This window comes from Bidens hawaiensis, unplaced genomic scaffold (assembly GCF_021521415.1).
Source record: "Bidens hawaiensis isolate Kalapana, Puna unplaced genomic scaffold, B.hawaiensis_p1.1 tig00060854_1, whole genome shotgun sequence".
Lineage (NCBI taxonomy): Eukaryota > Viridiplantae > Streptophyta > Magnoliopsida > Asterales > Asteraceae > Bidens > Bidens hawaiensis.
In genome coordinates, this window is record NW_027500946.1 from 12,644 (window position 1) to 79,197 (window position 66,554).

The following is a 66,554-nucleotide window of genomic DNA, read 5'->3' on the forward strand; positions in this document are numbered from 1 at the left end:
TGATTGACAATGAAGTCGAAGAAGGAGAGATTGTGGAGGATAATATTGAGCATGAAATTCCGGCAGTTGAAAAGTCAGATTTGGGTCAAGATACGGAATGTAATGAGACTGAATGGGAAGAGCAGCCAAGATGGAAAGAAGGCTACGCTCAGTGGTTCGTAAAGACTAAGAAACCGGCGGTCCCTACTATGTTCAAGAAAAGTTACAACATCAAAGGGTATGCTGAATCGAAAAAGGGGATTATTTGCTGGTTATATGATGAGCAGTTGAGGCTCTTTGTGATTAAACGTTATGATGGGTTCAGTATTTCAAGAGATTGTTGAGGTTGTTGAATACTTTGCCGGAGTGTGAGGTGAAGGACTTAGCCAAGTTGGGGTTGATAAACAGAAGTGATGATAATATGGCTAGAATTATTGGAAAGATAGTCTGGAAAGAAAGCATAAAGGATAAAAAGTTTGAGCTGTTGAAACCGAAGAAAGGAAAGCTCGTTGAAGATAAAGACAGAGGAATGAGAGCTGATGGCAAGCCTTGGATGATAATGAAGTATAAGCCGATCCGTTGCTTAAAAGAAGTGCCGATGAAACAAATGCCCAAGGATGTGCTAAAGGATCTGAAATGGTGGTATGTTGATAGTGAAACGGCTGAAGCAGTGATGGAGGATGAGGATGAACAAGAGTTGCTGAGAGTGTATGACCCTATGCACTTGGTGAATTTGTCTCAAGCAGACTTGTTGGTGCTGAACGAGAAAAAGATATTTTATATTCCTGCCTGGAAAGAAGAAGCAAAGAAATATCAGAGAGTAGTTTCGGTTTGTGTCAGAGAAGGAGTACATGCTTGAAGATGGGTGACTCGAGTTTTGAGATTACAAGACACGTGATTGAAGATAGAGATATAAAGCTACTGCCAAGGGGGAGTCTGTTGGTGTATGATGTCAGTAGTTTAGTATCTAGTGTCTGTAATCGTGTTAGTTTGATTTGTATTGATGTTTTAGTTAACTTGTCTCACAAGTTTGCCTAGTATAAGCGAACTTGTGGAACAAGCGAAGTTATCAACAACTTCGCCTAGCTTGTTAGGCGAAGTTGTCGATAACCATATAAGCTAGGTTACGGCTTATTTTGTAAGTAACAATTCAGTACGTGTAATTGGTGATTGAGATATCACGTGTTATTAGTTGCAATATAACGTGTCTTTTGCGCATTGTAACGTGTTTTTGCTTGTGTTTAACGTATATCGCTTCTACGCTCGTATCGTCTTACGTAGGGATTCCGCACCTACGTAGAACGAGATATTTCCGTATAGATCCGGCTGGGAACCTACATTCACTGAGTCTTACAATGCATTTGTGGCCAAAAACTTGATTCACACAAGTGTAGTGCAGGATGATTTGGAACAAATAGATGCTGATGACCTTGAAGACATGGATCTCAAATGGCAAGCTGCTATGTTGGCTTTGAGAAGCAAAAGACTGTACAATAGAACTGGTAGATCACTAGTTTCTGGTCCAAATGAGAGAATAGGATTTGACAAGTCCAAGGCTATCTGTTACAACTGTCAACAGCCTGGACACTTTGCAAGAGAGTGCTATATGCCAAGGAACTTTCAAGTCAATCAATTCCAACAGCCAATAAACCAACAACAATACCAGCAGAATGTGCAAAGAAACAACAACCAGCAGAACTTCAACAATAACCAAAGCTTCAATCCCAACAACAACAACTTCCATCCAAATAACAACTTCCATCCAAACAACAACTTCAATCCCAATTTTATCAACCAATATCAGCCTCAGATGAACAACCAGCAGGGTATGCATCAGAATCAAGTGTATCCAATGAACAACACTCAGAATCAAGCTGTTCAAAACTCTGCAACTAACAACATTCCAGCAAACCAAAATCAACCAAGAAATCAAGGCAATGTGGCTGTAACAACTCAGCATGAGGGAAGCTTTGACTGGAGTAACCATGAGGAAGATATAGCAGATGATATCAGAAGAGCTAATGTGGCATTCATGGCCATAGACTCTGCATCTTCATCTAAGGTACACTCTGCTCCTACAGTTGATTTAAATGAACTTGTCAGTGAATTGAAAACAAAAGTGGGCAAGCTGGAAAATGAGTGTTTTAGAAAGCAAAGTATCATAAATGAGTATGAGGCAAGTGAGATGATAAGTGATGAAAAGATTAAGAGCCTAGAAGATGATTGTATGATCATTTATAGATCTCAAACCAGATACATCACTGAGATTGATGATCTAAAAAAATTGTTGATTGAAGAAAAGGTGCAAAACACAAGACTAAAGGTTGAAACTGAATTTCTTAAGAATTTGCTCTCTACTGGCAACATTTGTGGAATACTGAATCCAAGTGAAAGAACAGGACAAATACAAGACAGTTCCACCTCCATTCAACAACAACTTTATGCCAAAAGTTGACAAAGAGAAAAGAGATGCATACTTACAACAATTCAAAGATGTCTTTCAAGACAGGGAAGAATTTGTTGATTTATACAAAAAGATAGAAGTGAATGAAGATGGAGAGTTTGTTATTAAGAAAGAAGTGAAAGAGGAAAAGTCAATTGGAGTTCAAGTCTCTGAAGATGACTTTGATTCAGATGAGTTGGATCAAGATGATCTGAGTGATTTGAGTGATCAAATTACTGAAAAGGAAATTCAAACTGTTGAAAAAGGAAGAAAGTATAAAAAACCTGAATCTGTTGATAAACTTCCAAAGTATCCACCAGTCCCACCAAGATTAAAGAAACAAAATGATATAATGAAAAGGGAACATGTCTCTTTTGACATCTGTGAAAGGAAGAAGATAAACTACAATGCAGTCAGACCACCAAGCAAGACTGTATTGAATAGGATAAGCAGAACAACAAGAAGAAGAAGATGAATGAAGAAACTGATACATAAAATTTTATCCCAGTTTATCCAATCTTTTCTAGCCATGAGGTGTTGGATGTTGGGGAAGTGGAAACAATGGAAGAATATGAGAAAAGACAGTCAAAGGTTAGAGAAAGCAGTGTTGAGGAACCTATGATTATGAAGAAGATGGTCTTTGTCAAAAGCAATGTTGAAAGACAAGACATCAAGATTGAGGAATTTGTTCCTTTTTCAATTGACTTTGATGGTTTGAAGAATAAGAAGACTTTAGGAGTCAATACACTTAAGCCAAGTGAAAGATTCAAGAAACCAAAGGAACATGAAGTCTTCAAAGGAAAGGTTTGGTGCAGAAAGTGTGATGAATATGGTCACCACACAGATTCATGCCATGAAAGATTTAGACTCAAACCATTTCATGTGCCAGATGGAAAAGTGTATGGTCAAGACTTTTCATTGTACAAACAGAATTATGAAATGTATTTGGGAAAAGGAAATGTCTGTGGAAAGAAGACAAGAAATGAAGAGAATATTAAAATCAAAGGAAAGAAACAAGTGACTGAGTATGCAAGAAAAAGTAAGTCACCACCAAAGCACAAGAAGATGACAAAGAAGAAAAATCTGTCATTGGAGATTAATCAAGACACTCAATCAGTTAAATCTGATAAGTCTCAAGAATCCTCAAACAGTGAGAGGACAAGAAAGAAAGAAACTTATCAGAGAATGAAACCAACTGAACTTACTGGTGATGAGAAGTTCTTGATGAAGCATGGATATGAACCACAAGGTTTCACTTGGAAACCTAAAACAGAAACTAAAATTGAAGTTGTGACTGATGTAAGAGACTTCTCAGAAACTAAGGACTATGTCTTACAAGAGAAGATGACTGACTCAGTTGAGCTTAACAATTCAGCTTCACTTGTTAAAACACCAAGAGAGTGTGGTTATGAAACTGACCATTCAGACAACTTGGAAATCACTCATGAAGATCTTGAACCTTCAACACTCACTTCCCAAGCTGCCACTGAAATTGACACTGATAAGTTGCAAGTTGATGAAGCTTGCATCTCATCACTGAACTAATCAAATTTCTATTTGTACAGGAACAGGCCACTCCATTGAATGATATATGGTATATGGATAGTGGTTGTTCTAGGCACATGACTTGTGACAAGAGGTCACTTGTGAACTATGAAGAGAAATATGAAGGTCCTGTTGCTTTTGGGAGTGATGAAAATGGTGGAAAGATTGCGGGAAAAGGAATCTTGACAAATGGAAAAGTGTCATTTGATAATGTGTTTCATGTTGAGGGACTTCAATACAATCTTCTGAGCATATCACAGATGTGTGATAAAGGTTACAAAGTTAGTTTTGATGATTCTCATTGTTTCATCTTAAAACCTGAGTTTGTAATTCCACCTGAGATGATTATGATGATGGCACCCAGAAATGGCAACTTGTATGAGTTGAATATGAAAGAAGCTATTTCAAGAGGTGGTGCATGTTTTGTTTTCAAAGCCACTGGAAATGAGTCAAAATTGTGGCATAGGAAACTGTGTCATGTAAACTTAAAGAACATGAATAGATTGGTCAAGGGTGAACATGTGATTGGTTTACCTACAAGAGAATTTAAGTTGGATGATCATTGTGACTCATGTCAGAAGGGAAAACAACACAAGTCTACTCATAAGACAAAGCTCATCAACTCAATTGATCAACCACTTGAGTTACTTCACATGGATCTTTTTGGTCCTGTGAGTGTGCCAAGTATTGGAAAGAAGAGATATTGTCTGGTTTTCATTGATGACTATTCAAGATATACTTGGGTTTATTTCCTAAGTACCAAGGATGAGACTGCTGAGTTGATCAAAGGTTGTGTCACAATGATTGAGAATAAGCTGAATAAGAAAGTCAAAATGATGAGAAGTGACAATGGTACAGAGTTCAAGAATGGAGTTATGGAAGAATTCTGCACACAGAAAGGAATACTTCAACAATTCTCAGCTCCTAGAACTCCTGAACAAAATGGTGTGGCAGAAAGAAGAAACAGAACTTTGATAGAAGCTGCCAGAACCATGTTGGCTGATGCAAATCTGCCTGTCACTTTTTGGGCTGAAGCAATCAATACAGCATGTTATGTTTAGAACAGAGTACTTGTAAACAAAAGGTATAACAAGACTCCATATGAAATTTTCAATAACAGAAAGCCTTACATCAAATTTTTCAAGCCCTTTGGTTGCAAATGTTTTCTATTGAACACTAGAGATTATTTGAACAAGTTTCAAACTAAGTCACTAGATTGTTTCTTTGTTGGATATTCTACTCACTCAAAGGCATACAGAGTATATGTGAGAGATCACTTGAGTGTGATAGAGTCATCTGACATCATTTTTAATGAGAATCAATTCAACACAGTCAGTGGTGCAACATGGCTGTTTGATCATGAGAGGTTAATTAAGTCATTCAAGATTTATTCTGAAGACTTTGATGATACATTCTACAAGACCAGTGTACTTGAAGAAAATAAGAAGAAAGAACTGGACTTGGAAGAATTGTGGAAAAAGGTTGCTAGGAAAGAAAAGGAATACACTTTTGTGAAAAGCTCCTCAAACAATGACATTGAACAAGATCAGGAAATGAAAAGTCAGGATAGTCCTTATGTACAAAATGATCATGTTCAGAATGGAAGTGACACAAGCAACCAATCAAATGAAGTTGAGAATGCTTCCACAACAAGATTTCAAGACTTGTTTCAAAGTTTGAATCTGGGAAACAATGGTGCATCTACTTCAGGATAAACCAATGATGAAACACCAGAGTTTCATGATGCAGAAGCTGATTTGATCATTGAAGAACCTGAAATCAATGAAACAAATCTTGACACAAATTTGTCTACAAATATGATAATACAAACTCCTACTGTTGAAAAGAATCATCCTGCTGATAATATCATTGGTGACTTGCATGAAAGAGTAACAAGGAGTCATTCTGAGATAGCTAACATTTGTCTTTACTCTTGCTTTCTATCCTAATTTGAACCAAAGAATATTGCTCAAGCCTTAAAAGACAATAGTTGGGTAGAGGCAATGCAAGAGGAATTGGCCCAATTTAGAGATTTACATGTATGGGATCTTGTAGACAAGCCACATGACAGATATGCAATTGGAACCAAATGGGTGTTCAGAAAATAAAGGGATGAAAGGGGTTTGGTGATTAAGAACAAAGCAAGACTTGTAGCACTGGGATGTCTTCAAGAAGAAGGGATAGACTTTGAGGAAGTGTTTGCACCAGTTGCAAGACTGGAAGCCATAAGAATTTTCCTTGCATATGCTGCCTCAAAGAACATAAGAGTATTCCAGCTTGATGTTAAATCTGCATTCCTAAATGGAAAGATTGATGAAGAAGTGTATGTGGCTCAACCACCAGGTTTTGAGGATCCCATGTATCCAAACAGGGTGTATAAGTTAAACAAAGCCCTTTATGGATTGCATCAGGCTCCTAGAGCATGGTATGATGAGCTATCAACTCATTTACTTGAAAATGGTTTCACAAGGGGAGCCATTGACAAGACATTCTTCTATAGAAGAAAAGGATCAGATTTGCTGCTTTTACAAGTCTATGTTGATGATATCATCTTTGGATCTACAAATGAAAATATGTGTTTGGAGTTTGAAGAGGTGATGAAGTCCAAGTACAGCATGAGTTCCATGGGTGAAATGAATTTCTTTCTGGGACTGCAAGTTCAACAAAAGGATGAAGGAATCTTCATTCACCAAGCTAAGTATGTGCAGGACATTTTGAAGTCCAAGTACAGCATGAGTTCCATGGGTGAAATGAATTTCTTTCTGGGACTGCAAGTTCAACAAAAGGATGAAGGAATCTTCATTCACCAAGCTAAGTATGTGCAGGACATTTTGAATAAGTTCAAATGTCATGATTACAAGGCTGCCTCAACTCCAATGGACACCAAAGAAAAGATGATAGCTGATGAAAAGGGGGAGTCAGTTGATGAACATGAATACAGAGCCAAGATTGGATCTCTGATGTATCTGACTGCAACAAGACCAGATATCATGTTTGATGTTTGTGTATGTGCTAGGTTCCAATCAAATCCAAAAGTCTCCCACATGAATGCTGTGAAAAGAATATTCAGATATTTGAAGGGAAGACCAGACTTAGGGATTTGGTATCCAAAGAACCAATCCTTTGATCTGATTGCATATACAGATAGTGATTATGATGGATGCAATATGAGTAGAAAGTCAACATCAGGGGGATGCCAGTTTTTGGGTGAAAGGCTAGTGTCATGGCAATGCAAGAAACAGACCACAGTGTCAATCTCCACTGCAGAAGCTGAATATGTTGCTGCATCTGCCTGCTGTGCACAAGTTCTCTGGATTCAGAATCAGATGCTGGACTATGGTTTGAATTTTCTAAACACCCCTATTCTGATTGATAATACTGCTGCATATTTTACTGTTAAGAATCCTGTGCAACATTCTAAGACTAAGCACATTGAAATCAGACATCACTTCATCAGAGATTGCAGTGAAAAAGGTTTGATTGAAATGCAAAGAGTTGATACAAGTGATAATCTGGCTGACCTATTCACCAAACCACTTGATAGAACCAGGTTAAACTTTCTTTTGAAAGCCCTGGGGATGATCAACTCTGATGAAATCTGATTAAGGATGTGTGCTTGGTTGTGTACCTCTATGTGCTAACTGAATATTTTAGAAGAGGTCACACATGTTGAATATGTTTCTGAATAAGTTTCTGAATATGTTGTTGAATAAGTTACTAAGTATGTTAAATGTTATGTGACTTAACTGTTTTATGTGTGTCTCTCTGTGATAACTGATTATTCTATTAGAGATTACACATATTGAATATGTTTCAACTGAATGTTGATTGAATATGTTTTGATTATGTCACTGTTTTGATGTTAACTGATAGGTGCTTAAGTAATTATCTGTGCAATTTGTTTGAAATTGATGATAATTCTTAACTATCATGTTAACTGATCTGATGTTATGATAAGTAGTTTGATCTGTTTAGGTGAGATTAATTGCTTCTATAATGTCATGAGTAATCACATTTTTATGGTTACTTGAATATGTTCTTAATCTGATCTTCTGAAGTTGTTAAGATAGAATAGACATTGAATGTGAGTACAGTCTGTTTTTCTTGATGATGAAAGAATGATTAAGATTTGAGTATGTGAAGCAACTGTTTGTGTCAAAATGTGTTTTATGTCAAAATTAAGTGATTCAATGAAATTTATAATGACTTTTACATAAATACTATATTTTGGTCAAAACATGAGCAAGTTGATTAATGGTGTTGAGATATGATAAGATTATTCAGTTCAAGCTTTTAAGAAGCTTAAAAGAAGGATTTTTATAGGGAAAGGTCTCAAGTAGTTATTTTTGCTGAAAAATTATGTCATTTGCTCAGTTGGAAGGACATGCACCTATGTATGTTTGGTCCTTAAATCTCTATAGATTCAAAGGATAGCCATTGACCTGAAAACTGAATGCATTTGGGGCAATTATGACTTGTTTCTTATTTCTTCACTTAAAACTATGTCAATAACTCTGACTTTGATAGGACATATATTCACATGTATGTTTGGTCCTGTTGACCACCTTTGGTCAAACAGGATAGCCATTAACCTGACAATGAAGAGGTATTGGGATGATTGAATATTAAACTGTATTAATGGGAAATGATAGTACATTGACTACTTAGCTGATCATATGGAATTAATAGGCTAAAAGGGCCTTAGTATAGTCATTAACATGTATGGTTACTTTCTCATGATGATATAAAATCTAAGGTGATATAAACATAATGAATATGCTAATCTTTATGTGGAGATGCATAGTTGTTTTGCATGTCTCAAGATAGATCTCTCCGAATGATATGGCAGAAAAGTGATTACCCAGTCATACACGAGCCTGTTGTTATTTGGTCAACCAAAATGAAACATTTTTTTAAATATGACAAAGAACATGCTTTAAGAAAATTTGAGAAAATATCAAAAACAAGGGGAAGAATGAATAAATCAACCAAAAGTTGATAAATGTTTTAAATATTTTATCAAACAAGAGGGTTACAACAAGAACTACAAAGATGTTGACAAAATCTGTCTCATCTTGAATGAAAGGCATATTGCTAATTGTAAGTCCAACGTTCAACCTCTATACATGTTTGAATATCAAAAGTCCAAATATACAATAAGTTCTGTCATACAAAAACTATTTTTGACCAAATACAGGAGGTTGGAGTCAAATTGGGGTGATCTGAGGAAAGCCAAATAAGCTTTGAGAAGAGATATAAGGCATCAGAGCACAGTGTTGATCATTATTGAATTATGCTCAAATTGAACCCTAATCATATCACCAAAGAGATGAAAATCATGCTAAGTTTATACCTGCTGTTAACCTATCTAAGTTGTCATAATAATGCTGAGAGTGAAGTATTGAAAAAGCTACTTAGTCAATATGATCCCATTCTTGAGATCTTTTCAGTTTATAAAAGAAATTGTTTTGAAGTGAAGTATAACTGAAATTTGATCTCTAAATGCACCATTTGCTCTTAAACTATGTTCTGAAATGATACATAACTTAGAAATGTCTTTGAAAAGTGGTTTAAGTCAAAAAGTGTTGCATTTTGCCTAAAATATGTTGAATATGTAAGTTCGAGTAAGGTTTGATGATTTATAACCTTCTCGAGCACAAACTGTTTGAATATGTATTTTTGGGTAAGGTTTAACCTTTCCGAGTACAAAACAGTTGATTATGTGTGAATATGTAAGTTCGAGTAAGGTTTGATAATTTATAACCTTCTCGAGCACAAACTGTTTGAATATGTATTTTCGGGTAAGGTTTAACCTTTCCGAGTACAAAACAGTTGTCTATGTGTGAATATGTTGTTTCGGGTAAGGTTTGACAGTTTTCAACCTTTCCGAGTAAGCTTAGTCATTTTTGACTTGTTTATGTGTGAATATGTTGTTTCGGGTAAGGTTTGACAGTTTTCAACCTTTCCGAGTAAGCTTAGTCATTTCTGACTAACTTTATGATTTTCGAGCATACTTTGAAGTGTTTACACTTTTCGGGTAGAGTACACTGTTGCACTCACTTTCCCGAGTAAGCTTGAAGTCTTGAGATGATTATGTGATGAAATAGCTATCTTTTAACAAGAAATTCTTGTTTCGAGCAAGCTATGCATGTTATATGCTAGTTTCGAGTAAGCTATGCATGTTACATGCTGATTGTGTTTTCAAGCAAACTCTGTGTACTTAAGTGAGTACACCGAGTAAGCTTTGAGTGAATATGTTGTTAGGAAAGGCTTGTAATCTTTCCGGGCACGCTTAGATGTTACTATTTAAGTTTGTCATTTTTCGGGTATGGTTTGATATGATAAGTTCCCTCGAACAAGGGCATACCTGATGATTGAATGTGTTTATCCTAGCAAGCTTAGTGCTAACTTAGGATTTTCGGGCAAGCTCTATGAAATTTTAGACTATAGCACACTTAAATGTTTATGTGTTTAATTTCATTCCGAGCATGCTCTGTGATATGTGTGTTTATGATTTCTTTGAAATTACAAGTGTTTTCAGGCAAACTTTGTTTACCGAGCACACTTTATATTTCGGGTACACTTGTGTTCCTTCAATATACTTGGTAATTTTCAAGACTTTAACTTTCCGAGTACACTGTCTGCTAGAATTTCTTTTCGAGCACACTTTGTACTATATGAAAGTTATTCGGGTATACTTTGCATAAGTTTGTTGTCCGAACACACTTTACATTTGAAAGAGTGCTCGAGCACACTATGTATACAAGCATACTTGAATGAATGCGTTGATTGAATATGTAAGTTAGTATGATGAAATTGTTTAGATTCATACTTGAATGAATACGTTGTATGAATATGTTAGTTAATATGACAAAATGTGATTATGATTTTTAGGGTTCATGCTAGATGAGTTTTAATTTGAATTTGAGAAATCTTTGTGAGGATCTTAATTGATTCTTAGTGAGAATGTTTATTTGATAACTATATTTGATTATTTGCCTTGTGATTAATTTCTCAAGAAATCAAGTATTCCGGGCAAGCTTTCTTCATTATGTCTTAACCTTAAATTAATTTACTTGATCGAGCATGATTTGAAAATGAAAGTATTCTGGCAAACTTTGTACATTCCAAAATGAAAATTTCCGAGCAAAGTTTGACCGAGTAAGGTTTGTTAGCGGAAGTAGACCGAGTAAACCTTGGATATATTAACCTTTCGAGTAAGGTATTATGATCTTAAATGAAATTAAATGTTTTTAATATATCAAGTGGATAATGGTACTGGTTGACAGCTAGTAATTCACAAGAAGACAAAAAGCATTTAAAACTCACTTTCAAAATGTATAAAAGAGGGACTTAGGCAAATTTTTCAACATTATTTCCTTCTCTCTCTTCTTCCACTGCAAATCCTTCCTCACTAAGAAACATAACCGACTTATCGAATTCAACATTAATCCAAACCCTAATTTTTGTCAGCCTTCTAATTCCGACTCGGTATGCATTAAATATTATGTTTTCCGATCACGATTAGATTGTAATGTGACTTGATTATGTATTCGAGTACTAACACTCTGTTTATGTGTTTAGGTTATAAATTTGTCGAAGAGCAGGTTCTTGAAGATTTCTCCCTATCTTCTTCATTTTTTTTTATACACTGAAATTATCTAAAGTACTGAACTTTATGTCTAATTTCACTTTGAATGTGTTTGTTTATGTATTGCAGATATGGCAGATAACGAGCCAAAGTATGTTTTTGAGCCAAAGCACAACATGTGCGCGTTACTACAAGTTACACCAGAGAATGAACCGATGGCTCGGATGATATTATGGATGGCACGGTTAAATATCAGCTTCGCTCTCACCGAAAGCCCAACTATTTACAGAAATCACTCCTTGGATTTCTGGAGATCAGCAGAGCTAGTTGAAGATGTAAATGGAAAACGAATAGAAGCAACCGTGGCCAGACAGAAGATACAGATCACTGAAAGGTTGATCAGAAGATGTCTGAGACTAAATGACGATGATCACAATCACATCAACTTCAATACAAAGCACTTATTGAAGATTTTTAAAGAAACGATGGGATATCAAGGAAATGTCCATGAGGGACAGTTTCAGAAGGGTCTGTTTCTGATGCTATACAGATTTCTTATTCATCATATCATTCATGGATTTGCTCCGAGAAAGGGAACATGGACTTTGATGAGTCTTGATCTAGCAAATGCCACTGTTGGAACAATATTTGATCTGCCATTTAATTTTTCAAAGATGATTTTTGAGGGGTTAGTGGGGAATCTGAAGAAACCAGAAAGCAAAAGATTTTTACAGTACCCAAGATTCCTGCAGATCATTTTCAACAGCACTTTACAAGATTTACCAACAATTGGAGTCACACATAAACTCCAAGATCCTGATGCTTACAAGAGAATAAAAAATCCAGGTGTCTCAAATACCTTTGATGCAAATGTTCCGTATGAAATCTTACCTGGTTGTTGAACCATGATTTGGCTGTAATGCCTGTGCCTGAGCTGAGCTCAGAGGAGGAAGAAGGGGGTGATAATGAGAGTGATGAAGGAGATTCTGATGATGATGTTGATGGAAATGAAGGTTGAGATGATTTGGAGATGGGAATTATGTCACAAGAACAGGGGGGCAAAGAGAAGAACCTGAACAACCAATCCCAACACTACCACACTCACCACCACCAACCTCACCACATCAAACACCACCTCAAACCCTTACCCTAGACCAACCAGAAACATCCACACAACAATACTCACATCAATCACCAACACCACAAACCCCTACCACCAACCAACATGATTTTGAACCATTTACTACATCAAACCCTACAAGTCCACATGATGATATGTTACAAAGAAATGCTGAGTTGATGTTTGAAAATGATGAATTGAAAAGACAAGTTGAGGAGGTTAGGGATGAGAATGATGAGTTGAGAAGAAAGAATGAAGAGATAACAAGTGAAAATGAAATGTTATTGAAAAGGTTAGCTGATGCTGAACTGATGATTCGAACCCTGGTGCAGGAGGTTGAGAAGACCTCAGCTGCCCCAAAACAGGGGGAGAATATAGATGATAATGATATGGTTATGACTGATGCTGAAAGTATTGAAAATATTGATGGTTTGAAAATGATTATGAATGATTATGATGTTAGTGATGAAAATGAAGTAGAGGTGTGTGGAGAGGAAACAAATGAAAATGAATAGTCAAATGATGATGAGAATGTGATTACAGAAGAACTGACTGAGATCATGGATGAAGAGATGACTGTTGAGAATGTAAATGTGAATGCTGCTACTGAGGAACTAGAACACACTAAGCTAAATGATGATCAAGAAGCTAGTTCCAAGAGGGTAGAGCATGACTCTGAATTGGAAAACTTATTTAGAGAGATTGATGAATTTGGAAGTGATGAACAAGAGGATGAAGAAGATGTGAGGAAAAGGAAAGAAAAGGGAAAAGGTTTAGCAACTGATGATGAACCTATTGTATATGTTGAGAAGTATGTATCCTTTGTAGATACTGCTGCTGCTGCTCTTGCTGAGAAAGAAAGACTGATTAAAGAGTCAATGGAAAGGGAAGCAATTGCCCATTCCTTGACAGAAGAAGAGTTAGCACAGCAGGACTTATTGATCAAAGAAGCCAATGTATCAAAAGAGATATTTCAAGATGTGGCAGATCAAGAGGTGATTGAAATTTTGGTAAATCTGAACAAGAATCAAGAGTTTGATGACTCTTTGGGAAGGGTGGTCAGCAAGTTTCAGGAGCAACAATCTGAGACTGCTGAACCATCAACCAATGACATGATTATACCTGAAGAGATTGGCGAGTCAATTGCAACTATGGCTGCCAAGAAATGGGTTGAACAAGTAAAAGAGGATTTGAGAAAGAACCCTACTGGTAACTGGCCAGAAAGAAAATTTGAAAAGACTTATCAAAGAAGGAAGAGAACTGCTGAGCAGGATGAAGCTGAAAAAACTGATAGGAGGGGTATATGGGATGAAAAGAATATATGTTATGTGGAGACCCCAGAAGATGATCAATCAGGGCAATCCCCTTAAAAACACTGAAACCAGGAGAAAAATTACCAGGGGTCCCTGATGTTAATGTTTCTGAACCAGAGCATCCTGCCTCTGATGAACCCAAAATAGATGCCATGATTGATCTATCAGATGATGAGGAGGATGACTCTGAGGAGTCTGATGAAGAGGGTGATGACAACCCTGATCAAGGAGGTGAGAAAGTTAGTACAAGCTCCACTGCTGAGACCCCTCAAGCTGAAAAGACTTATATTCAAAGAGGCAACATTGAAATCAATGCAGAGGAAGTCTTAAAGAAGATTAAGAAGAGAAAGAAAAATACTGAGCATTATAAAACTTATTTGAAAGTTAGAGGCTATCCTGAAGCTGCGTTAGAAAAATACACTGTTGACCAAATTCAAGATCTTTACAACAGTGAGAAAGAGATAGTATCAGAAAAATTTGTAAAACAGGATGATAAGATTGAGTTGGAAGAGTTAAAGAAGAAATATGATGGTATGTGTGGATACCTGATTGAGAAAGGCATGAAGCCTGAGGTTGTAAGAAATCTGAGTAGAGAGGCAGTATTTGACCAGTATTCCAAGAAGAAAGAGAAAGAATTAAAAAGGGTCTATACTGAGAGCTCAATATTAAAAGAAACATCTGATGAGCCACATGCCAAAAGAACAAGAAGACTCAGGACTGTGAGGGAGAAGGAGATGGAACAAGAAAAGACAACTGATCAACCTCTGATCCCTCACCAGAACAGCCTGAAGTTAAACCTGATGATGAACCATTTATGCCTTGGGAGAATGAGGAAATGATCAGCATCCTAAGAAACATAATGATAAACAAGAGAGGGATGACTGAAGCAGACTTTAATGTTTTGGAGAAAGAGGATTTGAAGACTCTTTTCTACCTGTAAAAAGATGAGTGGGAAAAGGCATTGAGGGAAGGAGAAAATCCCAGATATTATGCTGATGGCAGATTTGTACCTGCTGGACTGGCAAGAACTCCAGGAATGATAAAAATGTTAATTGAACTGGAGGCTGCAGGACATGACATGGTGGAGATAGCCAACCTTCCTACTGAGATAGTGGAAGCTATTTATGTGAAGACATTTAACTTGGGATCTCAAAAGCCCAAGAAATCAATTCCACTCAGACCTCCACTCCATCAAAGATTCCCAAGAGGAAGAGGCCAATGAGGAAGAGGAGAATTAAGCAGCACAGTACAACAAAGAACAAGACCACAATCTGGTGTGGATCTACCAAGAGAGCTCTACTATGATTCAGTAACTGATACTTTGAAGGTGATTATGGAAAGTAGGCAGTTGAGGGAAATTATTGTGAGAAGTGACTTCAGAGAATACAATGAAGAACAACTGAGCAGAATGGAGTCACTTAATCTTTATGATTTCAGGGACAGAAGCAGATCTGCAGGGAGACAAATGAATGACTTATCTAAATACATGTATGAGCAAGCTGGAAATGGGTTCAGATTCTTAAAAGACAACATAAGCAGAGGTGTAGCTTCAATGAACAAAGCAAGAAGATCTGCAAAGGTAAAGAGGATGGATATTGCTGAAAGAGACTTTAAGATGTATGTCAGAGATGAAGACCCACTGTCCAACATGAGTAAGTGTATAAGTTTGAGAAGAAGAACGAAAATGCCAAACTACACTGTACAGAAGAATGGCATCATTGCTCAAGTTGAATACAAAGAAAATGGAGAATATGCATTGATGAATTCTGATGGAAAGGTGCTGGTTGTGATAAAGAGAGATGCAGATCTTGCTTGCTTGCACAGTGAAGATCTAGCTGATATTAGAGACTTGGTGATACCAGAAGGACACACTCACTACCAAGTGCTCAATATCTTCAGAGAAAGAGCAGCATCTGTAATCCAGCGGAGAAGACAAGCAGCTTACAATGAAAGGAAAAGACAAAATAGATAGAATAGGCTTTGCTTTGTAATGTCTTCGGACAAATTTTTGATTATGTAATTTTGTTTATGTAATTTGATTATGAAATTTGGTGTGTATTTTGATAAGTGTAAGTAACCACAGAGTGTTTTGGGTCAGCTGAGGTGTTCCAATCTAGGGGGAGATTGTTGGGTCAAGAATTTGACCCAAATGAGGAGATTTGACCTAAACGAAGAATTTGGAAGATTGGAATCTTCTCAACCTCCTCAGAAACTGCTAAGTATTGAATCCGAGCACACCTTGGACCTTCGAGTAAGCTTTTACTTAGCCGAGTACGAGATTTTGCCTCCCGGGCAAGGTTTACTTCAAATAGTCTTCTTAAATGGATGTCCGAGCAAGGTATGCTTTTTAGTGATTTCCGAGTAAGGTTCATTGATTTGGCATATCCGAGTAAGGTTCACTTTGTCAAGCAGGGTTGTTCTTCAAGACCAAGTATTTTACTCTTCCGAGTAAGGCCTGGTCAACCAAGTCCAAGAAGCCAAGTAATTGGAAGACCGGGCAAGGTATTCTTTAATAATTATGGTCCGAGTATACTCGTTGAATTAATAGAATATCTCTAAGTTATTTCGAGTAAGGTTCTGCTCAAGTAAGGTATGTACTCCCGAGTACGCCTTATCAATAAGTTGTTCAACTGACAATGAGCCGAACAGGACCATAGAAGAACAAGGTTGCTCTTAAGGATTTGTCGAGCAAAGTTTGATAAGTCCAAGATGATTAAAGTCTACTCGGTGAATATTTTACTTGGTAAAATATTCTTTGAGTAAAGTCTACCCGGAAACTGATTCCGAGTACACTTCTATGTTTACCAAGTCTGAAGGAAGGCCGAGTACACTGCGTACTCGGAGACTGAAGTTTAATGAAAAGCCTACCCGGAAGACTTGTTTTACACTTAGTATATTTTTGAATATGTAAATTGAATATGTACTATCGGATAGGGTTTCTAGAAGGAATGACAGCTGTCTTAGGTTGGCAGGCCTATAAATAGAATAATTAGGGCACGCCGCCAAGGGACGGAAAGGACGGGAGACAGAGACCGAAAATACGGATAAGACCGACACATTAATTGAGAGAATATTTTTGTGTGTGACGGCTGTCCTAGGATTCCTTCTAAACCCTAATCGATTATCCTTTTGTATGATTAACATTATATAAATGGAAATCTTTTGAGTGAATCCGGTGTGTGTCTTCTGTCATTGAATATTCATTGCAACCGTATGTTTGTTATTGATTCCGCCTTTAACAAACGGTCATCTTTCTAAACATAGTAACCCGTCATTAACTCGCTTGGCAACACGATTAATTTTGTGTGAGTTATGACATGATTGATTGAAGATCCGATCCGAATCGACCATACATCAGAAGCTGGGACCTGACAAGGTTAATGATGTATGGTGGCCGGACTTCAACCGGCTTCTTTTCGATTCTTTTCTCTACTTGCGGCTCAATAATTGGTGTGTTATCATGTACTTTTCGCGGAACCTCCATCTCTATCTCTTCATCCACCAACTCATCGTCCCCATATTTCTCAACCTCTCTACTAACTCTCTCCGAACCAAAAACCCTACCACTACAAGTGGAGATGGCTTTTAATTGAACAGCCAGATTAGTTTGAGGAATACCCAAAAAATGACCCGGGGGCCTCTCTTCTAAACGACGAGCAATATCACCAATTGACCTTTGAAGGTTAAGTAACGATGATTGTTGATTCTTTAAAAGTAGGTCGTGCTCGGCGAACTTTTTCAATGTAGCCTGATCTCTTTCCAGGATTTGCTTCATCATATTTTCCAAACATCCCATTCCACCACTCGAATCCTGCACATTATTTTGAACAGTAGCACCATTGTTATTATTATTATTATTAAAATACTGACATTGTCCTAGAGTATAATCGTTTTGAAAGCCAGGCGGTGCACCGGACAGACGCCAATTAGAATTATTTTGATTCGGGTTCTTGTAGGTGTTCCAACTCGAATTATTATTACTGTTAAAAGCATTTGGAAACATCTTTTGACCAGCAATAAAATCGACCTCTTTATTCATCAACGGGCACTCCAAAGTACCATGTCCACCCCTGCAAAACTCACATTTGTCAACCTTGGCCTTGAGCTCCTTCACCTCTTTAGTTAAAGATTCCAAAGCAACATCCACACTAGATTGACCTGGTGCACACCTCGAGCAGATGAAAGTGTACTAGTGACGGGAGTGGAATTCCCGTGATGTGGCCATTTGGCGTATTCTGATTGAGCAAAGCTTTCAAACATCTCGTTACATTCGGTGATATTATTTTTAGCCAACAGATTTCTTCCCGTAGCCGTGTCAAAACGAACTTGGGTTTCGTAGTTCAGCCCATTATAGAACTTCTCAACGAGAGTTTATGGTGTGAGACCATTCTGTGAACAATGAGACAGTAGATTCTGAAAGCGCTCTCAAGCATGACAATATGATTCATCCGACTCCATTTGAAAGGAGTGGATCTGATCACGAAGATGAACTGCTTTAGTAGGTGGAAAGTATTTCTTGATAAATGTTGAACGCAGTGCTTCCCAAGTGGTGAACGTGCCAGGTGGCTGAGTGTCAAGCCAAAGAGCTGCCTTTTCTACAAGTGAAAAAGGGAAAGATGTAAGAAAATAGCATCTTCAGTAGCACCTTGTAAATTAAAAAGTATTAAAACACGGTAGAGCCGGTTAATGTGTGCTGGTGCATCTTCGTCATCACGAATATGAAATTGGTTAGTTTGAACGAGAGAGTTCAAGACGTATGAAGGAATCTGCCATGAGTTGGGATTGTTGATCTCGGGAATGATGATGCACGACGGGTTTATGGTTAAACCATCGAAGTCTTGTGCAACAATAGTTCTATTATCGGCCATTTGAACTTCTGGTTGGCTTCTCGGACTTGATGGTGGTGAACTATGTGGTGATGAATTTGGTGTAGAACCATCTTCTGACGGTTGTTTCTCTGCTGACGAACTGGCCTTGGTCTTTAACGGAGAAAATCCAAGATTATCCAGCAGTGGTCCTTGCGAAGGAAGATGTGGCATAAACTTGAAAAAACGCAAAAGACCAAGTGAGTAGACTTGAATACTTAAAAATAAACAAAAATAAACTAAAACCTAAATTAGACTCTTACGACTCAAACAAAATAAATAAAGCAAGTAACACGTATGTAGGAAGTAAGTTTAATCAAAGCTAATAACGCAATCGCCAAGAGTCCCCGACAACGACGCCAAAAACTTGAAGTGCTAAAAGTAGTCAAATAAAAACACGCTAATCTAGACACCAAGTAATACTCTAGACTCATAAACTTAACTTAAACTACTAACCGGCAAGTGTACCGGTCGACTCTAGTACAACTAAGTCTGGATATCGAACCCGCGAGACTCTTTAAATTACATAACTAGCAAATTAGACTCGACTAAATGACACAACTATTTATTAATATTGTTTAGGGGAGGGGTTATACTAAATAATATTAAACTAAAATTAAACCCTAATTTATTAAATAATAATAAACTAATAAATTATTTAGATTAATTCGGATGATAAAAGTAACTACTTAGGCTAGAATTCCCTAAGTTATGGCTATCAATTAACTAGGAAAATTAAGTTATGGAACTGAGATCGTAAGATAAACTCTTGAAAGAAAAACCGAACATGATCCTTGACCCTTCAAGAACACACCTATGAATTTCTAACAAGTTTTAAGACACATGTATTAAACAAAACACCTTGCTCAGTACCCAAATTATTAATATTATTACTAAAGACAATTGAAGCAGAAGAAGAAGTAACCGCCAACACCATTGACGATAATAATATAATTAATTGAAGGGGTTTGTGAATAGAATAATTTGATTGATCCATTAAGAAAACTTATCCACCAAATATGACTTAGTTTTATTTTATGTCCCTTTAGTTATGATCTCCTCCAAACCACCTCTTTGAGATCAAATCGAACCACCCTTTTGTCCACGAGTGTTGCTCATTTAACATACAATACTTCGTTTTTGGGTACTTCAAACGACTCATGCACTCTGCCAAGTTAAGCACTTCAAGTCATTAATTACGAGTGCGTGTACATGGTTAACAAGATTGTATGATAAGCATAATCATCAGATTTATCTAACCAAACGTCATTTAAATTATATTTTTCATTAAATTTTAATTAACCAAATTAAACGTTATGAACATAACATTAGGCATATTCATATATGTAAAAAAGTTTGATTTATTATTTCAAACAAACAAGAACAATCGATTTATGCTTACAGAACCAAATCAAGGGTCACAACTAGCTAGAATACAATTAAACAAGTTAATGATATATATATATATATAGTTATCACGGATTAAACAAAAGAAAGTGTAACACTGTGATGCCGTATTCAACTGAATTATATTCTATTGATTTGATTAAGGATTATATATAGAAATTAGCAATTGTGACAAGTAAAATAGGAAAACAATAACTATGGAATTAAAAAGCAGATAGCGGTTGTCTCATGAGTATTATAGTAGGTTTCTGACATGTTTACAAAGTAATTCAGTTTTCATGCGGGCAGTTAATGTCCCATATTTCTTGCAAGCCTTACTTTTACACCTCACTTTGTTAACAACACGTGGCTTTGTTTTCTTTCTAAACCTGAGTGGTGTTTATCAGGCTACTCCACTTCTTCCATCTTTCAAATCGTTATGTAATTATTCGACGGTCTTTGTTTCCAATCTGGGTGTTTTGTTCGACAATAATTTGACGAGGCGATGATGATAGAGTGACTGTTGACCAAAGTCGGTATATCAAGACCTTATCTGTATCTTCGTCAGGCAATCCAGATGGTGATTTTGATAATATATCGCAACTGCAATTGCAGCCACAACAGGTTTGGATAAACAGCTGTTTAGTTACAGTACAACAAATTCAAATTTGGTTTTTCAATGACAACATTTTTGAGCCTCTGATTCTCTATTGCCCACAAAAGCTTGGTTCGTTTTTTATTTTATATTCGGTTTTGTTATGATCTTTTTTATAAAAACAACTCATTGTTAATCAAGTCTAAAGCGAACTTCGAGTTATCTGCAGATTCGTTTACTGAGTTTTGGTTAACTGTTCATTACCAGTCAATGTGCAGATTATGATTGCAAGGGTAGTTGACGCAATGCTTACACAAATTAGTTTCATTCTGAAAATTATTACGGGCCGAATATACGTACAAACTGATGTAAATTTGTTCAAGGGCAAAGTTGGAACACTTAAAAGTTTCTTTGTTTAAGATGCTCGAATGTGCAGATCACAATTCGGAGTAATTGGCAGTGTCATGATGTATAATAATTTTAGTTTTGTGTTTGTTTAGTAAGATTGAGAAATATTGCAGTTGACTTAAAGTCAGCATAGCCATTTGTCATATTAGAATCAAATATAATATCAGTTGTTCATTTAAATGTGTGTTCTAATTAGAACATTTTTTATAATACCTGAGGCTTTTGCTTTTTGGAATATAACAGCATATTATGGTCAAACTTTATAGAATTCATGTACCTGCATGTGCAATTGCATTGCTTGGAGCCTTTTACTTGCGACTCACGAGCCCGGATATCGATGCGTGCCGATGTCTAGAGACATTGTACAATGATTAACGACGTATATATCTCTTGGTATACGAATGAGTTATTGGACTTTGCTTTGACATATGTTTATGGAGTTATTGATCAACTATTGCCAAAAGATTATTATTATGACATTGTTTTTCCATGTATACAAAAAGGCTGTTATTACTTAGATTTTTATAGGTTGGTGGTTCATTGGTAAAGGTAAAACCTTTAAACACACCTTGGGTTATAAGGGTTTGGGAGGTTTTGGGTTCAAGTCCATAGATAACAAAAGACAAAAAAAAATATGTATTATCTTCCTTTTGCCTTTGACTAACCGAGAAAACATACAAAATATCCATGACGTGTAAACACACAAACACGCCCTGCGCTGCAACGCGCGGGAACAAAATCTTGTTATCTCTAATAAGTCAAATATAATCAAAACAATTGTTGGGATTGCTTTAGTCTTCGATATGTCCCCGCAAGATGGGCGATCTTGGAAGAAGACCAATCTTGGACAATAGGGGACAAGATGGGCGATCTTGGAAGAAGACCAATCTTGGACAATAAGTTTTGATAGCGATGATTGAGTAGTGGTTTCGTTAAAGCCATAAATTAATGTGGGTGATACGTATTTACCTGTCTCGGACTTTTTCTCGTACGAAATGAATGTCCAAAGCAAGGTGCTTCATTCGAGAAAGGAAAATGGGATTAGCCGAATAGTAAGTGGAATCAAATTATCATAAAAAAATGGTCGGCGCGGCAACATATTTATATCCCAGTTTAGAAAGTCGGTAGTCGACCCATATAGCATTTCTTTCATATATGGGTAGCACCGCGTAATAATATGAGTCATGAATCGCATTACTGTGTTTCATATACATTCCTTTACATACGACTTGTGTAACTCCATAAAAATGTATTAAAGTTTTTATATATACTATACTTGTTTTTAACTCCAAAACTCAACCGAAAACTCTAAAGCACAACTTTACGTAGCAGTTTGTTTTAAGGGCATGTCACTTATTACATTTATTTTAATTTTAAAAGGACTTCTTATTTAAAGCTTCTTTTTATTAATTTTTACAAAAAGTGTTTATAAAACTTTTTTATTTATAAATTTTGTTCTAAACAATGAACTTTTCAGAAGGAAATATGATGATTTTTTTATGTGACTTTTACATAATACATTTTACATAACGTAATTCATCATCCCTATTTTAACATTAAGATATTTTTTAAGTACCAACAAATTACTATTTTTGCAAACTTAATAAATACAAAGTAGTTTCGAATTCAAAGTTATTTTTCAAATGCGTAAATAAGTAAACAATTTACATTTATATTTATAGGTTAAAATTGGTGTTGATGCAACAATTCTACTCTAAAACAGGTTTCTTCATTACATCATCAAAACAAAGAAATGATATACTTTATACAAGAATGCAATCCCCATCTCTTCAACATAGGTATGTGTTTATATGAAAATTAATTCTGCATTTGCACCACCCTCCTCTTATATTACATGACTTAGAAACCCGAAGCAACTGTGAACACCGTTATGATCTTTTGACAAGGTTTGCCACCCTTCGGATTTTATGATTTCTTCTAATTCAACAATCACATCTTTCATCTCGGGCCTCTTCTTCGGATTTGTGTCCCAACATCGTTCTATTAATTGAGCCAGCGAGATTGGACAGCTAACTGGTATGTTCGGCCTCATTTCCTGTAATTACAGTAACACGTTAGTTTATTTCAATCTCAAATTGTATACAAGCCATGATGGGTACCGGGATAATACGTACATTGTAAATATCTGCTGGGATGTTGTCTAAATCAAATGTATAAGCCATGTCGCAAGGGTATATCTCCATAAGCATATCCCAAAGCTATACACATCACATTTATGTCCATATGGCATTTTGCTTACAACCTACAATTAAAATCACCACAACATTTTTATAACTGAATAAATAGTAATATAAAAGCTTTGAGTACAAATGTAAGGTTATAAAACAAAATACCTTAGGAGCCATATAACCCCTTGTCCCTATTTCACCACTCGTGAAAACCAACTCTAGTGGCTCGTAAATCGATTCTCCAAAATCAGCGAGTTTCATTTTATGTTGATTGTTGATGAGTATATTTTCCGGCTTCACATCACGATGGATTATTTTCTTGGAATGAAGGTACTTCAACCTAGAATCAATTAAAATAAAATATTTATGAGTGTTTCATTTATGAAAACTTAAACTAAAGATTAAGAATGAATGTGTTTTATCACAAACCCTTTTGCAATATCAAGAGCAAACTGAATGACGGTTTTCATAGGCAGCTTCTTTTGATGATGCTTAAGCAGGTAGGATCTTAGCGAGCCTCCTTTTACAAATTCGGATACAATACAACAATCACTTTCGGTTTTGGATTTCTTGCTATGTGAATTTGTCGTCATTGACATGGTCGCTCCAATCATCTGAAAATTACATGATGATTAGATTGTAAGAAATCAATTTGTAATATATGTGCATGCTAGGGGTATTTATAGTCTTGTTTTGACGGTTTGTAGGTCAAGTCGTAAGCCAAACCGTTAACAAGGGTTTTTGGTCATTAAAAACCGAAGCCAAACGTTGAGAATTAAAACCGAATAAATTAATGGTTTAGTTCCGGTCCAATTTCACGGTTTGGTCACCCCTTAATATATGTTTTAATTAGTGTTACATGAAATTGGAACATAGTCAAACCCTTAAATTAATTACAAACCTACTTCTAGCATTCAATGTTTATGGATTGTGTGGGTTAAACAAGTCATTCATATTTCAATTCATGGTTCAAAAAATTAGCAAAATTATACAAGTCATTCGGTTATTCAACATCTTACTACTATCGTCCTTATTTGTAGCTATAACCCAACAAATAAATTCAAGATCAAAATTAACAGAAAATTACATATGCAGAAAGGTAAACATCCATTATCTAAAAAAATAAGACAGCAGTAACATAAAATATTTAAAAAAATTAAACTATATTTAAATAATCTTACGATAACGGTCAGGTTCGGTTTCTATGCGGTTTAAAAACTTTGAAACCGTAAGCCAATTAAACCATTCGTTTTGAATTTTTTGAAACCGACCAACCAAAAGTTAGTAAAAGAAACTGATCGTAAACCAAATCGATAACTGGTTTAGATGGTTTCACGGTTTTAAACAGATTGTAAACACTCGTGGTGCATGCCAATAACTATCTTAACATAGTGCATGCTAGTAATTATCTTAATATAGGTATCATTATACTTTATGTTTGATATACTGTATATGCATATACTAGACATTCTACTTTTGTGACCCCTTAAAGACCATTAAAACTAGACCGTGAACACCCATATAAGAAACCATTTAGTTTTATACGTGCATGCTAGTAATTATCTAAATATAGGTTTTGTTATACTTCATGTATTATGTATATCATTCATAGAACCAGTGTAAGAGATTAAATATACCTTTGTGACATTAGGATGATCAAGATGTTGCCATAAACAAGCTTCTTTCATGAAATCATTCTTCATACACTCCATCATGGCTTTTGTAACCGGCGTGTTACCGAAATCAAGAACTTTCACTAAAAGAACAAGAAAACAATCAAAACCGGCCTTATAAAAACATAAAATCAAATACTCAAGAAAACAACTATAGTCATGAACTTACCTGCTACAGTTTGGCCTTGGTATGAACCTTTGTGAACCACCCCGAAAGATCCACGACCGATAACTTTGCCGAAAACAAGTTTAAGAGGATCAATAGTGTCCTGCCATTGGTGGTGTTGTTGAGTGATCATGCGATCATTATCACTAGATAGCACTTGATTGAATTGATTCTGCCAACTGTTCGGTGACCCGAGAAGACGGTTGTGAGCGATTTGAAGGTTCATCATCATGTCGACTACTCTCTGGGTTCTTCCATGATCGATCGGTTTAATGAGGATGTAGTTTAATGAGGGTTGTGATATTATAACCAAGAAGTGATATAACTACACATATATATAAGTCACCATGCATGCATATCTGATATCTACTTGATAGCCGACATTTAATCAAACTTCTAATGTTTTAAGTCTTTTATTTAGAACAAACTTAAAATTTAAATCTAGTGCGGATAAGTTAGGGGTAAATATAACAAACTTTAAATATATCTACTTTATTTCAATGATTAATAATATAACTACTTATTTCACTAGTTCTAAAATACATATAGTCATATAAAATTCGGTTACGTGAATGATTAATAATTCACCCTATAATTAGTGGTTATTAATAGGATTCTAAATTGTCAAATATTATAGTTCGGTTTGTTAATGCCAACATTTGGGCATTCGAATAATATCTAAGAAATGGATCCATTCTTTCAAAAACCTAAACAAACAAATAATTATATTTAGTATAATCACACACTCACTCATAGCAACCCTACTACTAGGCTTTAATTAAAGAGAGTGTGATGACAACATATGCTTGCTTTGCCTTAGCATGCACCGCACTGTTTCTTCTATGATACGACGACCCTATCCTAACGAAATGTTCCCATCTGTCGCTGCCGTACCCTTTCCTTGCGACGCGTCATCGCTATGTGGTTCATCGGCCAACTTCGATGTTACAGATTATAATTTCCATCACAATATGTGGCGTTGCTATAGGAAACATTTTCCCGACGCCAAGTCATCGCTATATATAGGGTAATAGGGTCCTCCCATATGTTTTTTAAATAAAGATTAAATAAAAGAAAATCAGCTATATATAGGGTAATAGGGTCCTCCCATATGTTCTTTAAATAAAGATTAAATAAAAGAAAATCATCACTTTCTCGCTAAAGGTCTTTCCTATTTTTAAAAAAAATAAATATTAGACAGAATTACAAATTTTGTCCTTTAAAATAAGACGAATTACGGTTCGTGTCCTTTTCTAAGTTTCCTTGCAGGCGGTGTACTTTAAACTTTTTTTTCCTACAAGTTTTGTCCTTTACGCTAACTGGGTTAGAAAAAGTCAGTTAAATGCCCTCACGTGAGACGCATGTGAGGGCATTTTTGTCTTTTTACCCATTAAGGACTATTTGTGTAATAAACTAAATTTGTAATTTTGATATTTGGCCATTGTGTAAATCCTACCCCTTAATTTCTTAAAACACCAAGAAACCTCATTATTTTGACTTTGGCTGTGATTTTGAAATTGGCTGCTACTGCAAGTAGGATTATATTGCTCATATTGTTCATAATCATCTGATTTATGAAATTCAATTCCGTCTACGATGCACCGTATGACGTTCAGGTTCTCATTCACTCCACAAATAAATCTCTTTCTTTAGATCCATTCATTCATTTCTTTCCTCATTAACCATCCAATTCAATCCACTCATTATTATAATAATAATTACACGGGTTTTATTGAAATCCAACTGGATTATTAGATGATTACTTATTGTTCTTTCCTTTCTGGGTTTTGCCCTAAATTTGATGCTGCTGCTGCTTAGGGTTTTTAGGGTTCATGATCTCCAAAATTGAGAATTTAGGGTTTTGAATTTGCACTCTGTATTTGTTGCTTGCTTAAAATTGGGGAAATCGGAGATGATGGTTCAGGTGACCATCAGGTGGTGGAGGTGGTGATGGTCGGAGCTGGAGCGGTGGTGGCGGAGCTGTGGTGGTGGCGAATAAGCAGTGACGGAGATGGAGCGGTGGTGGCGGAGCTGTGGTGGTGGCCGGAGTGGTTGGTGGCGGCGGTGAAGATGGATCTGGAAGATGGATCTGGGTTTGTGTCTTCTCCGGCGAGTTTGACCGGAATCTGGGTTTATGGTTGCAGGTTGGCCGGGATAAACGGTGGTCGGATCTAATGGTGGTCACAGAGATGGTGACACTTGTTGGTGGGGATAAGTGGTGGTGATGTTGGGTGTTGCAGCCTTGCAGGTGGTGGCGGTGGTGATGGTGGCCGGGAGAGTGGTGGAAGAATGAAAGAGTTTGGAGGTGGAATGAAGATGAAGATGGAGATGGGTTGGAGAGAGAGAGAGAGAGTTTATTTTAAAATATGAAGAAAAGAGGAAGAAGAAGTTGCAGGGTAGACGAAAAGACAAAAATGCCCTCACATGCGTCTCACGTGAGGGCATTTAACTGACTTTTTCTAACCCAGTTAGCGTAAAGGACAAAACTTGTAGGAAAAAAAAGTTTAAAATACACCGCCTGCAAGGAAACTTAGAAAAGGACACGAACCGTAATTCGTCTTATTTTAAAGGACAAAATTTGTAATTCTGTCAAAAGTGTCTAAATATTATTTAAGATGAAAATTAACCTTTTCAAGACCACACATGCCAGTTATTTATTTCTTTTAAATTTTCATATTTTTCAGATTGTTCACCGAATAAATATATAATTAAAATTGTGAAATGACAAATAACTAAATTTACAAAACGTCAAATTACATATTTAATTAACTGTAACACAAACTGTCAAATTATCATAACAAACTAACTATCTTCATCTTCATCATCATCTTTATGTTGACTCGATCGTTGATTTTTATCCAATAGTAATTCATTGATCTCGCCTCCCATCCATTTTGTTCGTTCTTGTATTTTGTCCCATTGTGAATGTGATGGTGAGTTGGATGCACAAAACACATCTGAGGGTGCATATCTCACTTTACGCTCACAACTCTTGCTCCAACCAAGCCTCTTACCGAAGGCACGTCTTTTACCCTCGCCTCGTCACCAAACGAATCGCCCGATTCATTTGCTTTCGGGTGTAGTCATGGCACAAAGCTTAGTAAGTTTGAATTGACAAATTTTTTGTTTGTGAAGAGTTCAAATTAAAATGACCCAATGCAACATTAAAAGTCATGTCGAAAGAACTCTCAGACCATTGTCCCTTGGTAATGAAAGGGGTGTTTGGGATTTCTTATTTTTACTTTCTTATAACTTATAACTTATGATACGTTAAAAAAGTGTTTGGGTTTTCTATTTATGTGAGAGGAAATGTTGATAAGTTGCACATTTGTAACTTATAACTTCTCCTTATAAATTACAAGGAGGTAAATATAAGGAATCCCAAACACCCCCGAAATGTAAATGTGATGACTTTCAATAGTTGGTTAGAAAACAATAAACTGTCAGGAGTAGTCGTGGCGAGGTCTTTAAAAAAATTAAATACGGTGGGAAACGGTGAAGTTGTGATTGTAGGTCTCTTAAAACAATTAAAAGCAGTATTGTCGGAATCTCAGGATCTTAGTAAGGAAGAAAGTGTGGAGAGATTTGAAACGAAACGTTAAAAGATTGGGTGATAATAAACTCTTGACTTGAAACACGGAGCGAAGCTAAAATGGGCTAAATTGGGTGACGAGAACTTGAAATTATTTCATATAGCAATCAATGCCCACAAAGCTCATAATAAGATTAATCGCCTGAAATTTAGCTAGAGGTGGGTATGTAGACCGAAGATCCTTATGGAGAAGATTAAATGCTTGTAACATCCGGAGACTCCAGTGCCAATTTGCCAACTTTGAAAGTTGAAGGACTAAATTGTAATTAAGGAAAACTTAAAGTTACGGGTCTAATATATAACGACGTAAGTCTCGGATAAGACATGCTTCTAAAGGTTCAGACTGACCGTATAATAGGCAACATGGATATTAAGCTATCATCTGAGACGAACCATCTGAGCATACGGTACCACTTTGAGATGGGCCGTTTAAATCTTATCTTAACCCTCAAATTCATCAAGAGACGAACAATCTCATCTTCAGACGGTCCATATATATAACCGCTCTGTCAGCAAGATGTATTAAAATACGACCCGTATGTGTCAACTCGCATTTCATGACTCAACACAGTGTATGTATGAGCCTATAAATAGCAAGCTTCTAACATTCATTTCATGCATGAAACTCCTGTTAATCATCACATACTCAAAATTAAGCAAACAATGTGTTCTTGGTGTTCAAGCTAGCAAGGAAGGTGAATCTGACCAAGATCGGTTTTCTAGTCAATTTGCTATAGTACTAGAGGTCATTCCGAACTATTCCTAGGTTCTGTTAAGCCTGGAAGTAGGTAAACAAGTTCTTAGATTCGTTTAAGTTATTCCATTTAAGCGAGTATCCAAGCTAAGGCTGAGCGAACCTCTGTGAAATTGGTTTACGGAAGCCATACAAGTGTTTTTTAGACTTGTATAGGACCTTAAGAGCGTTAAATCAATCTCGTTTTGACGATTAAACTTATTTTAAACCAAAACGGGTATGCGAAAATGATTAGACAAATTGTCTAATCATGAGACGGCCCGCCTAATAATGACGGGGTGTATAAATCAATATGTCGCTGTCAAAGCACATACGGATTGTATAAATAACGATTCGGTCTGTCCTTTTCAAATGGGTCGTCTAAAATTGTGACACCCCGTATGAACCCTTCTAAGTTAACAGGTCAAACTAAGAATTATGCGGACCATATAATCATCATACGGTCCGTCATATTTGAAAAGTATTATTTTTAAGGAAATTAAGTTTCAAATATATAAACCCAGCCAGAATTTATAAAAGAGGTTTGAAACGATAAACAAAACAGTTAAATACGTTAAACCTTTACAAATGGCCAAAACTGATTTTACTCTATTAAGATAAACGGGTTGTTTGTTTTAAAGAATCAGTAACGCATTTACATGAGATTATGTGATCTCTAAAAACATTATAATACAAAATAGAAAATAAAAGCACTCAGGCTGATCATGTACATGGATCCCAGCATAATTGACTAGAATGCATGTTATATGTCAGTCTCTATCAGTTCTCCAACAAGCGCAACTCCCGGGGAACCCTTGAATTGTGTGTGTAGGGTAGTGGTAACAACATGGGGAAAACAGATCAGATATCCCTACTGAGTTATACATAAAACAATCATTATTTTTAACGGAAAATTTTGAAATTCTTTTGGAGTCTGTCAACGTTTCACCAGCATATAGCAGTCGTATTTTTCAAGCATGTAAGGTAACTAAGACTAAACAAGTATGAGGATTAGGAGACATACCTGAGGAGGGTCGGGTTACGGGTTAGATTTTTTTTATTTAAATTCCGACTAAACTGACCCGATTAACCCGGGTGGACCCGATTAACACCCCTAGGTGATGGCAGAATTTCCTTTTCAGGGCTCGAACCCCAACCTCCCCACTGTGACATTCTTCACTTTTCAAACCAGAAAAATTCGGATCCTTGTTTATTAATAAATTTGGATTAAATTTATGATTGATGTTATTTGTGCTAGTTTATTAATTTATATTATAACGTTAGGGATACTGGGTTTTAGAGATGTTCAAAACGGTTTGGGATTAGGAACCGGAACCGGTTTCTAAACGGTTGCTATAATCAAAATCCCCTTTTAAACCGGTTCCAGGGTCGAACCGGTTAGGGAACCGAACCGGTTCTCCCACCCTCGGACCCCTAACCTATGGAACCGGTTCTTACCGGTTCCTAAACCGGTTCCTACACTGTAACCGGTTACAGTGTAAAAAAAAATTTTTTTTTCGTTTTTCGTTTGCGATTTGGATTCTAAACTACGATTCGTATTTGTATAGCATGAAAAATAAACAAAACAATTAACATAAAATTCATTTTATTTACTTTAAGAAGTTCAAAAAAAAAAGGTTACATGTTTTAAAATCTTCAAAAACAAACTAACAAAACATTAAACTTATAAATATAAAGTTGTGACATATTATTTCTAGAAAAGCCTTCTTGTTCGTCGTAATTATTGAGCGGCGACTTCTTCCTCGGAATTACTTGTAGAAATGCCTTCTTGTTCGTCGTGCACTCGAACATCAAGTGGTGTTTCATCTTCGAGAGTGGTTACGTGTTGAATACGATCGATTGAGTCCAAGTGATCCTTTAAGCAAATGCACATCTCCACCGACTCCGAATTTAGTCTTGTTCTTCTCACCGATATTACCCTGCCACTAAGAGAAAAAGCGGATTCCGAAGCTACCGTAGAAGCTTGGACGGTTAGTAAATCACGGGCCATGGTGGCAAGAATCGGAAACTGGGTTTCCTTTACCTTCCACCAAGCCAAAACATCAAAAGTGCCATATTCCTCTTCGGATAAACCGGTAGAGTAATCATATGCATTATACCTTCCTAGTTCGCTTGAAGGGGTGTTACCCCTTTGTTTTTTAGCCGTTACGTTGCGAACGGTGTTCATAAGGCTAATCATGGGATCTCGTACTCTAGTAGCACTTGAACTTGATGAAGACCCCCCCGGCGTAGGCATGTGTATGTTTGACCCATATTTATTTAAATAAAAGTCATACATAAATTTAAAATTCAAGTTAAAATAATTTTTTGCCTCTGTTGAAAAGTTTGGGTCAACTTCATGCATATCTAAGCCTGAAAAAATTTCGTCTATAACACATTCAACCCCCGTAACATTTAACATTGGGTTTAAAGCGGCGGCGCAAGTAAAAATCGGTGGCAATTCAAGAAAGTATTTTTTTAATTTAAACTTCATTGGTAATATGATGTTTGAAAACATTGGACTTTTATTTTCAAATTCTTTAAAATTGTTAACGATTAAAAATAACTCCGAAAGAACCAATGGACTTGTCGGATAATACGTTCCCGATAGTTTCGTAGTTGATGTTTTAAAAACTTCAAGAAAAGTCGATAAGTCATTGATAATTTCCCATTTCTCATTTGAAAAGGGGATTGCCAAATCATCCTCGGCAAGACTAGAATGAAACATTTGTAAAGTTTCTCTTTGTTTCAAAGCACTTTGTAACATTATGCAAGTGGAATTCCATCGATGAGGTACATCCCAATTAGCTCCCAAAGCTTTTCTTCCCGTATCTTTACAAAATTTTCTATATTCCATTTGTCTTTTTTTACTTTTCTTAAAAACTTCATGTAACATTATTCTAAAATCGTTTATAAACCGATGTAACCTCATCCGAAGCAAGTCCGTCTTGCACGATTAAATTAATGATATGTGCAACACACCTTGAGTGAAAAAATACACCATTGCAAATCGGCGTATATTTTAATTTTAATTTATCAACCGCCGATGTATTATTCGACGCGTTATCAAATGCCATTGAAAATATTTTATTTTCTAGTTTATAAGTTTTTATAACATAATCTAAAATTTTAAACAAATTATCTCCCGTATGTGGATACTCAAAGAGTTCGAAAGCAATGGTGCGTTTCATCATTTCCCACGATGACAGGTCTACCCAATGAGCGGTCACACAAAGATAAGATTCGGGTAGACCATGTGGAGCCGACCAAACATCACTAGTTAAGTTTATTCCCGTATTTATATTTTCAAAATATGCAATTAGTACCTCTTTGGCCTTCTTCCACAATTTTAAACAATAACGTTTAAGAGTATGACGACTTACGTGAGTGTATTGTGGTTGAAGCGTATCTCGAATCATGGCGGTTAAGCGAGGGTTGTCGAAGTGGCTAAACGGCAAAGCTTCTTGAATCACAAACTTCGCCATACGATCTTGAACTCGATCAATTTGGTATGTAAATATTCCGCCTTCACTATCCATTTGCGTTTGTTGCGAATCGACGTTCTTTTTCAACGCCTTGCAATACGGTTTTTCGATGTGTTTCTTCAAATTTGAATTCGAAATTGGGTTTAAATAAATCCTACAAAACTTGCACCGAGCCTTCATTGAATGGTCACTCAATTCAACCAAATCCCAATTGCACCAAATCTCTTGATTACGATTATGAGGTACAATACGAACGAAACTTGGTTCGGCGATGGAACCTTGACCAACCGATGATTGTGAGGCAACTATAACAACAAATATGAATATAGAAGAAGAGAAAACAAGAGATTAGAGAACTCAAAACGTTGTAATAGCGTTTTTTTGTATTTTTTTGCGTTCGGGTTTGCGTTTTGAGTGTTGTGATGAACCCATGACACCAAATACCTATTTATACTAGTAGTGGGGTGATTGGGGGAGCCAAAAAACGGCCATTTTTGACCCCAACGGTCAAAAAACGGCCATAAAACCAGGTTCCAATGGCTAGAATGGTTATAACGGCTAGAACCGGTTCCTAACCGGTTCCAACCGGTTCGGTTCCAGAACCGGTTCCGGTTCGGTTCCGGTTCCTACCCGGCCCAACTCAAAAATTCAAGAACCGGTCCCGGATCATCGGGTTGAATCAGATAGGGTCCGGTTCCTACCAAAAACGGGTAGGAACCGGTTCGGTTCCGGTTCGGGTCCACCGGTTCGGTTCCAGGAACCGGTTTGAATGATCATCCCTACCAGGTTTGTTTTTAGCAGGTTGTGTTAAATGTGGAATCAGAAAAAAATGCTAAGCATCAAGAATCAACACGTCCTCATTCCTTTTGCTTTCGATACATTTGGGTCATGTCATTTGCACCCCGAAGCTATTAGACTTCTGAAAAGAGTTCGACATATCGTGCACAGTAACTCATCGAAGCCAAAGAACTATCACTTTTTTAAGTAGGATCGGGTTTGTCATTCAAAAGAGGGTGGTGTCGCAGCTTGTTACCTGCTTACCCACCTCTCTATTATAATTGGATCCTTTTGTTCAATATGTGAATTGTTTTTATCGAAAAAAAGTACACAAATATATATATATAATAATTTTTAATAAAAACTAATGATTCAAAATTAGATGCTATTAACTGGCCAGGAACATACATAACAAATAGCATGGATTCTTTCTTTTTGAGGGGTGAAGCAACTCTATCTCAACCCATTGCTTACCCTTTTAACCATTGCTAATCCTACATATACATACATACATACAACTAAAGACAGCCTTTTTACCAAAATGGACCATAACCTTTGAACTCTAGTTAACACTCTTTGGCTTTCTTGAACTCTTCCACAAGTAGATCAAAGATTTTACCTCTCAAGTTAGATGCTTGTCGAGGCCTAAACCATCGCCTGCTAAACTGATACATGCCATCAGCAAGTGAGTTGTAGCATTGGCGTAATATGAAGTAAATTTGAAAGAAAATTAGAATTGACCACGTCTGCGTGTCGGATCGGTCAATGGGTCAAAACGAGCCGTTTAAAAGAATTACCGGTTTGGTTGGGTCAAAACAGGTTCTGACTTCTGACCACAAACTCGTGTTGAAATGAATCGTTTTAGAAGAAGAAATTGCCAATGGCTTTGCATGTTTCGTTTTATGGCAGCTAGTCGGGAAATTGGTATGCATGGGTCGGTTTTGGGCTTAAACAAACCAATAACCGAAATTTCAGTTTTTGAGAACCGTTCAATTTCTCTCTTACCATTTGGGCTTCGAATTTTGGGCTGAAAAATATTGGACCAAAATAATAAACTTGGGCTTAAAACTATAGTCTTAAATTTTCTGATTAGTTAATGACTAATTGACTGTTATACTAATGGGCTAAAATATTTTGGTTACAATATTTATTAAATTCTTATAAATTACTTAGCATTTAAAATAAAAAAGAAGATTCAGGGTCTGTTTGGTATGGGGTAATGGAATGAACAAGGGAATGGAATGGACAAATGAATGGAATGAACAAAGGAATGAAATGAATCATTACTATTCCATTGTCTTGTTTGGTTACCACATAGGAATGAAATGAATCATCACTTTATTAATTTTTTTTAATTAAATAGTAAACTATTCAATCATAATATTTTTTATCAATTAATAAAATGGTTATAAGATAATGCGATATAGTAATAAAAGTATAATAACAATTATAATTTAATAAAATTTATACTATAATAAAATAATAATGATGATGATAAATAGAAATAATAATAGTAGGAGTAATAATAATAACAAAAATAATAATTATTTTTATTGTTAATTATTATTATTATCATCATTATTATTATTATTATTGATCATTTTTCATTTCATTCCTAGAAGGAATGAAAGAAAAACCACATTTTGCTAATGAATGAAAAATGTTATATATGGAAGGGTTTGCATTCCTTAGGAATGATTCATTCCATTAATGAATGGTAACCAAACATGTTTTCTTTCATTCCTTTGGAATGAGTCATTTCATTCCACATCTCATTACTTAATACCAAACACTACCTCATATATTCAATTCGATTCAGTTTTTTCAGTTTTAACTACATGCAAAAATAAAACCCAGCCGAAAATTCAGTTTTCGTGGAAACAGACAACCAACTTGTTATGTATCAGGTTTTTCGGTTTTACCCACACCCCTAGGTGGGACGGGTGGTGGTGCTGGTGGCAACAAACAATGATCATGGAGTGCTGGCCCATTTAGACATGTTTTAAATTGGCAAGTTATATAAGAATGACCCGTTTTGACCCAAAGGATAATTTGAGCAGACTCAGATTGACCTTTTTAACCAAATTAATCCATTCTTTGAAAGCTGGTCATGGCTATCACCCCTAGAATCGGCTATAGATCAAGTCAAGTAGTCAACCATTTAAAAGGAGATGTGAAGAAATGTACCATTGATAAATGTTTCTTTGTGATCCTCTCGGGGGCGTCTTTGATGAACCGTTCCATATAAAACAAAACAAAAAGCCCGCAATCATATTCATTCTTCTGCTGTGGAACCTGATTGAACGAATTATAATTATAAAAATAAGAAATAAATAAAAATAAAAACTGATATAATTAAAAAGTCACGAATAACGATGAAACCAGATTTATAAGAATGTTTACCATAACAGTTTTGTGATCCAATCTAGAGTCAAGATTTTCCCATATCACGTTTGGAACGGTGATATTTACATAAGATTCTGATTTTTTTAAGTAGCTCCATTCTTCTTTTAGAAATCTATAATTATAAATTTTTTATGCATCAAGCACAAGTTGTGTTATCTATAATCATGCAATTTGGTTGACAGATGTAATTACTATACCTTTTAATGTTGTTAAAAAGTGACATGCTATCATGTAATTCAAGAGAGTCCAAATGAAGCAAAATTGGATCCATTTCTTCTTCCTTGTTAGGGAAACATATGATCACTAGGCTCCAATGAGCACTGCAAATTAAAATTAAAATATATATATATCTGAAATATATGTCGCGTGTGGTACTAATAATAACTGCTTCATCTCACTTTTTGAGTATTTAACGTATCCACATCAAACAATCCAAATATTCAAGCGCCAACAACCACAGATTTCAAGAGAACTGCTAGCAACGATGCTAAACGTTAATAATAATATTGGGAACACAACAAGCAGCATCGTGAATATTTATGCAAATTTAAAAGCTTACTTTTCATGCACAGGTAGAAATATATAGGCTTTCTCAAATATATTAACGTCTTTCCACCATTTTCGAAACTTGAGAAACGAGTCTTCCTTGTAGCTCAGCTATCCAAAATAGAAAAATGACTTATTAGTCATTTATAAATTTAAAACTAAAAGGCAAGTATTGTTAAGCAACTTCTATATACATTCAATGTCAGTCAGATTATAGGTTATATTTTAATGTGTAGGCCTGTAAATGTACCGAACGAATATGAATGAAGCAAGTTCGTGTTCATTTGTTTTGACTTTAACCGAACAAACGATCGAACAAGGTCAAGGTTTTCTTGTTCGTGTTAGCTAAAAAAAATGATCGTGTCCGTTTACGTTCGTATAAACGAACGGTTCACAAACATATACAAACGAACATAACAGGAGATAGAAGAACAGACATCACTGAGGTAGCCTTGTAAACATACCAAACAAATCCAAACAGAGCATGCTCGTGCTCGTTCGTTTAACCATAACCGAACAAATGATCAAACACGAACAATTAAACGAACGAGGTTTTCTTGTTCGTACTCATTAATTAAGAAGCTGAACATGTTCGTATCTGTTTATGTTTGTTCGTTAATAGTATAAATGAGTGGTTCACGAACATAAATGAATGTTCGAACTTACAAATTCAAATGAATATACTAATGGAAGTAAACGTTTGAACTTAAAAAACAACATAAACAATCCTAAATGAATGTTCACGAACATATATAAATGAACGGGACATGTGTTCATGTATGTTCGTTTAACTAAAGGAACCAAAAAGGTGTTGTTCATGTTCATTCGTTTATAAAATAAACGAACAGAACATAAACAAATTGGAATGTAATATACCTTTTCCAGCTTGTTATAAAAATATGTAGTAAAAAAATGAAAATTGCCCGTTGCACTCTCAGACGAAGTTGATGACTGCTGAAGACATCTATTAAAAACAAAAAAAAAATCAAACAATCAAATAAACGTTTTAGCAGCCATGTTTAAGGGTCTCAAAAGATGCCAAAGTGAATGAAACTATTGCACAACAAAGCACTAACCGTATGTAGAAATTCATTATAACAGATGATATATATGCTTCAGGAGCAAGACATGCCAGGTCAGCATAACTAACTTCAACTGCATTCGAATCATCCCTGTAAATAACAGTAGAAAGTGAAGGATTCAATGAAATGCCAACTCATCCAATATGAAGAGAGGACAGTTATATCTTACCTTGATGGGTAGTAGACTTTCATGTCTTCCATGCTGAAATTTGAATATGATTAATTTAAACGATTTTAAAATTTTGGATCATTAACCATGAAATTAATAAGACCAGTTTACCTTGGATCCAAACTTGCCATAAATTTCTGCAAAGGGTCCACATCCACTAATTGTTTAGCGCGTGCCTATAAATATGTAAATAAGCAAAGTAAGCACGAATGTGAAATTATAAATATCATGAAAGTATAATGGAATAAACTTACAGATCTAGGCCTTAAATTTCTCGAGGGCGGATCTTGAGGAAAGTTTGGCCTGCAAACAAACCAGTTATAAATAGTTGATGAAATAAATAATAATGATAACGCACGAATGAAATGAAATGAAATGAAAGATAATTTTCTTACTCTGAGAAACTTATAGTAGAATCACCATCTTTGGTATCATCATCAACGATGATCTGTTTCTCACCCAAAAATTGACTCTTTGACTTCAGTTTTAGCCCTTGACAAGGAATAATGTAAGGCATATCTTTTTGTCTTGCATCTTCCTCCATCTTTTTCATAAACATATTAGCAAAGTTTGATGCACCTACACAAAAAAAGCATTTAAAGTTTTCAACTTATTATATTCAAATTAAACAGATCATCCACTGCTTCCGAATGAGCGATTCGTGCGTTTTTTTTTTATTTTTTAATTGCACGTTGCAATTCCCAAAATCAGGGAAAGTGACTCTTAGTTACCATCATCATTATCATCACTGTGATCAGAAAGTTGTATAGTCTCCTCACATTCCTTAACATCATCAGCCTGTTAAGAAAAATATGTTCAGGCAGTAACTAGTAGGTAAGGGATGATGTGAAAACAACAAAGTTAGGAGAAAAACCACAATGGCCTAGCTTTTATTTTTTGGCTTATGCTTATTTCTATTATTTGATAAGCTTAGCTTATATTCTACAAGTTGATTATGCATCTTAATAAGTTGTTAAACACCATTCTTGGATTTGTTATAGTAATAAGTTGCTTCAATAATTACAAATCAACCACCATCTGAGAGAAAATGAGTAACTTACACCCTTAAACAAATTAGCTATATAAGCTCCTAAGCATAAGCTTAAAAAGCTAACCCAAACACTAAGTTAAGCTTATTTTGTAAAAAAAAGCTATAAGCTTTGCTAATTATGAAATTTTTACATATTTCATATCTTACTAACTAATAATAATCCTAGTGGGATATCTTTGAAAGTAAACCCTAATTTTGAAACATATTTACTTCAAAGGTGAAATTGGGGATATTATTAAAAGTAAAACCTAATAATAATAATAATATAGATGACATGAAAGAAAGAGTAAATAAAATAAACCTTGTTGTCCGATTGGAGCTTGTTATCATCTGGTAATGGTTTCACCATTAAATCGGTCACTTGATTGTCTTCTTCAAAGTGTTTACTTCTCTTCATTCGCTGATTCATCAAATCAAATGTGGATGCAAAAGTAAAAGAAAAGTAAACTCCTCGGTTACTACTTACTTTCTAACTTATTTATTATATTCGAATATTGAATTTTAATTATCCATGTCGAATGGTATTGGCCGATAATAATTCTTATTTATTTTATTGTCACTGGCGGTCCCAAATTCAAAAAAGTTGGCCCTCAGTCCCCCGTTAATATGACTTAATGGCGTTATAGTTTTTTTTCTGAATTTCAAATCAATGTCTTAGGGCTTTTAATCGTTAGGAGGATACAAGTCGATTGGTGTAAACCTTAGTTCGAAACAGTGCTTATTTGATTTAATACATATATATTAGTTTGTTATTATATTTTTCAACGTTTGGGTTTTATCGGTTGAGATGTTTAAGTTTTTAGATTTTTAACGAACAAACATAAATGAACAGGAGCATGTTTGTTCGGTTGCGAAAAAATGACCAGATTCCAGAAAAACGGTGGCGAAAGATTCATCGGATTCCACAAAACTTTCTGCAAAATTATGCATTTCATCAATGAAATTTATCAATGTGGTTGGAAAAATAAATTTAAGTTGGTAATATTTTTAACAACATTTGGAAGGGATGAAGGGGAGAAATAAGTGAGTAAAATATACACAAACTTTATTGTTAGTTTTATCTCGTTCAAAGAAGTAAGTGGGTAAAAAACCCTATGAGATCACACAATTTATATGGTTAAGAGATTTTTTTTATACCTAATACTCGTCTTACAATATGGTCAAAGAATCGATTACACATAAATATCAGTGAGAGATTGATGGATAAAATGTTGAAACACTTTTCACGCTTCCTACAAAAGTAATTGTACAATTTTAAAGATTCTTCGTCATACGTTTCGTATTATTTCCTATACAGTTCGTATAGATTACTTTTCATGATTTTTCAAACACCTACATGCATATGATTTGTATTCTACTGTTCATATGTTTATGTTAGATTTACATGCTTCGTATGAAATCTTATAAGTCTCGTATTCCATATAATACGAACTATATACAAAAGAATTTGGCTCGTATAGTTTCTATAGCATATGACTCGTATGGTTTTCCATATGATCGTATGGCTTCCTTGATTTGACTAACTTAAGTTATTATTCTATACGTTGCGTATATCAGCATACGTTGCGTATGAAACCTATGATTAGATGGAAAATGGTGTGTAAATTGCTTAAGTGGTGTATCTCTAGCAGACCTCTTAATTGAATTCACTACATTAAAAAAAAAAAAAGATAAACTGTATTTGTTAGAACCAACACCCCAAATTTAGTACTCACATTCTAATTTCTATTCATTTCATCATTTGATTGATTTAATTTCCGTTCTATTATAGTATGGCAAGTAATTAAAATGCTAATATTAACGTCCTTTGTATATTCTTGTAAGCTAGCAAAATTACAAACGATAATTGTTTAGTTTTCCCATTGTTTTGTTTAACGGTTATTCGGATCACTCATTGAGTGGCTACTGACCCACCCGATTGTTTTCATTTCACTCTCAAAAGAAAACCTACTATATGTGAGAACCACGTGACCTAACTTGAAACCCCCTATTTTTTTATTTTTTTTTTTTTGTCAGAATTAGGATTTGAACCAAAGACCAGTGGCGGAGCCACAATACCAACATCAGGTTCGGTTGAACCTGGTCTTTTTATGGTTATATATGTATAACCTATAGTGTCGAATTAACGAGTGAACCCATTCTTTTTTGGAGAGCAAACCCAATATCGTTTTAAAAAAATATATTCGAACTCATTAATTATGAAAAAATTTGGTATAATTTTCTGTAGTGAATATTCCTTTTATAAACTATAAAAAGCTTTTTAAAAACCTATAAAAATTATTAACAAACAATATATATGGGCCAATAATAACTCATATATGATTATTAAAAAGCCAAATTACTAATGCAAATGGGTCAATAAACCCAACCCAATTAAATTTCTTAAACATAATACATATATAAAAAAAATAAACAAACTAAAGCATCGACCATCAACTGATCGGCTTCTTTCTAACCATATGACCTTTGCCTCGTTGCCTTCGGTGGTTCGTCTCAAGGTTACAACCTGCTCCAACAACCAATATCCGTTGGTCTATCTTTTGAGAAACGTTCTTCTTCAATGATGCATGTGATGACGGATTTGCGTGATCGTTTAGGTGACTATTATACAAATGATGTTTGTATTTGTTATATTGAAATTGAGTTCTTTTTCAAAGTCGCGATATGTCGTTTTCAAAACATGAAGCACGTAGGGAACAATTATAATATGTAATATCTTTTTGTTTAATATGACTTTGTATTTTATATGTTGAATGTTAACGATATGTTTTTGTCATGACAATGATATTGCATTTTATTTATCTGACTGAACCAAATGATCGACCCGACCCATTCGGGCCCGAAAACTTCGACACCAGAAAAAAATCAAGCAGCGAAAAATCCCAAACCCATAAATAAAAATTCATGCCTCCGTCGATGCCAAATGCCTCCTCTTTTTTTAAATTGAAGTATTTAAGTATATTATCTCAACCACTTCAACTAGGGGATCATTCAAAGTTTTCACATAAATACAACAAATAGGATAAATATGGTATTAAAGTTAAACATGCGTGGTAGTGCCTATTGTTAAATGATCGCGACCAACAAATAATTGAATCTCTATACATATTGAACTTGTTTCTTAGTCTTATAATTGAATACAGAATAATTAAAATATTAAAAAATATCATGTCACATGATCACTTCTTTTCTTGATAGTCTTTGGAGATATGCATAAAGAGATTTATATAAAGCTTTTAAACTGAAGTAAATGCATGGGCTTGTGTTATATATACAAGATTATATTCAAATAAAAATTTGCGAGAAACACATAAACGTTTGCACGTAACATATATATAAGATGAGGAAAGATGGAATACGCTAATTCCTATCGTACAAAATCGTACACGACAACAGGAAGCGTCGATCTACACTTACCATTCAGTTGAAAGCGGTTGAGCAGATCCCGTGTTATTTTTAAGCGAGAAGGGTATGATTGTCTTTTTGATTTGTCATTTAAATTTGGTAATTTGCGTATAAACGGTTATGATCCTGATATTTAGCTTAATCAAAATCAATTTCTTATTTTACGAATCAATTTTTGTACCTAAAACTATCAATTGTGCTATGTTAAGTATATGAACCAGTTTTTCAAGCGATTTTTGTGATTTTAGGGTTTTGAAATGGAAGACGATCGCGAATGTAAGTTTTTGCTGTGTTTTGAATTAATTAATCGTAGTTGTGTACGTTTATAATCTGTACGTTAGTTCTCATGAGAATCACATGACAATTAAATTAGTTTAGTTTTGTAGCGTTTTACGAGCGTGTTCATATTAGGACCGTCTTTTTGATTTTTGATGTTTCATAATACAAACGTACGTATCATGAGCGTGTTAATATGTCTGATTATGAGCTGATTATAATGTTGTATAATATGAGCGTTTATGAGCGTGTTACTATTATGTTTGTTAAAATGGTTTTGATTATAATTTTTGAGCGTGTTATAGCGTGTTTGGATTATAATTTTTATATTGGTGTTTTTGTGTAGATGGTTCAAGTGTTTTGGTTGAAGGTCAAGGGGTTGATATCATTCCTGAAGTTGCTTCTTCATACAGACCTGTTAAAGTAATGATGTTTTCGTCAATTGATCAAGCATTTGATTTTTATAGTGAATATGCTAAAAAAGCTGGATTCGGGGCTCGTAAAGGTGGATCTTACATGCATGGTGGTGTATTAAATACTAAGTACTTTACATGTTGTAAAGAAGGTCACAAGCCAGCTAAAATGTATGATTCAAAAGGTGATTGTAATGAATCAAGCAAGCCATATTACCAAAGGAAGAAGAGGCCGCCAATTAGATGTGGTTGTAGAGCACATATACACTTGAAATTTGTTGAAAGTGAATTTTTTCAAGTAGATGATTTTGTTAAAGGCCATAATCATAAAATGGTTGTAGATTCTGATATGCAGTTTGTTCGTTCTGCTAGGAAGTTAACACATGTCCAAGAGAAGCTATTTATGAGATGTCTAATATGAACTTGGGACCTGTTAAAGCGTTTAACCTTATGAGAACACAGTACGGTGGGTTTGAAAAGGTAGGAGCAACTAAAGATGATTGTAAGAATTTTAAACAAGGTTTGAATTGTTATATTGGGGAGTATGATGTTGAGATGATTGTTCAGAGATTGTGTGCGAAGAAAACATTTTCATCCGATTATTCTTTTGAATATGATTTGAATGATGATCGTGAGTTAATTCGTATGTTTTGGGCTGATGAGACTTCAAAGAGTAATTACATTGCATTTGGGGATATTATATCTTTTGATGCTACATTTAAGACTAACAAGTAAGTTTGTGTGTATGTATAGGATTGTTTTGTATGTATATGTTTTTGTGTCTATTTTATATGATTTTATATGTACAGGTACAAGATGGTTTTTGTCCCGTTCACGGAAATTGATAACCATTGTCATAGTATTACTGTCGGTGCTGGATTACTAGCTTCTGAAACTATTGAATCGTACACATGGTTATTGCAAATGTTTCTTAAGTCATTTGGTCATGCACAGAAGGTTGTTGTTACTGATCAAGACCCTGCTATGAAGCAAGCTATTGCAGTTGTGTTTCCAAATACAAGGCACAGGTTATGCATGTGGCATATCATGAAGAAAGTTGATGACAGGGTAACTTTTCTTAATTGTGTTTTAAGCAGTTTTTGAATAATGAGTGTTTTACAAGCGTTTAACGACAATAGTCTTTTTCTTTTGTGACAACGAGCGTTTCACAAGGGTTTTAACATGTTTTTTGTGTTATCAGGTGGGGGCTGATTTATGTAACAATGAATATTTTAAGAGTAGGCTGTGTAACATTGTGTGGACCGATTCAATTAGTCCTTCAGAATTTGAGGAAAAATGGCAGGCTATAATGGTTGATTTTGAGCTTGACAATAATAAATGGCTTACTGATATGTATGAAATCAGATTTGATTGGATACCTGCGTTTTATAGAGACAAACTTTTGTCTGGATTGATGCGTACAACATCAAGATCAGAGAGTGAAAACCATTTTTTTGGAAAAGCTACAAATTCTCAATTAACATTAGTTGAGTTTTTTAACCATTTTGATTTTTGTATGGAGATACAGAGATACAATGGCAGACGATGTGATCATGATAGTAGGTACATGTATCCGCAATTAGAAACCCGAAGTTATCTTGAAAGGGAAGCAGTTAGGATATATACAAGAGCTATATTTAATGATCTTCAAGATGAAATGAATGAAATTGTTGGTGATGTTTCACAATTCAGTTCTTGTGAAGAAGAATGAGGGTTTTTGAGGTGCAAAATAATGGATTTTAATGCGTATGTTCTAGGTTTTTTGGAGGTAATTTACGAGCGTTTATTAAGTGTTTTTAGTTTTAAAGCTGTTTTAGTTTAAGTTAATTAACAAGCGTTAGATAAGCGTTTGACTTTTTTTAGGTTGTGTTTAAGAAGGACGGTGAGTTTGGTGAAGAGTCTATTGCAACATGCTCCTGCAAAAGATTCGAACAATATGGTTTGTGGTGTCGGCATATTTTCTACGTCATGAATATGTATAAAGTCAAGAAATTCCCTAAAAGATATATAAATGATCGTTGGAGGAAGAGGCTACGGTGAATATCAGAACAGTTCCAATGCCAGAGTTTGGTAATGATCAGAACAGGAAGATAAAAGAAATTTCAAGAGAAATAAAGTATGCCGGTGAATACCTTATCAATAGTTATGTTGCAGATATTGATGAATTAATTAAAGTTAGAGATGAGATGAACTTGATAATTGAAAAGGCAGACTTAACTCGGTATGAAAGGGTACGTCCATCTAAAAGGGATAGATTTGTTGTTGTCCTAGGTTTTGAGCAGCCATAAGAAGTTACGGTTCGTGTACCTACTGGAATAAGAAACAAGGGTCGTGGGTCGCACAAAAGAATTAAATCAAAGAAAGAGATAGCCATTAGTCACTTTGGGAAGGGTTATAGGGAATGTCAAATTTGTCACGTAAGTGGGCACAATAGCAGAACTTGTAAAGCATTGCAGCAGCAACCGCAACAATGAATTCGTAGTTTGTTAGTTTTTTTGTTTTTTTTTTCGGTTATGTGTTATGTAGTTAACTTTTTTTATACAAGCATTTCACTAACGTATATCAGGCGTATGACGAGCGTATCCAATCAAACATATAACAAAAGAAGACAACATCATAACAAAATATAAAAATCTTTTATTTATTTATTTTTTTATTACATGGGGTTACACCCCATCATCAGACCCCCCATCATCAGACCTCCATTAGACCCCGTCAGCCCCCATCAACCCACACCCCCATCAACCCCCACCGCTCCCTGCTTCTTGATCTTCTCACGCCCATCTTCCTTGAACTCCATGTTGGCTGACAAATTTGAAACAATGTCAGCCAACGTACCATAGACGGAGTCGTAGCATGCAGTCTGCTGTTTGAGGAACTCAGCAGCCTGTGCCTTGAACTCACTGTCAGGTAGCTCAAGGAGTTCATTGTATGCATCAAGAGTTTTTGATTTCTCTTGAAGCACATATGTCTGTGAGTGTTGAAGGACGTTGAGAAACTTCTCGTCTTTTTCTTTCTCAAGATCAAGCTTGGCCTTGACCATGCTTTTTACTGATTTATCGGATGAAAACATTTTTGTGTGTTTGTTTTTTTTAGTTTTTTGTGTGAAATGATTTATAACAATGAAGGTGCAATATATAGACATAATTTGAATTTCTATTAATTGTGGGTAGTTGAGATAGAGTTTATTCAATGTCATTTAATTTGATGTAGGTTATGATCATCACACAAACTGCTGATGAGTTGTTATAAATGTAATTTTATGTTTTTGACAAAACTAGATTGGAAATTAGTTTCTTTTTAACGAGATTCGATGGCTAGCGTGTAAAAGCGTACAAGAGCGTTTAAGAACGAAACTCTGTTTTTCTTTTTGTCAGATGAGTTGTAATAAATGTATTTTTAAATTTTATTTAGAGTGATAAAAGCGTGATATATATATTTTTTAATCTTTTGTTTGGTTGTTGACATAGTGTAAATTTAATTTAAGTGATTTGATGTAGGTTATCATTACAAAAATCTGTTTTTATTTGGAAGTCAATTTTGGCAGATGAGGTGTTATAAATGTAATTTTAATTTTTTATTTAGCATGATAAAAGCATGATATATATATTTTTAATATTTTTTTTGGTTGTTGACATAGTGTAAAGTTAATTTAAGTGATTTGATGTAGGCTATGATTACAAAATTCTGGCATATGAGTTGTTATAAATGTAATTTTAAGTTTCTGACAAAACTAGATTAAAAATTAGTTTATTTTTAATGAGATTCGATGGCTAGCGTGTAAAAGCGTACAAGAGCGTTCAGTTGTTTTTAGGGTGAGTTGTTATATTTAATTTAAGTGATTTGATGTAGGCTATGATTACAAAAATCTTTTTTTATTTGGACTTCAATTTTGGCAGATGAGTTGTTATAAATGTCATTTTAAGTTTTTGACAAAACTAGATTAGAAATTAGTTTCTTTTGAACGAGATTCGATGGCTAGCGTGTAAAAGCGTACAAGAGCGTTCAGTTGTTTTTTGCTCGTTATAAGTGAGCATATAGTAATGTGTAAGGCCCCGTTACCGGTAGCCCTACTTTCGTGTTGGATTTACTCATAAACGCAGTTCTAATATCAGAGTTAATTAAAAACATTCGCGGAATATAAAAACTTTAATAAAACATTTCATAACAATTCAAAACTTGTCTTAAACAACCAACTTGTCTTTCGAAAACTAAGTAATTAAAATATAACACGCCCTGAGCCTTCCGATGCCAGTCTCTTATTCAACGCCACGTGTCCCCTCAAGCGAGCTGCCTCATCCTACTCACCTGCGTGCATACTAAAAGTCAGCTACGCTGAGTGAGTTCTAGTTAATCATACATTATACAATACACACAAACTTATATTCTTTCATTCATACTTTCATACTTTCTTTTGTACTAACTTGCTTTCATATCTTACGTTATAAGGAGCGTTACGCCCTACATTCCTCGAGTATTATTAGGGCTCGGTACCCTCCTTCCTCGAGTATTATTAGGGCTCGGTACCCTCTTTCCTTGAATATTAGTAGGGTTCGGTTCCCTAGTTCTCGAATATTAGTAGGGTTCGATTCCCTCTTCGTTACCATACAACCATACATCGTACCTCGAGTATTATTAGGACTCGGTACCCTTTTCGTATCCATACAACCATACAACCATACCTTTCCTTCTTTTATTAACTTTATCACGTTCATATAAGCATACATATCATACCTTCCTTATACATAGCATTACAACCTGACAGTACGTGTAATATCCGAAGATCGTTCACGTACCATCAAGCAATCATTCATACATTTCACATCATTCACATAAGGCATACATTTATCACTTAGGATAAGCGTATTAACAAACATGTAGAGTATGCACACAGCCCCGAAAACATAACACATAAATGGGGCTAGAACTCACCTGAACACGGTTACGTTCACCGTTAATTGTTATTCCCTTCTTGAGCTGTGCACGGCTAACTGTATAACAATACACGTATCAATCATCTATCGCTATCTATATTGTGTTTCTAGTTCAATTATAACCCACAACGAACGGGGGTCCGGGAGCAGCGCCCCTGGCAGCGGGGTTCTAGGGGCGGCAGTCTCTAGCAGGGTTCAAGGGGCAGAGCCCCTGGCTGGGGTCGAGCTGCCAGGTCAGCTTGGAAAAATTTTATTTCCATTAACTGTCTTAACACATTTTTCACTAGGATTTTAATTTATTTTCCAGCGAACTTAACTTTTGGCGAACTTAATATTAAGCGAATTTATCATTCAGCGAAGTTAACTTGGCGAACTTATCATTAGGCGAACTTGGCATCAGCAAACTTGACCAGTGGCGAATTTAACTTGGCGAAGTTAAACCTTAGGCGAACTTACATTGCAGGCGAAGTTGCCTGCTGGCGAACTGGCTTGCAGTGAACTTGGCTTGCAGCGAACTTAGCTTGTAGGCGAAGTTGGCTTGCAGGCGAAGTTGCTCAGCAGCAGGTCCTGTTCGTTCTAAAACCCCTTACTCATATCTGTTTCGTCGTGAAACCTTGGAGATGATAATGACCAAACCCGTAAACGTTCTCATGTTCATTTTCGGATAAAACTTGACCCAAAAGCGCATAAAGTTTGGACATTTAAACGTCAAGACCATATCTTTCCATTTAATCGATTCGCACAGGTTTAAGGGTTCATTAGTTTCGTTTTAGCATCAATTTTACAACTTTACATTTCGTTTACCCCCGATCTATCCTCGTTCTAAGTTTCAAGGCTAAACGTTTATAAAAACGTAAACTTTAGGATCAAAACATACCTTTTATACGTTCGGTTGGTCGCGTTTTGCTTGGTTATCTTGTATCTAGCTCGTATATGAGAGATCTATTGCTATTCGTTGTTCGTTGGTCGTTTCACCCTCTTCCTCTCTCTCGGCCGTAAATAGTAATAAGGAAGTGTGTGTGTGTGTTTTTGAGTGTGTAGAGATTAGGATGGATATAAATGAGGGTTTAGGGTTTTAGGTTGGTTTAAGAGGGTATTTATACCTCTTGAAGCCCATGGACCTAAAGCCCATTACCACTTAATCCACCTTAATTAATCTAAGTCCATGATCCGTTCTTTACTCGATATTAATTAATTAATAACGCGAAATCACTAAAGATAACTTTCTTTATTTAACATTATAATATTTAGGATGTTACATAATGAGCTTACACTGTTCGTATGTTGAGTCCGTGAGCATACAGTTATAAGCGTGGTCAAACGTGTTGTCCTTTTATTATTATTTTTTACACTATTTTGGTCCGTGAATATGCAGTTGTTTTTTGTCCTTTTTGTACTATTTGGTCCGTGGTATTTTTTCTATATATATGCTATATTTTGTCACAGTCATACCAACCAATCTCAAAATCAGTTATAATGGATGCCTCATCATCATCATCATCATCTTTCAAGGAAGCGTTGAAGATGAAAATTGTTGAGCAGATAGCCGCCGACAAAGCTTGCCGTGACAAGCTAACACATGAGTTTGTGATGCTTAATAATAACATGGATTACAGGGATGTTATTACGAATGTTCTTGTCAAAATGCCTGCTAGTGCTATACGAGATCTTGCTGTTTTGTTTATGGTTGACATAGGGAAGAATGAGTTAGAAGAGTTCAAAGAATTATCAAAGGCAATTCTTAAGCTAATCTGTTCAATGAAATTAAAGTTGGATTTTCTCAAGTCAATATCAGAGTAGGAGGCAAGTGGGTGATGTTTGAGAGTTTGATGAGTGTTTTTCAATGGTTTTTGTTAATCATGTACTCCCGTGGTATTTTGTGTGGTAATAATAATATTCCAATGTTTTTTGTTAGTTGATTTTTACAAACATAAGTACATTGACCAAAATAGACTAAAATAGACAACAAAGTCAAATTAGTTGTTGCCTTATTTTGAGTTCTTCAACAATTTGCTCCCCGGACATTTTGGTTTCGTTATTTTTACTAAATTGATCTGCCTTCTCGATTAGAGTTTCTCTTTTTTTGTTTATATCCGATAGAAGGATTTTGGCCAAATACTTTGTCCTCAACTTTTTTAGCTGATTCTGTTGTTTAGGACATTCTTTGTAAAATTCACATGTCCATGGTTTCTGCCCGTCATACATCTCCATGTGTCTCATTGTAAAAATCCCACAATCTACCCCGTTTTCGGTTGTTCTCCATGACATCCTTAATCTTGTCATTGGAGCCTTTTTGATTTGTTCAGCAATGGGGTGATTGATTTTCTTAAGATACATGTAGAAGACGTTTTTTCTAAAAATACATTAAAAGCAGTTAATTATTTAACAATTTTATAATAATTTTTTTTTGTTGAGAGAGAGTTTGTTGAGCGTTTACCAGGATTTGTGGATTCTTGTTGTATCTTTCTTCAAAAAGTCGTTTGATTTGTTTTTGTTTGTCTTCTGGCTTTTTAAACTTCTGATTAGCTAGTACTTCATGATGTGCACTATTGTCAAGCCACTCTATCACTCCGGTTTGAAGGTTGAAAACAATCACATAGAAGTGATCTCTATGTAGTATTGACACAAAGAAAATAGCAACTTCCTTCATTGTTTTGATATCACACCTCATCATCTGTTTCTCAACGTTGTCCGTAAACACATCGAGTCTTTGTTCGTTTGTGTGACCAAATGCCTCATTATAATGGTCACTTGTCTGCATGTTAAAGAGTTTAACAATCGTTTAACAAGAGTTAATAAGCGTTTGAGATAACATGTATAATTAAAGCATACCAGCAGTGTGCTTGTACTGAAGAGCCTGAATGGTGATTCTGCAGATTTTTTCTTTTCCTCAAAGTTCAAGAGTTCACAGAATGCATCCATTGCGTTTGTTGTTAGATACAAACCAGGACAAAAGCTCTCAAAAATCACCTTAAATGAATCCGTGTAAGTAGTCTTGAAAACCTCTTCCCATATGTCGTCGAGGCAAAAAAATATATACTCCGCAATTGTTTTTTCACCATCTGTGACTGATGTGTTTAGTTCAACCTCTCTTAAAACATATGGTGATCTCAATGCAGGAGGTAACTTTTTCTTTCTTTCTTCTCTCACCAACTCTTTGTCTTTATTTTCTTGCATTAATGATACCGGAGATGTAACTTTGAAGTTGATGTCGGTGTTTTGAAATTTCACTTGGTGACATAGCAGCATCACAAACAGAATTTTTCACTTGGTTTTTCTCTTCAACCCTAGTAACTGAAAAACAACAAGTTCAAGTCACTGAAGCAGATTACCAAAAAATTTTATATAAATCAAATGAATTTTTTTTTGTCTTACCTATAATATCTTCTAGAGTTGCATCAGTTATGAGATCAACACCATCTTTGTTTTCACCCCCTTGTATCATCTCTGATGCAATTGCACTAGACTCTTGGGCTTTTGTAGGAACATGTACCACATCAGCTCCAAGTGAGATAACTGTGAAGCAATAAGTGCGAGCGTTAGAAAGCGTTTATGTATGAAACTAGTAACAAAATATAGACTAGCGTTCAATACCTTCAACTTCTTTTGGAATTTCAACTTCTTATTGACTTTTTGCGACAGTGTTTTCCATCTTGTCGTCTTTCGTTCCAACTTGTGTATCTTTCATATGAAATATAAACATATTAACACGAGTGTTTGACAAGCGTATAAGTTGTATAAAGATAAATTTAAGCATATTAATACCTTCTTTTGCCCATGCAAGTACTGTAGAGACAACTGAATCAAGTTTATTATTCCCTTCTAGCTTTGTTACTATAATTTCTTCATCTTTGTTTTCTTGAGATTCATTACCAATGACAGTTGTCATATAAACTTTTATTAATAATATTCTTTTAAGTTGTATAAAAGATGTTTTTAATTTATTTACCTTTTTCGGGCTCCTTAACCTCTGTATTTACCACTGCATCACCACCCCTTGCACCACTAACCCCTGCACTTGCACCACTGACCCCTGCATTTACCACTGCATCACCACCCCTTGCACCACTAACTCCTGCACTTGCACCACTAACCCCTACATCATCAACAATTTCCCTAGATTTTTTCTTTTCTTCTGACAGATTATAAACTTCTGGAATGTGTGGGATTCAAATTTTAGATATCAGAGTTTGTTGAGCGTTTATAGTATAAATATATAGAATTGTACCACTACCTTCTTCACCAACCACAGTATCTGAACCAACTACCGCATCTAAATGGACTGGCTCAATTGCGGCAGCTGTATAAGAAGTGGGAACTTACAAAGACAAATATATATATATATATATATATATATATATATATATATATATATATATATATATATATATATTGATTAAGACTTATATTGCTTTTCTTACCTAAATTAAGGAGTGTGTTGTTTTTCACAGTTTCACTTTCTTGTGTTTTGGTAACCACATTAGGATTGAATATATCTTCCCAATCACAACACCTAGCAAAGATATGTGGATTTGATAGATGTTTTTCCTTCCCTTCACGGACTAATTCATTGAGTTCTTTGCAAAGTATTTCAAATTTCTTCATCTTCTTATCCATTTTCTTATTCCAAGACTGTAAAATGAAAATTTAGTTATTAGTTAAATTAAGATATTTTTGATTTGATGGGTGTCTCACCTTTTCTTCTTTTGTTTCTTTTGGTGGTAGGTAAGCAGATATTCCAGACAGCTGAAGTGGGGTCATATAAAAGTCGACCAGTTCCTGCGTGTGTGTCCCCAATGGCATTTTTAAACTCAAATGTGAATACCTATCATCATCATCATCATCATCATCAAATTCGCCTTCGGCATTGTGATCGGCATTATCTGATTCTGTTTCACTTCCCCCATCTGTTCCTGACATTTGTTAATGTATCATTAAAAGATATACATATTAGATGAAAATAACAAGTTTTTTGTTACCATGTTTTTGGTTGTCACCATCTGTATTAGGCTGATGTATCGCGTTGTCATCAGCAGGTGCCCCACCAACTGTTTTTGCAGGTTTATCAGCAGAAGGAATATCAACTGTATTATCAGCAGCAGATTCAATCCCACCAGCAGATGCAATCTCAAGAGTTATCTTGTCACTGGTGGTTGCAATCTCACCAGCAGCTGCATCATCATCTTTACAAGCAGCTGTAGCATCAACAGTATCATCTTTAGCTGCAATCTCACTAGAAGCTGCAATCTCACCAGCAGCTGCAATCTCAGGAATTATCTTGTCACCGGTGGCTGCAATCTCACTAGAAGCTTCAACATCATCATTACAAGCAGCATCAACAGTATCATCATTGGCTTCCTCGTTTTCAACATCATTCTCATATGCAGGAGTGTCTTCCTCGTTTTCAGAATCATCATCTACAGGAGGTCCATTATTATACAAGTATTTCTCCATCCTTGCAAGAGTTGTTGTTGTTATGTAGTTGACTGCAGGTGTTGTGACCGGAGCCCCAAATGTACCATATTTCTTCTGGTAATCATGTGTGTAAAGCATCGTAAGAAAGGTGATTGGACCGTTGTATTGTTCGTTTTCATCTTTCCATTCTTCCTTTGTCATCTTTAGGTTTTCAATTACATAGCCGCACCAGTCCATATTTGGAATATCTGTGGGATTATCGATTGCGGAGATGAATCGTTGGTTAATTGTTGTTGATTTTGTAATAAAACCTATACATATGTTAAACAAACCAAGGAAATTAATTTTAAACATGTCACCAACTCCTTGATCATCCGTCAATTTCTCTCTCACATGATTGATATTTATTCTTGTAGTCGGGAATTGGTTCTTGAACATATTAGTAGTCTCATCATCCCCCAACCTTGGTCTACTCCTGTCTAAAACGGGTATTTTACCCATTGGTATACCCAACACCTCATGAACCTTTGTTGCTGTTAACTTAATAACACCACTGCCGATGTTCAACTCATTAAACCGGTGATCGTAGTTCATCAGCAACCAATGCCCTAACATTGATGGAGTTTGGTTAATTTTCAGGTTTAATATTGAACCAAACCCCATTTCTTTCAAACATTCTTTTTGGGCAGAGCTCATTGCACTCACTGCATCGACAATGTTAAATGGTGCACATCTGAGCCGCAACTTTCTGTCTAGAAATTCAACAAAAGGTTTCCTTTGTACCCTCTCAGCTCGTTTCTTTTCTTTAACAACCTTCCTCCTTGGTTTTTGAAAGTTTGAGTCCGAACTACTCTCTTCCACCTCTTTCCTCTTCTTTGATAAAAATTTGTTGATTGGAACTTCAAAGTCCGAATCAGAGTTTGCTTCAACATGTTTTGTCTTAAGCTTTTTGACTCCGGCATCAACTTCTTTTGTTTTAACCTTTCGCTTAAATGACCACACATAAAACTCAGATGTTAAATAACTTTAAAATGCTCATCAAACGCCTAATAATATATGCAATCAAGACTGCCAAACGCATCTGTTAAAGAACCTGTTATTCAGTCATCTCAAACAAGACTGCCAAACTCTTGCCAAACGCACAAGACTAGTTTAAGGAACCTGTTATTCAGTCATCTCAAACAAGACTACCAAACGCATGCCAGACGCTAGCCACACGCACAAGACCAGTTTAAGGAACCTGTTAGTCAGCCATTACAAACAAGACTACCAAATGCATGCCAAACGCTTGCCAAACGCACAAGACCAGTTAAGGAACCTGTTAGTCAGCCATTACAAACAACACTTCCAAACGCATGTCAAACGCTAGCCAAACGTACAAGACCAGTTAAGGTACCTATTATTCAATTATCACAAACAAGACTTCCAAACGCATGTCAAACGCTAGCTAAACGCACAAGACCAGTTGAGGAACCTATTATTCAGTCATTACAAACAAGACTACCAAACGCATGTCAAACGCTAGCCAAACGCACAAGACCAGTTAAGGAACCTGTTATTCAGTCATCTCAAACAAGCATACCAATGGTGAAATCAACCTAAACACTTGTCAAACGCATATAAACAGAGGTTAATTAGAAACGTAATAACTAATAATTAATACAATTTAAGATAAAGTTAAACCCTAAAACGATTACATTTTACTGATTTGTTGTCAAACGCTCATTAAATCTGTTGGTGCATGTTTTGTGGCCGTCGCTTGGCGAATAGTTTAGATTGTTTATGTTGTATGCTGTACACCTAGATAGTGGTCCACGCCGAAAGTCATCCATTCGAAAGAGCATTTTCAAATGGATACTCATTCGATCGAACCAGTCTCTGATTCGATCGAATGAGTCTGCTATTCGATCGAATAGGACTCATTCGATCGAATGAGTCCTGATCGAATAGCAGTGGGTATAAATACCCAGCTTTCAGGCGTGGTTTGTTAAGGATTTGCGTGCCCGGCGCCCAGGTGCTGTCCGGATGAGGGGGGAGGCCATGCTCGACCTCCCCCTGCCATAGATCGTGATTTCAGTGTTTAACAAGCATGTAATCTTTCGTTTTTTATCAATGAAATCGTTTGTTTCGTGTTTGTTTCTATCCGTCTTTGGTTATCAAACCTTCCGTCTCGAACCGGCTCGGATCGTCTCGGTCCCGACTGAACCAACAAAATCCTCTCTAAAACCTAAAACGATTACATGAATAATAAACAAACACCTGATTTATTAGTAATATGAGGTTTATCTTGTTTAAGCTTTGATCTTCGTTCCTTCGTTGAAGCAGATGAGTTAGGGTTCTTTGTTTTATCCATCTTCATTTTTCGATTGCATGTAGTATGCTTCGTCGCCGAGATTAGTTGATTGAATGTAGTTGCTTCGTTGCTGGAACAATTGATAGGTTTTTAGTTGATTGAATGAGTACGCTTCGTCGCCGAGATTAGTTGATTAATAGGTTTGAATATTGCGAGTGATTTTAGGAGACTAATGGAAACTAATTGACGATCTTACCCTTTTTGAAGAATAGAGGCGCGTGTTTTGAAAATTTTGATCGACGCTTCCTGATGTCGCGTACGCTTCGTACGATAGGGGATTAATGTACAGTAACCGCCCTCTATATAAGATAATCGCATGGAGTAGGAGAGAGTAAAAAAAATTCTATCTAAATAACCTTTTGCGTACTTACATCTAAAGCAAAATGTATAAATATATATATATATATATATATATATATATATATATATATAAGATATCACCAAATTAATTGACATGTTTATTATTAACATTGATTCGTATCTATATTATTTTATATTTGTTTTTAGGTCTATCACCAAAACAATTTTAATTATTAGGATGCGAGTTTAGGTTTAACTAGTAATGACTAGTTATATCGTCAAGTCAATGTCACGTCGGTAGTGAGACTCTAACTAGCACATTATTAGTTAACTAGGTTTAACTAGATATTAAAAAAAACATGATTGGTTGTTAGTGGAGTGGACCTACCTATTATTTTGTTTCATGCTGTTATTGGGGTGGCGCTAGACACAACGACATCTGGTGATGTTTGTGCCACATGGTGTAGCAGGCGCCATCCTATCCACATGACAAGAACGCCGCCCCTTTAACTATGCACAACAACTACCCTTAGCTAATAATTATTAACTTAATCTTAAGACATATTACTCTATTTGAACTCATTATGAAATCTGTGTTGGCATACAACTAAGTTGATTTGCTATCAAATCCAATCATAAAAATATCCAGGTAAAATCACCTCAAGAGTCAACGTAAATGTTTACATGGTTTAAGGATCCTAGGTGGCTGTTTATGTTTGTTCTTTAATATCTTTTCCCTCTCTTTTCTTAAATAGTGCATTTTAAAATGTTAATATGTCACGTATCAATTTGTTATAACAAGGGAAATGATTTGCCCGTGCTTTGCGAGGGTAGCGTGTTTTATATACGTTATCTATAGTTCATAATTCAGTCATTACAATATTTAAAAGATCGATAACATTAGCAATCTAAACCATATAGGCGAAATAACAATTTTAAATTTATAGGTTTCGATGCACTCACTATAATAAGCGAAAGAGATAGCCTAAAATATAGTCGTAATGTAACAAGTTTCGTTATCTTTTTTATCATGTAACGTCCAAAGTCGTGCTACAATATGCGGATACCACGAAAGATAGAACCACAAAATATATATACACACACATAAATATACGGGAGGGTTCAAATATAAACCCCTCATTAAGTTAAAAATTATGAAAACTATAACCAAAACAATCATATAATTCTATTTTCTTTTTTATTAACGTGTTCGATTAAATATTAGAGTTATTTAAGTGGATATACGGAATTTAAACATTCTCAAAGGATATGAAAAAATTAATAAGAAATATAAATAAAAAGCTTAGGAGGTTTAGTTACAAATATTGAAACTTTTTTATGATACAAATAACTTTAATTTTACTCTATTTTTTTTTCATTATCAATGCTTGTAATACAATAATGTTTAATATTAATATATTATATATGTAATATAACTGTATTACATAGAGATAGTATGTCAAATATTAGACTTTTTTTAAAATGTAACCTTATAATAAAAAAAGAAGTTATGTTTGGTTGAGTTTTTACGAGTTCTTTATTAGTTATCAAATCCTCTCCTTAAAGATGAGTTTTCTCATAATCCTTCCTCTGTTAAATTGATTTTTTTGGCCCCCGCTGGTTACATCACGTAACACTTTCAACTCAAAATAGATGTTTTGGACAAATGAACCCATTGCATTTAAATTATTTGTGGTTTTGGTTTCTTGGCTAACTTCCTAACTCTATCCATTATCTCCTCACATGAGGGGCAAAATTATCTTTTTCTAAAACTTAATCCCATGTAAACATGTTTGGATAATCAACAAATGCATTACACTCGTCAGTCGTCAGTCGTCAGCATGTGTAAAGTGAGGTAATCAAATACATAATCATGTTAAGGGGATACTTGAACTGCTATATGAATAAATTCTATAACTACCCAGATTTTGTATCGCTTCAAACGCTAAATTGTTAGATATCTATTATTGCACTTAGATCAGACTAATGGAAGATTTAAAAGAACGTCTCCTACCAATAATAATTTCATCCTTTATAAAACCAAGAGGTGATCTAGACCTTAGGAAAACATTGTCAAGGTCTTCAATCATAAATATAGTTACTAATTATTAATCCTCGTACATAAAAAAGGAGGTTTTCGGTTCAAGTTTCACATGTGAAAAAAATAGAATGTTCCAGGTTGGGTGATGAGTTTTGTCACCTACAGTGTGTTTTCTCTTGATAGTGGAAATGTGGAATGGAGATAATCGGGTGAGTCCATGGTCCATTAGTTATCTAAATAGTTGTTAAAAAAATATATTAATCCATATAGTAAATGCATGCACTAAACTATATTAATATGTTCATCACATGCGTTATAAAATGTTATTATAGTTTGTGAATTTTAAAATCATACCGAAAGGCAAAACCTCATGGTACAATATTTATAATAATAGTAAGACAATTTTCACGTTCAAACAAACCCACCGATTCATCTGAACATGAGGACTTAAAAGTTATAAGCCGGTTTATATTGAGTCTGAATCAAAGAAGTCCAAAAGAAAAAACAACTAAAAGCAATCTCCAATCATCCGACATAAATCAATCAAGGATTAGCTATGTTTTGTCACTATCTTTAGAAAGATACATCCAGCCTTGCAACAACTAAGCAATAATTACAAACACTAGCATGAATATATCATATTATCATTCTTCCATGCACTATATATATAGAAAAAAATAACTAATTCAACCATTCGAAAACACACATACACCACCTTCTTCTGTCTACTAGTTCTCCTACAAGCTCTCATGGCTTTTATGCAAGAAAAGTTATTTCTTTTATGTCTTGTTACCTTTAGCAGTTTGCTCTTACCAGTTTCGTCTAGAGGTGCAGTTTATCAGCCTCCAACGGTTGAGCGATTGACAGACTGTTTCCCTCGTATACCGTTCACCCAAGGGATGTCCACGTTATATGGAGAATCAAATGTTCATTTGAAAAGCAATGGATCATCTGTTGATATCATTTTGGACAAATCCCAGGTGATTAAATATGAGGAAATAGTTTTTAGTTAATCATGTTTTTTAATTATTTTTTTAATTTAACTTATTAAAGTATACAAGTTACGTGTAACATTTGACTTCTCGTACTGACCAGTATTGTCCGCTTTGCCCTTATTGAGCTCACGAATTTGATTTTAGTTGCTCGTGTGGAAACTTCTTGTAGGTCACCATCCTATAGGATTGGTGCCACCCGAGCATGCTTAAAATATATTGAGCTCTCCTCTCATTCACAAAAATTTCACCCAAAACGCGTCGGCAACATATGAGATTGGACATTTCTTATGGCTTATTATCCCTCAAGTGGACAAAACCAAGCATAATGTTATGAGCTTTGCCTCGGCCGGTGTCACATTATGTGTGTATCTATTGTTTTTATCTTCTTGACAGTATTTTTTGTATGTAGGTTCTGGATTGGTTTCAAAAAACAAATACCACCATGGATTCTTCAGTGCTTCAATAAAGCTACCAGCAGGTTTTACTTCAGGAGTAGTGCTAGCTTTCTATGTAAGTGTTGTTCATGTTACTTTTTACTGACAACTAATCATATGTTACAAAATGGTTAAATTGATTTTGTGGTATACTTGCATGCATGTTTAGATGTCAAATGCAGATCTATTTCCACATAATCATGACGAGATTGACTTCGAATTGCTTGGATATGCGAAAAGAAGGCAATGGGTTCTTCAAACAAATATGTATGGAAATGGATGTGTCAAAACTGGAAGAGAAGAAAAAGTTTATCTCTGGTTTGATCCCACACAGCAATTTCATCAATACACCATCCTTTGGAACAAATACCATATTGTGTAAGTTTTTCATTATATGATCTCTAGTTTGAATAGGATGGTTATAAATTAATGTATTACAATTATCATTATCTAGTTAACTTTATCACTATCCTTTGCATTGTAACAATATAACCTCTCCATTAAAGATATTTGGTTTTCAATAAACAAAATATTATCAGCAATACAGTTTTTCAGTTCTTTTAAACCATTTCACATGTCATCTTATAAGCGTTTTAAACCGTTTTCAGGTTTCTAGTAGATAACATACCTGTACGCGAGATGATCTACAATCAAGCGATCTCATCGGTGTACCCATCTAAGCCAATGTCACTATACACAACCATATGGGATGCTTCTGAATGGGCAACCAGTGGAGGAAAGTACCCGGTGAACTATAAGTACGCACCATTTGTGGCGTCGTTGACCAACCTAGAAATTGTAGGTTGTTCAATGCAGAAAATGAACTTGCCAAACACGGCTTCTACGTGTTCAAAAAATACAACATTTTCGAGCTTGGATCCGGTGGATGGAGAAGAGTACGCAAGGCTATCAAAGCAACAAATGGTTGGTTTGAATTGGGTTAGGAGTAAACATATGTATTACTCTTATTGCAAAGATACAGCAAGATATAAGGTGACGCCAGCAGAGTGCAACGTTCAATAATTCTTTGTAATTACGTACATAGTAATTTCTATTCTTTTGTTTTTCTTCAAAGATATAAGGTATTTGATTTTGTTGTTGTAGAGGTAGGGTATCAAAAAGACCCACATACCCTTAAATACTACCCGTGAGTCATAGAGAACCCTCTTATAAACCACCCGCGGGACACTTGGGCCACCCGCATGTTACTAGTAAGGAGGAACGTTCTCATAACACACGCGGAAGCATCCTGGCGTCCTTAAAAGTCATCCGCAAGACAGGACGTATGTCCGCATAAATAACTGGAGGACAGTGCCAGTAGGACAGCTGTCACCATTCAAATACTTTCTAGAAGAAAGGCTCATGATTCTTACTTGGGGAATACATGACATACTAACCAATAAACAAAGGACACCTGGCCAGGTTGTTATAACCGTGCACATGGTCAGGGTGCGATCCATCCTATCAGCTGGTGACACGTGTCCAGGTTGTTATACCCATGCACTGGGACGTATAGCCCAACCTATCACAAGAAGGCACGTGGCCAGGTTGTTATAATCGTGCACATGGTCAGGGTGCGATCCATCCTATCAGCTGGTGACACGTGTCCAGGTTGTTATACCCATGCACATGGGACGTATAACCCAACCTATCACAAGAAGACACGTGTCCAAGCGGTTATCAAAGATCTTCTAGAAGAGGACAGCTGCCCCAATCATCTTCCATCATCCTTCGGCTATAAATACCTTGTCAAACGATATGAGGTATTCATTCATTCACTCACCTGTATTCCGACTACTCTTGGTCTTTGTACTTGAGTAATTTCTTCATTACGAACGTTACTGATTCTCACGCCGGAGGGTGGTTACAGGAAGACCCCCCCTCTTGTCCTTCCTGTAACGAGACTCACGGTGTTTGTTTTGCAGGTTCCGGTCACTGGACTTTAGGGAGCTTTACTCATATCGTGGTAGTAGTTATCGTATTATACCCTGTGGACTCATTTGATCCAGGACCCATACCTGGGGAGAGGGTCCGTGTTTCTTCATTGGCGCCATCCGTGATTTGTGTTAGAATAGCAATAGTTTTCGTTGGTTTTTTGGTTCGTTTGATATGAGTAAACTTCCAGAAGGGCCGACGGGAACCCTGCAACTGAGTCACGTGTAACTAACACAGAAGCACCTCCGGGTCTTAGTGTTTTTGCACGCATCATACTCCAAGTGGCCGTACTCTTGAGCGAGTCACAGCTCTAGGGTCACGGAACATTGACGTAACACCTGGGGGTTTTACCCTAGAGAACGTCACAGCACCAACCGGTACCACCCCCAGATATGGGACGGACCTCGGCACTGGAAGGTTCTAATTTGGGTAATCTCAGACGGATTACGGAAGAAACTCGCCGAAAGCGGTCAGTGTTGGATCTAGAAAATGATTCAGGTGACTCTGACGTGGCGAGTTCTCATAGACGTAATTCCAGATCCAGAGGAGCCTTGACTCCTGAAGAGTGGCTCCATGTGCAGCAACAAAGTTTGGTGGCTGAATACGAGCGTAGAAAACGTAACGAGCAACTTCACGCCCGCACGTTGGATTATGAGGAATCCCCTAGGGGATCTCATTCTCCTCCACCAACAGTGCGAGGAAGTCAAACCCGTAACAGTCAACAGACGGAACTAGAGTTTGGCGAACTTCCGAGGCTGCGTCCTCGTCCTCGCATAAATACGTGGATGCCATCTTATTTAGATGAGTTTGACGGTTACGATTCATCCTACCACCCGGGAGACTATAGTATGTATACCGGAGGCAGTATGATGAGTTCTCAGGCAAAAAGCAGCCGTCCGCATGACATAGTCCGCCATACTGAATACCATAGCAATGCGGAACGAGACTTTACTAAACCATACCGCCCCGCGGCCTTCGCTGAAAAATCAAAGTTCATAGCAAGTATTGCCACAACACCTTTTCCCGTTAATGCTAAGATACCTACATCGGTGGGTAAGTATAATGGTATGACTGATCCAAGTGATCATCTCCAAAACTTTAATGCGGTAGGTGGTGTTAGTGGTTGGACGCTGCCTTATTGGTGTCACATGTTCGCATTGACACTAACAGGGGCAGCAAGAGAATGGTTTGAAAAGTTACCCAACGGTGAAATTTCTAGTTGGGATGATCTGGTGAAAAAAATTTCCCAACACTTCAGTCAACAGAAAAAACATACGCGAGACCAATCAGAAATTTTGGATGTTGTCCACCGCGATAACGAGTCCATAGAAGATTTTATCACCAGGTTCAGTGACGAAAGTTTGAACATCGGTGGAATCAGTAAAGACATGCTTCGTGGTGCCTTCCGCAAAAACCTCAAATGTGACGATTTAGTCCGCACGCTTACGGGCAGAGATGGAATGCCAAAAGAATGGGACGACCTAATGACTGCGGCAAAGGTGTATGCTAACACTGAGAAAACATTGAGGAATGGTAACACGAAACAAAAATTTAAAGTTGAGTTTCAGAATCCGAGACCTAATAGACAGGCGAAAGGCCCTATTTGGTCAAGGCTTCAGCCAAGTGCGGAAGCGTCAAAACCGTTTGACGCAAGATCCCTCATAGGCAACAAGAACAAAGTGGGACCTGCAAACCGAGGTCCCAACAATTGGACTCCTCTTTCCAAGACTCCCGCTGAAATTCTCACCACAGAGAATATAAAATTTAGAAAGCCACAGCCATTAACAAGAAGATCATTCTTGGATGCTACTAAGCACTGTTCGTATCATGACGACATTGGTCATAATACAAATGAATTTAGAACATTGAAAAATGAAATTGAGACGGCTGTGAAATCTGGAAAACTCAAACACTTGGTAAAAAATGGAAAACCAGACAATGGAAAAACACCTGTTCGGGACATCCAAGGCCCGAGTAAGAAACAAATTAAAGATTTTAATGTTCATATGATACAAGGAGAGTTCCATACAGGGAATAAGAGAAAAAAATCTAATGATGAAGAGTGGAAGAATGAACCAGTGATCTTCCCTCTAATTAAAATAATAAGAACCCCCTGATCATTACTGCTCTCTTCAGACACTATCGTTCTCATTACGTCTTCTTCGACACCGGCAACACATCAGATATCATGTATGAACAATGCTTTGATCAGCTTGACGAAGAAGATAAAGAAAGATTGAAACCCATCCACGCTCCAGTGTCGGGATTCGGAGAAGAAATAATGCATCCACGGGGTGTAATTTCATTCCCAGTCACCCTGAGTGATGGAATTCATTCGAGGACCGAGGAGGACGAATTTCTGGTTTTGCCAGCAACATCAAGACATGATATTATCCTTGGACGAGAAGCGATTGGTGATTTCAATGCTCATCCGTCCACAGCACACGGTGCAGTAGGAGTCCCAATTTGTACTGGCATCGCAATAATTCATGTTAACAGGCACTGCTTTGCAACCGAGAGTTCAAAACCAAGAAAGATTCCAAAACAAGCTTTGAGAACTGAACCGGAAAAGTGGGTCTTGAACAAATATTTCCCTGATCAAACTGTAACAATTGGACCTGCTATCTCCGAGATAGTGCGGACTTTCTTGAAATAGTTATTATCAAAGAATGTCGATGTTTTCGCATGGCAACCTGCGGACATGACGGGTGTCCCGCGGAACAATGCGGAACACAAACTAAGGGTAAACCCATTGTTTGCGCCAATTGTTCAAAAACAACGAAAGATGGGTTCGGAACAAACAAAAGCAATGAATGAACAAGTCCAGGACCTCTTGTAGGCAGGAATCATTCGTCCAATTCGTTACCAAACTTGGGTCGGCAACCCAGTTATCGTCCCCAAAAGCAATGGGGCATGGCGAATGTGTATCGATTTCAAGGACCTAAATAAAGCATGTCCCAAGGATTTTTATCCTTTAACCGAAATAGATCTCAAAGTTGATGCTGTGGCACCATTCAAATTCAAGTGCTTCTTGGATGCTTACAAAGGCTACCATCAGATCCGCATGGCAGCGGGTGATGAGGACAAAACAACATTCGTACCGATCAAGGCATCTTTTGTTACAAAATGATGCCTTTCGGACTAAAAAATGCGGGTGCCACGTATCAACGATTGATGGACACGACATTTAAAGGACAAAATTGGTCGAAACTTAGAGGTGTATATGGACGATCTTGTAATCAAAAGTGTTGAGGAAGATCAGATGCTGAGAGATATTGAAGAGACTTTCGAAACATTGAAAGGTATTAACATGAAGCTAAATCATGCCAAGTGTTCATTCGGAATGGAAGAAGGAAAGTTTCTGGGAGTGATTGTCACAGATGCGGGCTTCAAAGCTAATCCAGACAAAGTTCAAGCTATAGCCCGCATGCCTTCCCCGTCCTCCCTCAAGGAAGTTTAGACACTCAACGGGCGTTTGGTTGCTTTGAATCGATTCTTGGAAAACCATGCAGCCAAATCTCACCCATTTATCTCAACACTAAGAAATTGCTTTAAGAAAGCACATTTCAATTGGACTGCGGAAGTAGAACAAGCTTTTTTGGAGGTTAAAAAATGTTTGATGGAGCTGCCCACGTTAACAACACCCTGTGCGGGGGAACCTTTAACGTTATACCTATCAGCGTCAGACATCGCCATTGGGGCCGTCCTCCTGACAGATCAAAAGAATATTCAAACACCGATCTACTACGTCAGCAGAACATTATCGGACCTGGAAACAAGATACTCCATGCTTGAAAAACTTGTTTTAGCACTGGTCTATGCTGCCCGACGCCTCCGCAGATACTTTCAAGGGCACCCCATCAATGTTTTCACCGGATAAAAGCTCAAAAATGTTCTCAGTAAGCCCGAATTATCTGGCCGACTGGCCAAATGGGCCATCGAACTAGGTGAACATGCAATAGAATACAAACCTAGGCCAGCAATCAAAGGGCAGGTGTTGGCGGACTTCGTGACAGAAGTTCCGCATCACAAAGAAAAAGAATGTTTAATCGAGCAACAACCCCAAGCACCTCCGGAATTAGGACAAATTTGGTCCTTATTCACGGATGGAGCTTCAAGCAATGAGGGATGTGGCGCAGGCCTTAGGCTGGTCAATCCCGAAGGCCATGAGTTTACATATGTGTAACACCCCGTAACCGCAGCGGAAACGTACACGGGATGCAACAGACACATCTGATATCAACAGCATTGCTTATAAAGAAAATACCACTACATTAATTTATAATATATTACATTGTTGCGAGTTTCATTACTGTCTAGGTGTTACACACATATTTTACCGATAAGACATTAATAAATTCATTACAAAACAAAGAGCAGCAAGCTTCCAACAGGTAGCACAGATAGTTAAGCACATATCAATCATTCCAACTTGGGCATACCTAGAAAACATGTAAAGAAAACGGGTCAACTACGAATAGTTGGTGAGTTTCACTAATTTAAATAAACACTGACAAATCATTTTTAATAATCATTTATTAACCATATAATCATGCTGGGAACTAAGTTACCCCAGAACATTTCCAATAACTTTCTGGGAACTATGTTACCCCAGAACAATAATAACCCCTGGGAACTATGTTACCCCAGAATAATAATAACCCCTGGGAACTATGTTACCCCAGAATAATAATAACCCCTGGGAACTATGTTACCCCAGAACAATAACAACCCCTGGGAACTATGTTACCCCAGAATAATATAACCCCTGGGAACTATGTTACCCCAGAACAATAATAACCCCTGGGAACTATGTTACCCCAGAACAATAATAACCCCTGGGAACTATGTTACCCCAGAACAATATAACCCCTGGGAACTATGTTACCCCAGAACAATAACACATTATAAACATTTTATATATTCTATGCATCAGTCC

The 66,554-nt window shown here is 36.1% G+C and overlaps 4 protein-coding genes across 4 annotated transcripts; 3 read left to right on the plus strand and 1 right to left on the minus strand.

Moving 5' to 3' along the window:
- Window positions 1-34,230: 34,230 nt before the first annotated feature.
- On the minus strand, window positions 34,231-39,527 carry LOC143603131 (ubiquitin-like-specific protease 1D). Its single transcript, XM_077080028.1, has 12 exons — window positions 39,416-39,527; window positions 38,795-38,861; window positions 38,459-38,642; window positions 38,318-38,366; window positions 38,175-38,239; window positions 37,889-37,984; window positions 37,689-37,776; window positions 36,826-36,923; window positions 36,464-36,586; window positions 36,264-36,378; window positions 36,048-36,155; window positions 34,231-34,525 (listed from the first exon to the last, which is right to left on the minus strand). Exons 1-12 carry the CDS (start codon window positions 39,521-39,523, stop codon window positions 34,427-34,429), a joined length of 1,200 nt encoding a protein of 399 aa, XP_076936143.1. The 5' UTR covers window positions 39,524-39,527; the 3' UTR covers window positions 34,231-34,426.
- Window positions 39,528-42,776: 3,249 nt separating this feature from the next.
- Window positions 42,777-43,629, plus strand: LOC143603132 (protein FAR1-RELATED SEQUENCE 11-like). Its single transcript, XM_077080030.1, has 2 exons — window positions 42,777-42,795; window positions 43,142-43,629. Exons 1-2 carry the CDS (start codon window positions 42,777-42,779, stop codon window positions 43,627-43,629), a joined length of 507 nt encoding a protein of 168 aa, XP_076936145.1.
- On the plus strand, window positions 43,626-44,919 carry LOC143603133 (protein FAR1-RELATED SEQUENCE 5-like). Its single transcript, XM_077080031.1, has 3 exons — window positions 43,626-43,939; window positions 44,018-44,276; window positions 44,410-44,919. Exons 1-3 carry the CDS (start codon window positions 43,626-43,628, stop codon window positions 44,917-44,919), a joined length of 1,083 nt encoding a protein of 360 aa, XP_076936146.1.
- Window positions 44,920-58,538: 13,619 nt separating this feature from the next.
- LOC143603134 (putative xyloglucan endotransglucosylase/hydrolase protein 33) lies at window positions 58,539-60,737 on the plus strand. The gene is made up of 4 exons (XM_077080032.1): window positions 58,539-59,231; window positions 59,640-59,756; window positions 59,850-60,058; window positions 60,289-60,737. The coding sequence occupies exons 1-4, from the start codon at window positions 59,001-59,003 to the stop codon at window positions 60,701-60,703; spliced, it is 972 nt and encodes a 323-aa protein (XP_076936147.1). The 5' UTR covers window positions 58,539-59,000; the 3' UTR covers window positions 60,704-60,737.
- The last annotated feature ends 5,817 nt before the right edge of the window (window positions 60,738-66,554 follow it).

Excerpts from the sequence above, each read along its gene's own strand:
- LOC143603131 (XM_077080028.1), bottom strand. The coding sequence starts at position 39,523 with ATGAATCAGCGAATGAAGAGAAGTAAACACTTTGAAGAAGACAATCAA. Across the intron at positions 38,862-39,415 it reads AGCTCCAATCGGACAACAAG|GCTGATGATGTTAAGGAATG; the intron begins GTTTATTTTATT and ends TTTTCTTAACAG. Across the intron at positions 38,240-38,317 it reads GAAATTTAAGGCCTAGATCT|GCACGCGCTAAACAATTAGT; the intron begins GTAAGTTTATTC and ends ACATATTTATAG.
- LOC143603133 (XM_077080031.1), top strand. The coding sequence starts at position 43,626 with ATGAACTTGGGACCTGTTAAAGCGTTTAACCTTATGAGAACACAGTAC. Across the intron at positions 43,940-44,017 it reads GCTACATTTAAGACTAACAA|GTACAAGATGGTTTTTGTCC; the intron begins GTAAGTTTGTGT and ends TTATATGTACAG. Across the intron at positions 44,277-44,409 it reads TGAAGAAAGTTGATGACAGG|GTGGGGGCTGATTTATGTAA; the intron begins GTAACTTTTCTT and ends TTGTGTTATCAG.
- LOC143603134 (XM_077080032.1), top strand. The coding sequence starts at position 59,001 with ATGGCTTTTATGCAAGAAAAGTTATTTCTTTTATGTCTTGTTACCTTT. Across the intron at positions 59,232-59,639 it reads TCATTTTGGACAAATCCCAG|TATTTTTTGTATGTAGGTTC; the intron begins GTGATTAAATAT and ends TCTTCTTGACAG. Across the intron at positions 59,757-59,849 it reads GAGTAGTGCTAGCTTTCTAT|ATGTCAAATGCAGATCTATT; the intron begins GTAAGTGTTGTT and ends ATGCATGTTTAG.